Source organism: Gigantopelta aegis, chromosome 6 (genome assembly GCF_016097555.1).
Source record: "Gigantopelta aegis isolate Gae_Host chromosome 6, Gae_host_genome, whole genome shotgun sequence".
In the NCBI taxonomy this organism is placed as follows: Eukaryota; Metazoa; Mollusca; class Gastropoda; order Neomphalida; family Peltospiridae; genus Gigantopelta; species Gigantopelta aegis.
The window spans coordinates 40,839,746-40,911,834 of record NC_054704.1 but is presented as its reverse complement, the minus strand read 5'-3'; the positions used below and the strand labels follow the sequence as shown (position 1 = coordinate 40,911,834).

Genomic DNA, 72,089 nt, shown 5'->3' with positions numbered 1-72,089 from the left:
TTATAATGATTTTAAATAAGTACCACGCCACCGTTCCTCATTATAGTAAAAACTGAATATTAATTTATAAGATTTATATAAATTTGTCTTTGGTACTTAGGTACACTAACCACAAATGATAATGTAACGCAACCTGTAAGGCTGTAAGTGTAATACCGTAAATGTACTAATTAAATTTTGTATTTCTTGTTCATGTTCTTAACATTTTTGGATAATTTTTTTTTTTTTTTTTTAAATATGTATTAAATCATAATAATATTTAAACTTTAAAAAAAAAAAAAAAAAAAAAAAAAAAAAATAATATTTTTTTATTTTTTTTAATGCCAAGATCTAAGGTTAAGAAGTATATATGACATTATAAAGTATTCATATAACTTATTGTAATAATGTTTTTTTTTAAATCTTGCGATTTTGGGTTAAATTGTGTGAATTTAAAAATCTCCTGCTTTTTGACAAAATCTCCTGCTTTTTCAACACACACCTCCTGCTTTCTCTTGTCTAAAGGTTGACAGGTCTGTGTGATGTCATTAGAGATTGAGTCTGGACTCAGTTTTATAAGCATAGGCCCTGGATTTGCTATATATGTCATGCTGCTGTGCTCTCTTCAGCAATATGGTTACCTTCTGCCATATCAGATTTTAAGAAATGTTATTAATATTTATCTTAAATGTTTATTGCTGCATATTAATTTGACTAAATGTTTTAATTGTAATTTTATTGATTAAAATAAATTTAGAATTTCATGGTATAATATGTGGCCAGCATTGTTATTCACATGTGATTTTATAAATAAGTTATGTGGCGTCCATACTTTAAATTTGTCTTGTAGCTAGTCAGGTTTGATATTTTTTTTTTTTACTATAGACCATAGTGCAATGATATGGAAAAAAAACAATAAAAAAATCCAGTGGTGTTTTTTGTGTTTTCTTTTGTAAAGAAAAATAAATTAAGTGATGCATCAGATATTTGCGTCTCGAGCAGCTAACTCTTGGTGTGTGTTTTAGTCCCCTACCAGTTCAACCGGAGGGGATTATAGATTTCATCTCCACACTTCTGTCTGTCTGTCTGTTCCTTAGTCTGTCCACCATATAGTTTTTTTGAGATATTGAGCTGAAATTTGTATATAGTTTTATCATGTACTGTTACAGATCAAGTTTTACTTTTATGGCGATTTACCCTCTTTTTTTTTTTTACAATAATTTTTTTTAAAGCAAAATGTTCCTATTTTAATTTATAATTTGAATTTTAAAAATATTTCACTTTAGTGAAAGCATGAGCTATTTTTGATTAATATTTACAAAACACTTCGGTTTTAGTGCTGATTATATATTTAGAAATTTTGTCATTCATGCTATTTTCTGTTTCAGAATGCATATAAACACTAAATCCTCAGCTGTTACATAGGAAACAAATGTATACCAGATGAACCATAGACTACCTTTAAGAATGCCAAATTATTTCCCATTCCAACTACTATATTAGCATACAAAAAGGCTGGTAGATGCACATTTGAAAGAGTAGAGACAGTGGGGTTTTCTGTCATTCTATAGCCCGTATAACAGCTGCGTGTTGAAGTGTTATTAAACAAGTAAAACATTAAACATTGGAATATTTACATTGCAGCGCAGGAAGCTTGGACCAGGATCATATGAGATAAAAGACTTCATGGAATCTGCTGATGAAAAACCTCGGAGTCAGCGCGGAATCTGTGATGCCAGAGCTGAGAGATTTAGCAATGATATCGTGGTAATTATAGATTCATTGACATATATAATTAAATGTATGTTATATTCATCACAGTCCAATCATAGCAACACAAGCATTTTCATTTTTTTTATAAACATAAAAATAATGTTGGCTAATGTCACATAAGATGACATCACTTTATCCAGGTTCTTTTTATTGTTGAGCATTATTGTTCTAGAAACAAATAGGTATTAAAAATAAAATATGATCTAATTGGTGTTTTTGTTAAATATTATCTGTTATTTCTTTTAGGTTCATCTGAGCATGAAAAAAAAAGCACTGCAAACTTGTTTGAACAAAAGAAAAAAAAGATTGGCATACTTTTGTGTGAACGGCTTTGTTTGTGCATTCTTTGTTTTGGTTCATACCCCAATGATTATTTCTTATTTCTGTCTACTCCTATATGGCTTATGTTAAAGGCTTCAGTACGTACTATATGAGAAAATGCTCATGACAGCAGCAAGTTTCTTCTGTCCAGGTGTTGGCATTATCATATACTACAGACAATATGACTGCTAATTATATGTCATTCGTTCATTCGTTCATTCGTTCATGTTATTAATGTTATTACAGAGCATAACTCCTGGTCCTGGCACCTATGGTAAAGGTGGTGTGCCTAGCGCAGTTATTGAGGAGAAGCAGAAGAAGTCGATGAGTACAGTGGGAATGTTGGATGCAGTTTCATCTGCAGCCAGATATATTAAGTCACAGGTATTGTGAACAGACTCAATATTTTCATACAACACCCTCAGCCTGGAATTTTCATTATAATAAATAAATATATAAATATATATAATATATATATATATATATATGACCTGCCACACTTTAGTATCCTTTAAATGCACTTGTTAATATAGCAGATTTTAGGGTGGGCCTAAAATTATTGGCAATTAGCTGAATTTAATCAGAAAATCTGTAGCAAAATGCTATTTAGCCAAACAGCAAAATTTTAAGTGCATCTATAAACAAATTAGAATTTTGACGAATTTATAAAAAATATATATTTGCTAAATTAACTTTAATTTGCATTTGGCAATTTGGCAAACAACAGCTTAGAAGATAGGCTATATAAAAATGTATATAACTTGTTTTGAGCAACAGAAAGGCAAGATGCTTTCTCTACTCTTCCATAGGTGCTTTCCAAAGGTTCTTTATTCTCTGTTGGTAATAATACTGGCCAATCCCAAGGCACCAACAACCACTGGTTGTATGAGAGTATGTTAGCAATAAGTCATTGCTCAAAGTTTATAAGGCAGAATACAGTGAAATAAAACTCGTCAGAATCTGATGTCAAGTGCTCTGACGATATGCAGTGTGTTCAGTTATCTGATGCTGGATTACGTTTATAGAACAGTTAACAGAAAACTGCATGTAGTAATAAACAAAGAACAATAAAATGGAAATACTAGAATATGTCAACACCAAACACAGAAATTAGTTTTCATCATTTTACATGGTTTGTTTTCTAGTTAATGAAAATATATCTTGCATTCTTCATGTTCTCTTTTAGGGTTCTGGATTGGGACCGGGAACGTATCACTTCAACAGTTTCACAGATGACATGGCATCGAAGGTAGTCAGTTTGCGAGGACCATACGATCTCTTTTCCGGCAATCGAAACAAGCCAATCACTGTTGGATATTTTGCAGCACCTGTAAGTTTGAATATTTTTAATGCATTACACTCATGCCACCTTAGTCTGCGCAGTACAAAAGTCTGTGCACGTTAATTACGTTACATTACGTCTAGAAACAAGTGTTGGGGTATGTTTGTAAACAAACAACGTTAATTTAATTCACAAAACCTTGATTGTGAATATATACTGAACAAAATAAGAAACTTCCGCTAACTTTGCTTGAACATAGCTTGATGAAAACAAACCGGGGGAATAATTGTTATATATGCGTTTAAAGAGTGTTCCATGATGCATCGTTTGGTGCAAAAATCATGGCCATAGGTTAACAGAAACTGGGAGAAATTTTGACCAAGTGGTAGGGGTTAAAAAAAACCACCCACTTAATAACGGGTATTACCACCTCTTGAATTGACCACTGCAGTGCATCGCAGGCGCATAGAATTGACTAAAGTGTTGATTTCTGCCTGTGGAATATTGTTCCATTCCTGAATGAGCGCTTGACAAAGTTCGTTGACGTTAGCGGGTGGGTTGGGACGACGCCTCAATCGTCTGTCCAGACTGTCCCAGACATGCTCGATGGGGTTGAGATCAGGACTTTTAGCTTGAATTGTTATTTGTCCTAAGAAAATTTACAGTGTCTCTAGCTGTATGAGAGGTGGCATTATCATGCTGAAAAATCGAGATGTTGGCGTTGTTATGGAACAGAGGAATGACGTGATGAGCGAGAATGTCATCGCGGTAACGTTGAGAATTTAAATTGCCATCATTGACGACTAATGGTGAACGATAACCATGGGCAATGGCTGCCCAGACCATGACACAACCCCCACCCCCGAAACGATCTCGTTCAAGAACACAACAGTCAGCATAGCGTTCATTTTTCCTACGGTAGACGCGCACCCTGCCATCACCACGTCGTAAAGAAAATCTGGATTCATCCGAAATAAGAACGGTACTCCAGCGTCGCCGTGCCCAATTAAGACGATTTAGACGATGATGTTGCGTTAAAACGCATCCGACGTAAGGACGTCGTGCATGTAAACCGTTCTCTCGCAGACGATTACAAACAGTTTGCCCACTGATTCGGTTATTATGAAGCCCAGGGGCCTTATTCACAAAGTTTTCTTAGGCTCTGCTAGACAACAAAGCATCCTATTTGCAAGTTGTTTAGCATTGCACTGCAAGATTGCAAAGATGCGAGAGTTTAGTGAATTAGGCCCCAGGTGTGTTAGCAGCAGTAGCAGTGGCAGTTTGGAATCGATTGCGCAAATGCGTGTTCATGATATAGTGGTCTTGACCATGCGTTGCAACATGCGGACGTCCACGATGTGGCAAGTCGTTGGTGCTTCCTGTCGTTCGAAATCTTACGCGAAGATTTCGTATCGCTCGACTAGAACTCCCAACATGCCTTGCAACGTCTTCTGTCGACATATCAGCATCAAGCATGCCAATTGCCTGTTCGCGTAAATTATTGGGTATTCTTGGTATACTAAAAATGCTACAATGTAAAAAACTTAAATTTTTTACAAATTTTGAAGCGTTTTCGTTCACTTGACAACAATGTCACTAAGACAAGTAAAACAAATTGACCGAATACTACACGGGACATGTCGAACCATGCATGCACGTGCAGATTGAATTTCACGTTGTCGACGATTAACAGTGCAAAAATAATCGATAAAATTCATGAATCCTGATAATACAGCTCACGGCTAATACTACCTATATAATTTCATTACACAATGAATTCTTTAACACAACAAATACTATATGTACAAATCGGAAGTTTCTGTTTTTTTGTTCAGTATATGTATAAAACTGGTCGATAACAATTTTTATTTTAAAAACCCTATGAATTAATGCACTAGAAGTTTTTGTATCACCTGTCAGCACGTTGTGTCTGTCAACGTTGTAATGATCAACCTTGTATATCAACTTACACAAGTTTACATAGAAGCTTCAATACATACCGTATTGTAATTTACGAATCCATAAATCTGTTAATGTAAACATCCAAGCATATTTTGAATTTCCCTGCAAGTGACACAATGCAAAATGGCTGCATACAGACTTTGAAGATTGCACTTATCGCATGGCCTATTTTAGCTATAGTCTGTTTCAGAATTGTCATTGATTGTCCTATATGTCTAACGAACACTATTTGTTCTCATTTAGATAGTTAATAACAGACAACTTTTGTTGAATAATGATCAAAATTTTTGACATTGACATTGGCTTTTTTAGATTGTCATTTTGTGTTGTTCAAACTAAGGAGCATGGAACACCATTTATATTTATCTCATTTGCACAATCTAAATGTTTCTGAAACAGACTACAACAGGAAGTGTTTGTTGTTCAGAACCATTATTTGTTGATGTTTTATGTAAACATTAGCGACAGAAGTGGTTGTTTTAATGTTTGCTGTGCAGACTATGTGCCGTCGTGCAGGCCAGTAAATGCAGGGGGGGGGGGGGGGGGGGGGGGGGGGGGGGGGGGGGGGGGGGGGGAAAATGTGCTCATTACTTGAGTTTAAAAAACATTAAAATTAAAATAACTTTAGTTGTAACACGTTTATTTTTCCATTGTACTGTGGCAGTGAAACAAATATTTTTAAAGAAATATTTTAACTTTAAAATATAACACAAATGCTTAGGTGCGCAGACTTGGGTGCCACCAATGTACATCATTACATTAATGCCATGCTCTTCTGTCATAACAAAGTTGGCCAACTTGACGGTTGCGTTGTGATTTCCCTGACTTAGATGTGTGTGCTCCAATTAGCAATGTACTGTCCTGTCTGTGGGATGGTGTATATAAAAGATCCATTGCTGCTAATCGAAAAGAGTAGCCCATGAAGTGGTGACTGCGAGTTTCCTCCTTCAATATCTGTGTGGTCCTTAACCATATGTCCGACACCATATAACCGAAATTAAAATGTGTTGAGTGTGTCGTTAAATAAACATTTCCTTCTTCCAATTAGCAACTAATTGATCATAGGAGTTGTATACGACAAGAATCAAGTTGTAAGAGCACTCATTCTAGCATCTGGACAGCCATACAACTTGAGAGATCAGTGAGTTAGCCAACTTCACTGTGTCAGTTGGTAGTCTGAACCTAGCATGAAGGTTATGGGTAATTAAAGTTAATCAATGGTTCAAATTAATCATTAATCAAAAATATTTTTTGAAAATAATCAGAGGTTCCAACATTTCTTGTCATTTACTTCTTTTTACAAGTCTGATCTCACTAAATTAGATTGCCAGCCTAGTTTTGACTGTATTGGAGAGAACAAGAATATTGTTTTATTAAAAAAAAATATTTCACTTGCAGAAAATGGTGACAGTTGGTCCTGGCAAGTACGAACTGAAGTCATTTGTAGATGATTGGCAGACACTTCACAAAAAGAAACACGGCAAGTTCGGGAATGTTGAACAGTACCCCGATTTCCCCCACGAACGCATTTTCTACAGTACACTGTCACAATATCAAACAAGAGGGGTAAGTAATCCACCCATGCATTACACAAATATTTATATCTTTTATACTGATGCAGCTAAATTGAAAAATAGAAAAATGGAGATTGCAATTTGATCATAGTATTACAGGATCTATATATTTTTTTATCCAAACACTTAAGGCAAAAGAATGTTATTTTTAAAAATATTAATTATTGTATTGGAATAAAATTTTGAGAGAATCAAGGGTGAGTATGTTCTATCCTGTCTGGAAAAATGTACATAAAACACTACTTGCTGCTAAAGTGGTGTTCTCATTATGTGACTAATGATTTCATGATGTCAAACAAAGCTCGTCAGTTTAAATATATTTTGCAGGAAATGTAAGTGCATACAGACTCCCACTGAAACAAAGAAAACACGAATGTAGACAATTTACTGATGGCATTATGTCACAAAACAATTATTGACCACATCTGGACAATAATAGGGTTTATGGACCCATAAAATTGGGACATTTTGGACATGTTTAGAAGCAAATGAAAAAACCCAGAAGTGATAAAACTAAACAGATGTACTTTAATGTGATTTTATTGGCTGAGAGTTTACGATTCTAATCAGTATGATTCCAACACAAGTTATTGTATGAGACTAAAGTCGTTCTGATTTAGGTGTTCTCACATTACGATTCGATCGCATTTGACAAGTCAGTATGACTAATCGCATAATGAGAACGCCCCTTAACTGATAATGAGATTAGACACACTCTATTTTGTCTGCAGAACACACCTGGACCAGGTAAATACGATGTTCTTGAGCAGCCCTCGAAGCCTACCTCCGTCAAAGGACCAGGGTTCTTATCATCTTCTCAGAGGAACGACCGGATGTCACAAATGTTCTTCACAAGAAACTTTGTAAGTTGACAGGTGCAATAAGCATCACTGAAAATGTAGTATTGTTCCTTATTATTCACATAGATCTACACATACCTCTATAATGTCATGTCACTAGAGGACACTTCCTGTGAACTGGTGACATTGGGATTCACAGATTACCAAATATAGATGGCATTGTAACTAACTGCTAAGTACGTGGTGTAACTTCCAGTTTATAGGTGCATGCCTGGTGCTAGACTCGAGACTCTAGACTCTAGACAGTAATGTCATGACAGTGCCATACTAATGGTATGAGTGTGACGTCATTAGAGATTGAGTCTGGACTCTAAAAGTTTTATAAGCACGGGTCCTCTGATAATTTTAAATTTGCATAAACCATTTCTGAGATATCTCTTTTTTTGTGTGTGTAATGTGTGATGACCAAGTAATTTGTCTTTCAAGCTCGAGCTAAATTTGTTATGGCTGGTTCCATTAACCTAGTGTGATTGCATTAAAGTAGTATTGTCATAATGGTAGTTTGATCATTATAAGTACAAGTGTTGTAAATATTTGTACTAAGAATGTGTGTATACGTGCGTGTATGTGTCTACAAGTATATTAAGTGTAGACTGTAGTTGCTGCAACTTTCTTCTGTAGAACCCTGTTGGTGCCGGTCGCTACGACATACAGAAATGGGATGATGCTCAGCATCACAATGGACATGAGAGTGTTTTTAAATCAAAAACAGGACCACTTAAACCACATATGGCAAAATTCCAAAAGTAAGTACATTTTGATCTCATCTTTCTGCCACCAAATAGTTCATAGGATACTGGTATTACATTAGTCTGATCTTTCATGTGTACATGCCATGTATTTGTTCATCCGACTCTGTCCTTCCTTAGGGCCAGGATGTAGCCCAGTGGTAAAGCGCCTGGTTGGTCTGGGATCGATCCCCGTCGGTGGGCCCATTGGGCTATTTTTCGTTCCAGCCAGTGCACCACGACTGGTATATCAAAGGCTGTGGTATGTACTAGTGGGATGGTGCATATAAAACACCCCTTGCTGCTAATCGAAAAGAGTAGCCTATGAAGTGGCGACAGCGGGTTTCCTCTCTCAATATCTGTGTGGTCCTTAACCATGTGTCCGACGCTATATAACCATAAATAAAATGTGTTGAGTGCGTCGTTGAATAAAAACATTTCCTTCCTTCCTGTCCTTCCTTATCTCATCTGTCTCTCTTTACCATGTTTGGAATGTAGGACCTAAACAATGTATTCCCATGTTCGGATGATGAAATGTAGGGCCTAGATAATGTTTTGATGGTGAAATGTAGGACCTAAACAATGTATTCCCATGTTCGGATGATGAAATGTAGGGCCTAGATAATGTTTTGATGGTGGAATGTAGGACCTAAACAATGTATTCCCATGTTCGGATGATGAAATGTAGGGCCTAGATAATGTTTTGATGGTGGAATGTAGGACCTAAACAATGTATTCCCATGTTCGGATGATGAAATGTAGGGCCTAGATAATGTTTTGATGGTGAAATGTGGGACCTAAACAATGTATTCCCATGTTCGGATGATGAAATGTAGGGCCTAGATAATGTTTTGATGGTGGAATGTAGGACCTAAACAATGTATTTCCATGTTCCGATGATGAAATGTAGGGCCTAGATAATGTTTTGATGGTGGAATGTGGGACCTAAACAATGTATTCCCATGTTCCGATGATGAAATGTAGGGCCTAGATAATGTTTTGATGGTGAAATGTGGGACCTAAACAATGTATTCCCATGTTCGGATGATGAAATGTAGGGCCTAGATAATGTTTTGATGGTGAAATGTGGGACCTAAACAATGTATTCCCATGTTCAGATGATGAAATGTAGGGCCTAGATAATGTTTTGATGGTGAAATGTGGGACCTAAACAATGTATTCCCATGTTCGGATGATGAAATGTAGGGCCTAGATAATGTTTTGATGGTGAAATGTGGGACCTAAACAATGTATTCCCATGTTCGGATGATGAAATGTAGGGCCTAGATAATGTTTTGATGGTGAAATGTGGGACCTAAACAATGTATTCCCATGTTCAGATGATGAAATGTAGGGCCTAGATAATGTTTTGATGGTGAAATGTGGGACCTAAACAATGTATTCCCATGTTCAGATGGTTAAATGTAGAGCCTAACTAGAAGGGAAATGGTTTATTTAAAGTCACATTCAACACATTGTATTTACTGTTATATGGCGTCGGACATATGGTTAAGGACCACACATATATTGAGAGGAAACCCACTGTCGCCACTTCATGAGCTACTCTTTTGGATTGGCAGCAAGGGATCTTTTATATGCACCATCCCATACAGGATAGCACATACCATGGCCTTTGATATACTAGTCATGGTGCACTGGCTGGAGCGAGAAATAGAGCCTAAATTATGTATTCTCATGTTTTAATGGTGTAAATAATGTATTCCTATGTTTGGATATGAAATGTAGGGTCTAGATAATATATTCCCATATTTGAATGGTGAAATGTGGGCCAAAATAATGTATTCCCATGTTTGGACAGTGAAATGTAGGGCCAAAATAATGTATTCCCATGTTTGGACAGTAAAATGTAGGGCCAAAATAATGTATTCCCATGTTTGGACAGTAAAATGTAGGGCCAAAATAATGTATTCCCATGTTTGGACAGTGAAATGTAGGGCCAAACTAATGTATTCCCATGTTTGGACAGTGAAATGTAGGGTCTAGATAATGTATTCCCATGTGTTTGGATTGTGAAATATAAGACCTGAATGATGTATTCCCATGTTTGGATGGAGAATCTGGAGTAGTTTGCATCACTCCCCTATTATGCTTTTTTTTTGTTTTGCAGACACCATTATTATTTTGTTCATTAAATTTTGGGGTGAAACTGTCTAATAACATTAAACTGTTTTTTGTTTAGGGAGAGAATCCGTGCGAAAGATGTCCAGATTAAAGACAGACTTTTTATGGTACCTCCGCAAACTGAGGACTACTCGTACATGAATGAAACCCAGTCACGTCTCCTCAAGCCAACCAGATCTACCACTGTTATATAGTATCACCTCAGATACCTGTTGTTAAACAGCTGTACAAAACAGGGACATACGTTTAAAAGAAAACCACATAACGTATGGCATCATCTAAATAGATGGTTGGTTATGTAAAACGTGCAAAAGGTTTTCTTTGTGGTGATATACTTTAAAGACAAGCTCCACAGATGCATGGCATCATCTTAAATAGATGTTGGTTTAAACTAATTTATAAAAGGTTATATAAATTTTTTATGAAAGGTTTTCTTTATAGATATATTTTAAAGAGAGCTACCAAAAGATGCATGGCATCAGCTTAAAATAGGTTTACAAAAAATAATGTAAAATATAACTAAAAGATTTTCTTTACGGATATAGATTTTAAAGTGTTCAAAGAGATCACCAGTTATAATTTTATGATCATATATTTGATATAATAGTTTTAAAGAATGATGCGATTAATTAATTTCTAAGAAAAATATAAATGAGCCTTCACACAAGTTTTGTAGATTTATGTTTGCAAAACACATTTCATTAAATATCTGGTAATTGTTTATTATGAACACCCAGTTTTGTGTAAGATGTAAATTTTAAAGGATCCTATTTTTATGTAAAAATATATTACTTAAAGAATTAAATGTCTTACACAGAACAAGATTTAAGAAGTAAATATTTTTATTACGCCCCATTTCTTTGTATAAGAGACAATCATAAATGTATAGAACACTAGCTAGGTTAGAAAGTTCATTGAGATGGATTAACCAAGGAAACAGGACCTTTAAAGACCTTTAACAGGATCAAAGTAAATAAATTTGCATTAAAATAAAATAATTAGACATTTGCAAGTAAAAACAATTTTGTAGACAAACTACCACATAAAATGCTATTTTAGTATGCAGTGAACAATGGTTTGCTGATCAGTATTTCATTCCATGCAGACAAAAAACAAATATATGATGAAGTCTTTCTTGATTTGGTCAGTATTAAGTATTAAATCCTCGTTTTGTTGTTTGTTTTTATGTACCAAAAATCATTTTATACGGAGTCCGTCTTACAATATCTTCCTGTTTTTGTTGTTTCTGTGTCTTCATATGTAAGTTTAGAACCAAGTTGTTATAATAATTAAGTAACTTATAAACTGTTATTTATTTATGATACGTTGAATGTATATACGAGATATAAGATATCCACCTTATGTATATTTTTCTACTCTGAAGACTTAATTATACATTGGTGATAGTGTTTATTGCTAGCTATAATTAACATCACCGTTAAATTTTAAAAGAACAAAAATCACCTGCTGAAATGTTAATCAGTTACACGTCCATCAGAGATATTCTTGTGATGATGTAACAACTGGTTATCTCTTTTGCTGCTGTTTGCATAAATATCCAGCATTAGCAACCATGTTATTTTTTTAAACATGTTTCTTGTTCAAACGTGATCGTGTGTGTGTGATACATAAATATGTAGACATTTAAAAAAAAAGTTTTGAGTAAGTGTGAAACTAGTTACAATCGTTGAATACTAATGAAGAACAAAAATTCACCCATAGATATTTATTATTGTTATAAAAGTACAAACTGTTGGTTTTTCCTCCATGTATATGTATAACCTAACCCATTTATTTTGTCAGATATATGTTTGAAATAATTGCAAGCAGTTATATAATTTTTCTTTAAAAACATAAATGAATATAAATATCCCATTACAATATGACTGTGATAAACAATTCTTAAAACTGTACCTGTATATATACTTACTAATTTATAGATTTGTTTTACAAGGTATATTAACATATTTATTTTAACCTGAACTGAATATGCTAATGTTATTTCATAATTCGCTTTTATTTATGAATTCCAATAACAAAATGGCAAGAAATAATTTACCAGGCATATAGTTTGTTTACCACAAGTATTACACTGTGCAATATTAGACATTAATTAAACATGTATTCAGTGTTTTGAATCAAAGTTTATAACGTCTGGTGTTGATACATCAGTTATTATACCATCCCCTTGATATATTCCAGTTTTATTTGTGAATTTTTATCTCATAAGGAGATTACAAAAAAAAAGAGAGCAGAAATGAGTAAAATGTGTTTATATTTTTATAACTGTACGTAAAAGCCCAGAATAAAATTGGATATACAAACAGAAATGATATAAAGCCACTTCATCACTTCCTTTTGCAGCATATATTCCCAAATTACAAATGACCTTATATGAAAACTGTAAAACCTATACTGATGTTATTGCTATGAAGTCCATTCACAGACAGGGTTTATTTAGTGTGATTGTTTAACTGTTTGTTTTTGATAGTATTAATAAAAAGAAATCCACCCACACAACACGATTGTAAAACATATATTCAATAGGAAAACAGATACACTGCATGAAAAAAAAAACCCCTACAATCCTTATCCAAATAAATACGTCAATATAATGGTTTTTAATTTTGTAAGAAGACTGTATGATGACAGCTGTAAAAAAGCATTTAAATATGTTGGGAAAGATTACATGTATTTTTAAAAAAACAAAAACAAACAAAAAATCCCAACAAAAAACTAAAATCAAAACTAAAAATCAAATCTGGTGTCAATACATCATGATGTGTACATAGTATTAAAAACACGGGTCATTTACCAGTTTATTGAATTCAAACTTTTCTTAATAGTTTTGTATTTAGGAGATAACCACATGGAGTTTTTAGATTTGCGGGTGTTATTGTCTATTTGATCCCGCAAATGTCATTTTTGATCGAAGGCCTGAGGTCAAAAATGAAACATTTGCGGGCATCAAATAGACAATAACACCCGCAAATCTAAAAACTCCATATGGTTATGTCCATTGTAAACTGAATCGTTTTTCTACAGAACTGTATATTTAGCATTTCTTGAAAAAAATACCTGGCTACATTCCAACTGTAGACCCTTGAATCGTCAACGTCGCCTGTTCCAATTGCTAATGACATCATTAGCTTTCCGGGTGTTATTGTCCATTTGATCCCGGAAAAAGAATGCAATTAACCAATCACAATACAGAAACGTACTCCAGTCAGTTTACAGTATTTTTAAAATCAATATTTACGGTAATTATAAAAAAAAAAAAAGAGGTACCATAAGATAACACATTTAAACAGCAAAATTATTTCTTCGATTTTAATTTGTTAATACAGTAATTTAAAACAACCAAGCTCAATGTTCTTTCAGATAATAAAGTTATCAATTTGTTCCATAAATTTTTGTTTAAGTTAAAATTAATGCTTAACACAATTAACACTTAGATGGTAATTAAAATTTTATTTTAAAGAAGTCACCATCCTATTCTTATATATACATTCACTTCCATATGTTTTGATATATATATATATATATAAGTAAAGTCCAGGAAAACTGAATGAAACTGATGTTGAAATTATTTTTTATGTGCTCGTCTGCAAATGTGTATCAGATTAATTTTTAAAATGTTGTAAACAGTCTTTGCTGCTGTGTTGGATATTTCCACTTTTTTCACTCCGACATGAAGTTTGAGACTATCGTATTTCATGTTGACACCGACATGGACATTAATTAATATGTTCAGTATAGTATTTGCTTTGCACTTGCCAGTTAGAACTCAGTATTAATATAATTCACTTACGCCAGTTATTTCGTTTAACACAATGCCAGTATTTCGGTTAGCACCGATTTGTAAATGCTGCTAGTGTTTATATAAAGAATTTTTATACACCTAACTAGTGGTTTTTTTCTTTTCTTTTTATATTCGTGTAAAGTTAAGTCAAAACCGACTTCAAATGCTATTGTTGAAATGCTCTTGTATACAGTGTAAAAACAATCCATATTACACGGATGTTAGTTTGAAGTCAACTGTAGTTGTTTCATTGCAATTCATATGACCAATTTTGGCAGCCTAGGGGCCCAGTGGTAAAGAGCTTGCTTGATATGCGGTTGGTTTGGGATCGATTCTTGTCGGTGGGCTCATTTTTCGTTCCAGCCAGTACACCACAACTGGTATATCAAAGGCTGTGGGATGGCACATGTAAAAGATCCCCTGCTACTAATGGAAAAATGTAGCAGGTATTTCTCTAAAGAAAGAAAGAAATGTTTTAACAAAACAGTCAACACATTTTATTTATGGTCATATGGCGCGAGACATATGGTTCAAGTTTCCTCTCTGTGACTGTTAAAATTACCAAATGTTTGACATCCAATAGCCGATGATTAATAAATCAAAGTGCTCTAAATGGTGTCGTTAAACAAAAACGTTTGGTGGCCTAGTGATTAAGCCATCAGCATTAACAGTTTTAACAGCTCAGTGGGAAGGTGTAACTTCTACAAGGACCCCTGTCACTAGTCGATAACAGTTTTAACAGCTCAGTGGGAAGGTGTAACTGTAAGGCTTCTACAAGGACCCCGGTCACTAGTCGGCTTCTACAAGGACCCCGGTCACTAGTCATTGACAGTTTTAACAGCTCAGTGGGAAGGTGTAACTGTAAGGCTTCTACAAGGACCCCTATCACTAGTCATTAACCCCCATCATGGACCGGAGCCAAGATGTGTGCAACGGTCAGCAACACCATCTAGTACAGCACTGACTGGAATGAGTAATACATGTAGACCTATGGGGTGTTACCACCTTACCAGTGGAACATGACGTAGTCGGTAGTAAAGAACTCGCCCGACATGATCCCCATTGGCGAGCACATCGAGTTATTTCTTGATCCAGCCTGTGTACCAAAACTTGTACATCAAAGGCTGTGGTATGTGCTATCCTGTTTGTAGGATGGTGCATATATAAGATCCCTTGCTACGATTGGAAAAATTATATGGTTTCTTAGAATTACCAAATGTTTGACATTCAAAGAAAGAAAGAAATGTTTTATTTAATGACGCACTCAGCACATTTTATTTACGGTTATATGGCGTCAGACATATGGTTAAGGACCACACAGATTTTTTTAAAGGAAACCCGCTGTTGCCACATAGGCTACTCTTTTACGACAGGCAGCAAGGGATCTTTTATTTGCACTTCCCACAGGCAGGATAGAACAAACCATGACCTTTGTTGAACCAGTTATGGATCACTGGTCGGTGCAAGTGGTTTACACCTACCCATTGAGCCTTGAGGAGCACTCACTCGGGGTTTGGAGTCGGTATCTGGATTAAAAATTCCATGCCTCGACTGGGATCCGAACCCAGTACCTACCAGCCTGTAGACCGATGGCCTGCCACGCCACCGAGGCCGGTTTGACATTCAATAGCCGATCAATAAATAAATGTGCTCTAGTTAAACAAAAACAAACTTACTTTACCACTGCACCCAAAGGCCTTGAACAGCAGTTACCTGGACCACCTGTTAACAATTCCAGCCGAAAATCTTTACAAACAAAATTTGGCTTGTCACAATCAAATCCCTCCTTTCATAAATTCCAATTAATTAGAAACATTTAATGTTTTAATGAATGTTTGTTGTACAATATCATTACTTGGCTAGGATATAAACTGACTTGATACTTCAGGTCCAATACATTTATGCAGGAATTTATGAAAGGAAGGATTTGATTGTGACAAGCCAAGTTGATAGGGAGGGTGGTCATACCCCCCACGAAAATATATATATATATTTTTTTTTGTGTGTGTGCAAGAACAGGGGCTTTCAACCCCAAAACCCTCGCCATGCAATTTGACATGGACTTTTCTACAAGCCTAGATCATACTCGATATCCTACAAACGCATCTGTGCACAATTACTAGAATAATGGGGATGGGTCGAACATCCATTTTTTGGTACATTGGATTTGCTCTTCAACTCTACCAAACCACCTGCTCAATGTTGTGATTTCTTTAACCAAAATGAAAAACCTGCTTTAACTCATCTCTCCCCACGCCCGTCATCCCATGCAACTACAAGAACCCATCGCAAATTTTATTATCTCGGTTTGGAGGTATGGTCTGTCATTAACATGAGAACTTACAGTAAATTAGAACAGGTGGACACATAGCAATCATACACAATGAAAGGCTGCATTGTACAGGGCTTGAACTTAAGAATACGTCTCCCATATTTTAAACAGAATTACCATGGGTGAAACAGTCCAACAGCAATTTAAAAAACAAACATTTGCAGCAAATACATACGACTCAAAGGTTATCATGCTGTATGATAAAGATCGTTTTGTTTAACACCACCACTAGAGCACATGGTTTATTAATCATCAGCTATTGGATGTCAAACATATGGTCATTTTTACAGTAATAGAGAGGAAACCCGCTAGTGTAACTAGTAGCAAGGGATCTTTTATAGCCTCTATTAGAAATTCGCGAGAGAAAAAATAGGCAGAGTTACATCCCCTAACCACTTCTGGCACGTTCCGATTACAGTAAGAATGGCCGATGACCAGTTGTTTGTGAACCTTCAGCTGAGATTAATGCATGCTAGTGCCTGGCATCATAAATGTCCCCACCTGTGCTTTAAAAATAAAGAATGATACAGGTAAATATCAAGTTGATGAAATTGCGTTTTCTTATAACTGACCATGTGTTAAATATAGGAGATGAATATAGCGAGCTGTCACCTACCCCCTACTGTTTTGGTTTTCTTGCAAGGACATTTAAAAAAAAAAAAAAAAAATTCAAAGCTGCAATCTCTCCTCACATTAATTATCAAATTTCATTTCAACTTACAAACACACCTGCAGTTTTAATGAATTGTGGAACAGTAAGTTGTAATAGGCAACAGAAACATGTTTATAGTGCATCCCCATCGGGAACACATTTTTTCATACTATGGAATTTATTAAAAGTTATTTCTGAGCCAATTACACACAAAAATATTATAGTTTTGTTATTTCCAAAACACTTATTTTTACGTCAAACCAAACGTGTGTGTATACACACATGTATATATAAACCATTGTTGCTGCTACCTTGATAAAAAAAAAAGTGATGTACAGTGCCGTAACAGTGGCAAACATTAATCACATCTGTATTATTTTGGGGGGCTTTCTTTTGACTACGGCTGCCAAAACCTATTTACAAAACACCATGTGAGAAGACAGACTGACCGGACAAGCCTCGATGCATATTTATTGTTCTATGAAAGACGTGTTCGTATTTCTGTTGAGCACAAAATGTCTTATACATTTTCTTTTCTGTAAAAAGAGATTGCACACAATCTGACAAACAATAATAGTAATATAAACATTTATTAACGTCAAAAAAGTCGATAACTATTCCACAATTCAGTAGTAACAAAGGGCCTTTGTTGCAAGTGACTGGAGCGTGAACGCACTTTAAGTCATTTAGTGGCCGACTGGGGCCGCTTAACGCTATGCAAATCAAGGGCAGATAAGTATGTTTCTAATAGAGGCTATATGCACCATCCCACAGACAACGGTCGTTGATATAAGTTTTGATGCACTGGCTGGAACAAGTAGCCCAATGGGCCCACCAACTGGGATTGATCCTAGACTGACTGCATATCAAGGGAACAATTTACCACTGGGCTACGTCCCGCCCCTGATTTTGCTATATGAAGACATTTTTAATTGTGCAAATGTTAAATATAGGCACATAATGTACACCTGTTAAATATAGGCACATAATGTACACCAAGTGTATAGGCCTACATTTTGCCATTGTTGAGGAACTTTACCGATGGCACAAAAGTAGTCCGTGATGCTACCTACGGCAATTTATATCTCAACAATGGCAACTGCCATTGTTAGAGCTGTTCCTATATACATCATTTATGTTTGTTAATCTATTTCACAGGCAAACCCTTACAACACAGGGCTAGCCCTGGGTTGCCATTTTTATTCACCAATCTTCAATTTCTTTCGCCAATCTAAATATATATTTGCCAGTAACATATTGGCATTTCAGTCAAAAGATTTTATTTTTAATCTCGTTCTTTATGATAATATAGTATATGCTAAAATGTACTTATTATTCAGTTTACGTCTTGTAATCTAATAATGAAATGCTGCTGATGTCTAGGGCTGGCTGTAGCCCAGTGGTAAAGCACTTGTATGATGTGCGGTCAATCTAGGGTCGATCCCCATCGATGGGCTCATTGAAGTCAGTGCATCATGAGCAGTGTATCACAAAAGAGACAATTTTACTTTTTGTATACATCAGAGAATGATATACATTGTATGTTTCGCTGTAATTTGAAAGAATCAAGTGAATTATGTTCCCAAAAAGATTCACCGGACTAAGATTTACACTATACATATATTTTTGCACCAAAAGTGTGAAATGTAAGTACCGGTACATGTTTACATATTTAATAGCTTAACAACTTATATCATTCAGTATCTGAGCTTTCGAGATGTGTGTGCAAAATGCAGGAATAAATGAGGTCCAGAACAGGACCCAATGCCCTTTTGTTTTTATTACAATTTTTTTTTAATATGATGAGACATCAAAATAATTTGAAAATGACAAAAGTAGTTCATAAATGTCCAATTATGGAGATGTTGAACAATTGCATAATGTAAGATCAGACTTTTTTTGTAACCCTGCTCGCGTTATGTTTTGTAATGATAACAATCACCCCTCTAAAGTTCTTTAACAATTATCTACCACACACTTCCTTCTTTCCCTGTCACTGGCATTAATTTTAACAAATTTATAAACATTAGATTTTCTGTTCTTATTTTGGTTATCTTTTTTCTTTTCTGCTTTATATAGGCGGATCAACTGAACAAAACTGGTTGAACACATTTGGTTCTAAAAATCAATATGGAAAAAAAAATATTTCGCAAACTTCTTTCCCCCCCCCCCCCCCCCACAATTGGCGACTTTGCCAACATGTTACCCACCAAAAGCCAGTCTTGCAAGACATTTTCATTTTTGTTTATGATTTGCAACTCCTGCTCTCGTATAAAGATATGGATCCGATTCCCCTCTGCTCATGACAAAATTTTATTCAATTAAAAGTACCCTGGTCCCACTGCTAAAATTGTTATTACATAATGACCGATGTGGGTGATGAAACTAGTCTATAGCAAGGCTAACATTTAATCACAGCGTTAGGCCATCTGACAAAGACACCCCTACAATTTGCATGCACAAAATGGCAATCCAATTCAGTTTAATAAAGTCCTTAAATACTTGCATCAGAATATTTTGGCAATAAAAAATTTAAAAATAAACAAACAAACATTTTTCCCAAGAATAGTAGCAAAGAACCTTCTACATTGGTTTTCATTGTAGATTCTATACAACCTTTAATATACGTTACTAGTTTTAGAACCAGAAAACCTAATAATTTTTAAATTCAATGATGTATTGTAGCTATGTAAAAGTAGAAAGGAACTCATTTTTTAAAGAAATATAGTTTTTATTAAAAACATGTTTATATAACAAAACAAAGCACTACTAGTGCATGAATGAATTAAAAAGTACAAACAACCATTTAAGATGCAAATCCACTAAGAATGCTCTACAATAGGCCTTAAAAATAATTAACTGCAGATAGCTATTTTCCCTGTTGTTAAAGAAACTGAATAAAATTAAAATAATTGTAACCAAAAATTGTTTAAATGTTGTTTTTTTCACACTGAATCAAGATTTGGAAACCACAAATATATACATTTAAAGTTCACAAATTGGGTTTAACTGAAGATTACTTAAATTCAAGATGTGAATATATCAAACAAAAATTCTTGCCTGCAAGAGCATTAAGCTAAATTAGAAAACTTCTCGAAAAAACGAAACAATATGAAGTTTTCGCACAAAGCTAGTGAACTTGCATCTCAAAGGGTTCTAGCACCAACTAAAAACATGAAACGGCCACATGGCCAAAAACCTGCTTGACTCACACCTGCCCGGTAAGATGACGACTGAAAATACATTTGGCACATTTTCGTTTGTATCAAGAGTGCCCCCTCTTCAACTGCATTAATCTTGTCCACAGAAACATCGGAACACAAAAACGAGGTTTTATCTACCCTGTATGAACAATCTTGATGGACGGATGGGTTGATCCTGGTTTTAAAGTCTTTCCCGGGTGATGAGACAAACGATGAAATGATGATGACCGTATGGAATATCACTTGCACACTTCACTGGTCCCTGAGAACTTCAATAATGCCCATAAGAAATGTTTTTTATTTTTTATTATCACAGCACTTTTTCTCCTTCATTTTGGTTATAAAATATTGCAAACATCTGCGAGTGCCTTTCAAATCCACAGTTTTTTATTTTATTTAACTACCTCCCAGTACATTCCTTGTGGTGGTAGCTTGCATGTTCCAATGACCTCGAGAGCTATACCAGCTGAAACTCTGGTTTCTAGTTAAGTTCACCAAGTTGGATTGGTCAAAGGACAGAGGCTACACTAATATGCTCACTACAAGTGAACAAAACACTTGACACTTTTTTTTTCTGTTTTTTTTCTCTCTCCAAAATACTTCCATAATACTGCGTTTTCTTGGTTAACCATCAAAATGAAAGATCTGTGAACTCGCATAAATATTTTCTGTATATAGTCCATTTGTGCATGTTTATTGGTCAGTTACTAACAAGTCTTCTGGAAAAAAGGACCACTTGCACTATTCTTGTATTCAAGATCCAGCCATAAGATTTTACCCATGAGTAAACATTTTGTTTCCGTTTGGCAAAATCATCGTTGTTTTGAAGATGAACAGGCTAATTCACCGCATCCGTTTCTCCATTTGTTTTAACAGTATGGTACTCCAGTATTGATCTCCACACTCAAATCAACGACAAAGTTCCACATATTCCCTCTCTCTCTCGTCTCTCAGACTGCCCACCAGGTTTACTCAAACCCTAAACCTCCCAAATCTTTACTTTTGTGTGCCACCAACATACTTACCAAGTCGTCATCAACCGAGATCAGTACTGCAGTTTAATAAATGTTCATTCAGTCATTGTTATAGTGTATTTTAAAACCCATTACCTTAGTGAAGTGGGAAGCCAAAATTAGCACAAATTACAGCACAGAAATTTAGCACGTGCAAGAAAGTCATTTTGAAAATGTTCCATTACAATATGCTATTTTTTTTATTTATTTCCACTGTTATTTAGTCCCACTCTTCTGCATCGCCACTCCCATTCACGGCCGCGTCGCCTCCTCCCCAGCTGTCTTCCCAGGCGTTCCCAGTCGCGCCTCCTTTACCTCCAGAATTGAACTGCAATATAAAGCAAAGTGAAAGGAGTTTTTTAATGACACCTGTCCTAAGTTTTAGATTGGTTTCCTTGACGTGGCCATTTGGTTTACAGTGAAGCGCATAAACCAATCCAGTGGACGTTTTTTTGCTCGGTCTGGCTAAACGTGGCCTGGAGCACCTTGCAAACTACAGCTACTATGGTACCTTAATTTATGAATATTTCCATGACAGAGAAGTTAAGACACCTAAATAGCTATATTTTATAATTGTGGACAAACGATGTTATGAACAATTGCACCTCTTGTGATCACTTCATCAGTGAGCTATATCCTATTACTAGCATTGGCCTTTATTTTTGAAGCTATCTTAGAACTAGTCTACGATATTGTAAAACTGTCTTAAGCTATACCACGTGTCTCAGCCTACAATGGTTTGACTGTGTCTAGCACTAAGATTGGTTTGAAAATCTGTAAAAAAAAATTTTTTTTAGTGCTCTACAATGAGTCAAATACTCACGGGCGTCCAAACTAAAAAATGACCATCACCAGTTGGTGACCATCTAATATTTTTTACTTTTATCAAGAAAGTGAACGAAACGACATCGGAAGACCGATGAATCAGGCACCGCTGTCCTAGATTCAAGCAAAAACATGTCAAGGAGATAACATTGTAATTCAATCTGTAAATATTCTTGTTATAAATACCTGAATTGATCTAAATGATATGTGACTTTAAAAAACAGAAGAAGTGAGAATTCCCTCATTCACCTACTCATGGAAAGTCGAACCACAGAATAAATGTTCCACTTGTATTAAGATTTATTTACTACCTCCCCCCACTAATTATTCCACAAAATAAATGCACCAAAGACACTACATTACATTTGTGTATGTGTTACGTTATTTCTTAACACTTAAAGATTTCAATAGTTGTGCCAGTGTGCCCTTCACCACATCCAACAATTCTAAAATATTAATCAAGTTTGTAAAAATACTAAAGCATTTCTTGAAATAATTTTAACACACACAAAAGTAATGATACTGTGCATTTGGTGCAGCAATGATTTTGTTATTAACTAATGAAAGTATTCAAAACACACCAAAATTCTATATGGCAGGAAATATTTACTCCACTAGCCCATGATTACAAGTTTTCTCAGTTACCCTGTTTGATACCCTAAAATAAATTGATTAGATTATGTGCTGGGCACCAGTAAAATATTTTTTTGGGGTGGTATTTACACATTACAAATGTAATTAATTACTATATGATTTTGGTCTAGCATTCAGACGACTACTTCCAACGTGATTTTTATAATTTTTAATAAAAATGACTTTTCTTCAGTTAATAACAAACAGGTATATGTTGTTGGGTAACCATCATCTCAAGGAGTTCAGTCTTGCAGCCCAAGGCACAGTGCCTTGGGCTAGCAATGAGCTATAACCTACTGTTACTATACAGAAGAAATGTGAAATATATATATATATATATATACTCTTCAAAAAAAGAAACGCAAAAGGGTACAAATGGGTTATAACTCCGATTTTATGTTTCCTACCGGTTCATGCTTTGTGAATATAAGGTCATTGCATGTCCCAAACACATTCCCACGGTTACATTCGATAAAAAAACGCAGCTACTGTACAAACCATGTCACCACTGCACGTGCGTTGTCTGCACGTGCAACATGAACACCGACAGTATAAAAGTGCAGGGTGTTCGCTTGCCTGGCTTCTGTATCTGGCCGACAGTTGACAATCCAGGACATGCCACGTCTCAGTGAACCGCAGAGAAACAATGCCATCGGCCGACTAGACGCAGGCGAATCCAGAACGGCCGTTGCCAGGGCATTCCATGTGTCCCCAAGCACCATCTCCAGACTGTGGGACCGTTACCAGCAACATGGATCAACACGTGACCTCCCTAGATCCGGTCGACCACGGGTCACTACCCCCGGGCAGGACCGCTACATCCGGGTACGCCACCTTCGGGAACGATTGACTACTGCCACCTCCACAGCCGCAGCAATACCAGGTTTGCGCAGGATATCCGACCAGACTGTACGGAACCGCCTACGTGAGGTAGGAATTCGTGCCAGACGTCCAGTTCGAGGTGTCATCTTAACACCACAACACCGTCGACTCCGACTGCAGTGGTGCCAGATTCATCGACAATGGCCTCAACTGCGATGGAGACAGGTGTGGTTCAGTGACGAGTCCCGATTTCTGCTCCGACGTCATGATGGAAGATGTCGCGTGTATAGGCGTCGTGGTGAATGTTATGCGGCAAACTGCGTGCAGGAAGTGGACAGATTCGGCTGGGGTAGTGTCATGGTGTGGGCAGCCATCTCACACACTGGCAGAACTGACCTGGTCCACGTGCAGGGCAACCTGAATGCACAGGGCTACATTGACCAGATCCTCCGGCCACACATCGTTCCAGTTATGGCCAACGCCAACGCAGTGTTCCAACATGACAACGCCAGGCCTCACACAGCACGTCTCACAACGGCTTTCCTACAGAACAACAACATTAATGTCCTTCCTTGGCCATCGATATCACCGGATTTGAACCCAATTGAGCATCTATGGGACGAGTTGGACCGACGCCTCCGACAGCGACAACCACAGCCCCCGACCCTGCCCGAGCTGGCAGCAGCCTTGCAGGCCGAGTGGGCCACCATCCCCCGGGACGTCATCCGTACTCTGGTTGCTTCAATGGGCAGGCGGTGCCAGGCAGTTGTCAACACACGCGGAGGCCACACCCGGTATTGACTCCAGATGACCTTGACCTTGGTGGTGTGTCCTATCACTTACTCACAATGGACTAGAGTGAATTGTGAACAATCCTGCAACATTTGGTAATTATCGGACTCACCATTCAATAATTAAATCAATTCTCCAAATGTTACGACAATGTGGTTTTGCGTTTCTTCTTTTGAAGAGTATATATATATATATATATAAAAAAAAAAAAAATCACTTGCCTTTCCTCTACGAATGTCCTTGCCACCATATTTTCCACCAAATGCACTTGATGATGAATCAAGCATGCCACCACTGTTGAGTCCATACACTTCCAGCCACTCGGGAACAATTTGATTTGCCTTAAGGAAAAAAACAACCAAAAAAAAAGTTTTTTTTTTTTTTTCTACCATAATGAAAGATTTTGTTGAATGACACCACTGGAGCACATTATTTAATCATCAGCTACTGGCTTATGACAGTCCAAAAACACAATCCCAAAATATCCAAAGTCATAACAGATCCATATTGGTGTTGAGCATGAAACACATTTACCAAAATAAAATAAATAAATTTAAGCTTCTGAACCCAGTGTATTAAAAACAACGTACTTAAATTATGCAGTGGCTTTTAAGTTGGGTGTTCATTTGTCTCCTACAGAAGGCCACTAGAAAAACACTGAATGCAGTCTGTCTCTAATTTTAAGCATGAAAAACCAGCAACAGAAGCAGCTGCCAAAAATGACCACCAAAAGGAAGGAATATGTCCACAAACAATGTGTTACCTCTGTTAGGATTCTGACGAGACTTTTTACCAACGGAGCATCTTGGTCATGTGTGTAGAAACTTGTGGCTTTCCCCAGATTTCCACAGCGCCCAGTTCGGCCTATCCTGTGAACGTACTCATCTATGGATGATGGCAGGTCATAGTTTATAACATGTTTTACATTTGGAATGTCCAGACCTCGTGCAGCCACCGACGTGGCTATCAGAATGGGTGCAGTCCCCCGCTTAAAATCTCTGAGGGCTTCCTCCCTTTCTCTCTGCTGACGATCGCTGGTTAACAACAAAAAAGAGAAAGAAAATTATTCATGTAAATATGAAGAAATAATACAAACTACTGCTTTAAAGAATGAATGGATGTTTAACAAAGAAGTAGTAGTTTATTTAACGACACCACTAGAGCACACTAAATCATCGGCTATTGGATGTCAAACATTTGATAATTCTGACACGTAGTCAGAGGAAACCCGCTACATTTTTCCATTAGCAGCAAGGGATTTTTATATGCATTTCCCACAGACAGGAAAGCACATAAGACAGCCTTTAACCAGTTGTGATGCACTGGATGGAACGAGAATAAGCCCAATCATTTGAATGGATCCACCGAGGTGGTTCGATCCTGCGATGCAAGCACCTCGGGTGAGACCTCAACTGGCTGAGCTAAATCCCGCCCCGCACAAAAAATACATCAGCTAGTGGGTGTCAAACTAAGGTAAACGAGTAAATGAACTAATGATCAACATCAATATAAAAATTCAAGAGTTAAATTAAAACACAGTGTAAAGAGCTGTGCAAACAACTATTTATTAGTATATTGTATAAAGTTAGGGTAACTTACAATTATTAACAAACTTGTTTAAAAATTTGTTTAATATAATTAGCAAAAGCAAAAGGTGAAAGATAGGAATGGCCAAATCAGGAAGAAATGAGATGGAATTCAGAGTAAAAGGAAACGGGGCAGTGGGGGAAAACACACACAAAACCGTGCCAAATCAAAGAGCAATATTACCCATGAATGCTGGTTGTGGGAAAACCCGACTGGCTCAAGTAACTAGCAAGGAAATCAGCATTTCTCTTCTGCTCAACAAACACCAGGGTCTTGTCTGAACCTGTAACGAATACATCACAATAAAACACCGTTTCTTTCCTGCCCTTCTATATCCAAACAATATATTACTTTCACATTTGCCCAAAGATGGAAAGTGGCCAGTGTTTCTGCACTCACCTTTTGTGACTTTGCTTTTGACATGTTGTTACGATGCTTATTCTTTAAATGCTCTCTTTATTTGTACTTTCTTCCCTGGAATTATGATGCTCTTTTCAAAAATTTCCCCAACACAAAGCAACTTAAATTTCTAAAAAATATATTTACACAATTTAGGCCCTGTCAAGGATTGTTGTATTTACCAGTGTCCGACAGAATTGCACACAGCTTGTCTCTCTTCTGCATACGGTCCACTTCAAAGACGTTCTGTTCCACGTCCGTGTTGGCCCCGCCCACTCTGCCGACTGTGACAAACAGGTAGTCGTTGAGGAAGTCGCCGGCCAGCTTCTGAATCTCCTCGGGGAAGGTTGCGCTGAACATCAGCGTCTGACGAGCCGTCTTCAAGGGCATCCCCATGGTCTCCACCATCTTACGGATCTCTGGCTCAAAACCCATGTCCAGCATTCGGTCAGCTTCATCAAGGATCAAGAAGCTCACCTTTTCTAGTGAAATCTGAAATGGTTCAAACACAGGTTAAAAAAAAAGAAAAAAGTTTTACATGTAACTTCAGATAATAAAATAATTTTTAAATTACTCCATAAAGGTTTATTTTGTTTTTGGTTTACAAATAAAGCAGCAGCAAAGAAGTCCAATAAATGACATGTCTAAGCGCACATGGCGGAATGAGAGAAATCGAAGGTGTGTAACTACACCTCTGGTGAGCGATCCACATTATGCATCCTCTACTTATGAAGAAGGAAATGTTTTATTTAACGACTGATTTTTTTTATTTACGGTTATATGGCGTCGGATATATGGTTAAGGACCACATATATATAGAGAGGAAACCCGCTGTCACCACTTTATGGGATACTCTTTTCGATTAGCAGCAAGGGCTCTTTTATATGCACCATCCTATTGACAGGATAGCACATATGTACCAGTGGTGGTGCACTGGCCGGAGAGAGAAATAGCCCACTGACAGGGATCGATCTCAAACCAACAGCGCATAAAGTGAGCGCTTTACCACTGGGCTATGTCCAGCCCCCCCTCTACTTGTGAGGATCCATTCTTTGAACTATCCAATGTGGATGCTGGGGCACTGGTTAGGACAAAGAAAAACCCCAAAACAACAACCCGTCCACAGTAGACAAAACGATCCTGCTAGACCACAGTTACTGGTGTTTAACATACAGTATTTGTGACAATTCAACGTAACTGTCAACAACATACCTTTTGTTCTGTCAATCATATGTAACTACTAAGCTATATCCCACCCCTGTAATCAAGTTACAGATGTCTAACATATGGTAGTCACTACATTTCAGTTTTATCAATGACATACCTTTTGTTTGTTGATCATATCTAACAATCGACCTGGCGTTCCAACCACCATATGAGCGCCCTTCTCCACTTCTCTGATCTGGTAACCGAGAGATGTTCCACCGTACACCACCACCGGCCGGATGTCTGTGTTGTGTGCGAACTTCCTGGCATCCATATAGATCTGACAAGCAAGTTCGCGAGTCGGTGCCACAATCACAGCCTGTGGGTACTGTACTGGGGAAAACGCGCTCGACTGTAGTCCTTGGTTCACCATGGCAGTCAGTACGGGTAACAAGAAGGCAGCCTGGAATAAAGACAAAATACAATCAATGCTCTAGCAATTATGAAGGATCTACACAGTGCAAGTTTATAAGTTTGTTTTCTTCCAACACCACAATACATTGATTTATTAAAGGATATTAAGAACACTCGAAATGTGTTTGTTTCTAATTATTTAATATTCCTTTATTTACCGTATGTAAGTTACTCCTACAATGTAACAAACTTCATAACCAAAATGGTGTGTAAAATATTTTATTCCCCAATGACCGACAAGCTCATGGGAATGGGCAAAAGCCAGCTCATGCTGTTACTCGTTTTATAACTGATCATTATAAAAATAACTTACAAATGCCAAGCAAAAGCATTCAACTCCTGGTTTCTGGGCGTTTACTTTAATATTAATGAATAAAACAAGCCACGTGCGCTATGCTGTATTGTGTGTGAAACGACAGAAACGACGAACAATACAAATGCCTGCTGTATACCAAACGGAATCAATTACACCATAAAACCATTACAAGTCTTATTTATAGAATGATAACCTTTTTATCTATAACATTTACCATCACCAACAAAACAATTTTTAATGTGCACAACTTTGTCGGAGAAAGCTTTTTGCATTTACCATAATTTGACATCCAATAGCCGATGTATTTTTCGTGCTGGGGTGCCATTAAACATTCATTCATTGTCGGAGAAACCTGGTTCCGTTACATTAGGCATGTCACATGGATTAATCCTATTATAAGCATGTAGGAAACTAGAAGCTTAATTTCAAGACTAACCGTCTTTCCTGACCCGGTCTGTGCACAAGCCATCAGATCTCGTCCAGCTCCTATAATTGGTATGGCATATTTCTGCACCGGCGTCGGCTTCTCGTAGTTGGCCCGTTTCACGTTTCTCAGGAATGCTGGGAAAAGTCCACCTTCTTCAAAACTACTGATGAAACCGACCGGATCTCTCCCACTGACTTCAACGGAGATCGAGTCATACTTGTCAAAGTTTATGCCCTTCTCGATGGACTTGAAGATTTCAGATTCATCTTCTGTCGGAGCAGGTGGAATGTAGGGAGCTGGGCGTTCTGAAAAAAATATACATGTATGTAACATATGGAATATTACTCCTAACTCGCGTTCTGCATCATTCTACAACACAAGTAGGTGTAGTGTTCAGAGGTTTCCAGTTTCTCACAACGCATTTTATGTTCCCATGGTTCTTTAAGATGAAAACACTGGCCAGTCGAGGCATGGGATTTTTAATATGTATGTACAGATACCGACTCCAAACCCTGAGTGAGTGCTCCGCAAGGCTCAATAGGTAGGTGTAAACCACTTGCACTGACCAGTGATCCATAACTGGTTCAACAAAGGCCATGGTTTGTGCTATCCTGCTTGTGGGAAGCGCAAATAAAAGATCCCTTGCTGCCTGTCGTAATAGAGTAGCCTGGGTAGCGACAGCGGGTTTCCTCTAAAAAGCAGTGTCAGAATGACCATATGTTTGACGTCCAATAGCCGATGATAAGATAAAAAATCAATGTGCTCCAGTGGTGTTGTCAATATAAATAAATAAAAAACAGCATAGTTCAAATGCCATACTGTCATAGGTCTCAAGCATTGTATAACAGAAATGGTATATCTGTTTTTAATCCTAGAATTGATTAAAGCAAAGTCATAAATGTATAATAGCAGATTATGACCTGACATCGCATGCATAGCTAGCTACATTCCAAAAATAGCTCATTTCACCTTCACGTCTGCGTACAATGTAGCAGAAATAATAGCTTTCCTCTTAATTTTTATGAATTGCAGGATAAAAATATTAACTAGTTAATAACATAGGATATATCGGCTTTATCCTTTTCAGGCCGAATGGGAAATTCATTTCGCAAGCCTTGCAGAATTTTCCATTCTTACCGTCACAGGATAAAGCCAATATCCTACGTCATTAATTAGTTATTGTCTATTTACCACATGGTTGTGAAGCACTGATTGCGACAGACAAAAACCGACTTGACAGTTTTTAGCGTTTGTTTTGTTTAACAACACAACCAGACCACATTGATTTATTAATCAATGGCTACTGAATGTCAAACATTTCATAATTTTGAGTCGTAGAGGAAACCTGCTAAATTTTTCCATTAGTAGCAAGGTATTTGTTTATATGGACTATCCCACAGATAGGATAGCACTTACCATGGCCTTTCATAAACCAGTCGTGGTGCAGTGGCTGGAACGAAAAATAACCCAATGGCGCCACAGACGGGGATCGATCCTAGACTGACCAAGCATAATTGGGGCACTTTAGTCTAGTACTTATAACTGTCAAACAATGTTATATATTTTATTACTAAGGTCATATTGAATGCAATGATACAATACTTGTGACTCACATACAAAACCCCCACATCATGCTACGTTACGACGGTTGTGTTCATGTCCAAATACAAGTACTTACCACCGTCAGCTTGGGTTGCACTGGGACAGTCCCGAGCAATGTGTCCTTCCTCATTACACTTGTAACACTTTCCTCCTCCTCCACCACCACCTGCAGATTAAAACAGTAGTTTTATCCTAAACAAACTCGCACAACAAAACTAGAAACTAAAATTAGGCGTAACAGGATCATAAGGATATGCATATTATGTTAATCATAATAATAAAAATGCATATATTTATTTTTATCATATATTAGCTAGCATATCAAAGTAATCAAAGAACGTGATTTTTTTTCAGATCACATACTTTCAGAATTTGATAACATTGCAAACGAGATGTAAATTAATCACGTTCATTGACATTTAAGCAATATGTACTATGGTGACTCCATAATTGATGTATGGATTCATAGTCAACGTTCAAAAACATTAATGGCAACCTTACATTGAAAGCGGCCTACTAGTTTTATTTTTATGTAAGGATATCCAAAATTACATCATTCAAGTTTGACGTTATTTCCATTCAAAATGACCCCACGTCACTAGAATATCTGGTAATGGCAGACTGGAATTAAGTTGTGTGTACAGTTTACAAAAACATATTGTATTAAGTTTTAGATTATATGATAAAGAGATTATTACCCTTGTGTGTGTTTCAGCATCGTCAATATCTTATATTAGGAATTTTTATTCCTAATATATGATATTGACAATACCGAAAAACACTGGTAATAACCTCTATGTGTAAATTTTTGAACAGCATTTTTCTAGTCCACCTATCGATTTTAGAAAATATACTACATATATTATGTAAAGTACATCTACACTTAAACTTGAGTTTAGCCCCATCTGTAACATTTACTAACAACTGATGCTACCAAGTTAGCAATTCTTATTACATAATTATACTTTTTGAGTTTGTATCTTCTACTTTCCAAAATGAAGATGTTTCCAACTCCATCGAGCAGAAATGAATCATATTATTGGCTCCATAACGGATTGGTTATTACTCTCAGTATTAATGTACTGTCATCTGTAGATATTGGTTGACAACAACTGTAAGCAAAAAAATGTCAGCCTCAGTACCCTAATATTGAGTATGTCAAAAAACATTTGCCATAAAAAGATAAAGGGTTTCAGTAGTGCACCCAAGTCAGTTTAAAAAAAAGAAAAGCAACATTTTCCACCAGTCCACGGACAAACATCTAAAAATCTGCTAGTACACCAATATTTTCATATCCAAATAAATGGTTTATATATTCAAGTAGAAGAACAATGTTTTTGATTGGTCAAAATGAAACACTGAAACAATTTTTCTTGTCCACTAGACAATCACCGCGGTACATTTTGCTTGTCCAAGTAAATTTTCACTGTCAGGACAAATGGACAAGTGCTTATTTAAAAATTTGTGCTAGGAATAAACCTCATGTTAATGAAAAACATATGTTAAAATTACTTCGTCCTCCCGAGCTTTCTGGATTAGGACACTCCCGTGCCATATGTCCCTCCTCACCACACTTGTAACAAGCCCTTCCTCCACCACTGCCTGAAACAGACAGAAATTTCAACTGGAGTACTTTCACGGAAAAATATTACACTGCATCTCAAAGATATGACTATATATCTAGAAATCTAATTACTTTGTTAAAAAGACTGGTAATTGGGCATTTGCTTACATGAAGTACCTAAAGTATCGTATCTACTGGTGGTTAAAAACACAGCGACGGATAATACAAAACAGACAACTGGTGTCCATGAAAAAATTATTGGACCTGACAAGAGTAGAACATGAGATGTATTAATACAGAATAGGTGCTTATAAATACCAGTGATAGTAAATAAATATTTAATCTATCACGTCATAAGTATTTATTTATGATAACCAGTTTTAGTTTGAAAAACTTTTGATGAACTTGTAACCCACTTAAGTAAACACAACTTTTTAGATTTTTTTCTAATATTAATCAACATCAACTAATCTAAAATATCATAAAAATTACAAAAACACACAAAAATAATACTTACTGATTCATATATGAACTTTATTTTCTGTATTTATAAAACATTTAAGTGAATATATGAGAGTATTGTATTTGTCAAAAATTAATCAAGTAGTCCAAAGGTTAAACTAATACTTTCTACACAACTTGCAGGGTGTATACCACAAAATCTAATCCCATAGACAATAGTAACATATGTGGCTAAAACTCCTATAAATACTACCACCCCTCACCCATGAAGTAAATGAAAACAAAATTTGGGTCAAGCTGCTCATTTCAGAGATAATGCCTAGTTCAAAATTGAGTACCCCATACATGTTTCAAGCACAAGGCTACCTACCGACAGTGATACTAGATGCAATAAAATTGCATAAATTTTTTTTGGTGCAGATGAAACTAAGTTTTTTTTTTTTTTTTTTACAACACTCACATTGATAACCAATCAGAGGACTTGTGGTATTAATTGCTCTAGCAAATGTTATTTGGTTTAGTACTATTTTTAATACCTCATTAGAACAAAATTCAGTAAATTGTTGGATGGGCAATTCCACGATAACTAATGTTACATTGTTTACAAGTTAAAAGTTTGTTTTAATGACACCACTAGAGCACATTAATGTATTAATATTTTCATTAGTAACAAGGGATTTTTTATATGTACCATCCCAGACAGGGTAACACATACCACAGCCTTTGATGTACCAGTTGTGGTGCACTGGCTGGAACGAGAAATAGCTATGGGGATCAAACCCAGACAGACCGTGAATAAAGTTTGCACTTATAAGCTTTTAGCCTGTGTATACATGGACCTAGTCCGAATAGTTAATAAGCAAACCTACTGCAAATGTAATCCAATAACCGACACTAAATTTTGTCCAAAAGTTAAAATTTAATTCACAGAGTATGAATTTTAACCTCTAATGGACAAAACTTGGTACCACGAATTAAGTCTCATATGGTTGTTTATAAATAGTTTTCTTGAACAGAAGTTAAATAACACTGACACCATAACTGAATTTTATCACACGTGCACACATACACACACGTTAGTTTATAAAGATCACTAACCTCCAGCAGTGGGACAGTCTCTAGCCATGTGGCCTTCTTCACCACATTTATAACACGCTCTACCACCTGTAAAAAAAACACCCATTCATTTTAATCAACTCAAAATAAATAATAGTACTGGGGGTGGGGTGGATCTAATTAAAGACACTTTTTTTGGAGACATAAAACACATGTACAATGATCCACAATATTCCAGTCTAGATGATGAAATTAAAATGAAGCAAGGAATTTCAAGCATATAATGGATGCAAAAGCAATGAATAAGCATGATCACTGAAACATGCATGATAACAGTCGACTCACACCACCTCACAATGCTGTCTATACATAACTGCATATAGTTTTCCTCATAAGATAATGTATGCAATGTATAGACGTTTTATGATTATAGCCAAGGCAATCTAAAACTTAAGAAAAGTTCTAAGTTTGTTTTGTTAAACGACACCATTAGAGCACATTGATTTATTATCATGAACTACTGGATGTCAAACATTTGGTAACTCTTAACAAGAGTCTTCGAGAGAAAACCCGCTATGTTTTTCCATTAGTAGCAAGGTATCTTTTATATGCACCATCCCTCAAACAGGACAGCATATACCACTGCTCTTGATATACCAATTGTGGTTGGCCTGGCTCGAACGAGAAATAGCCCCATGGGCCCACCGACAGGGATTGATCCTAGACGGATCAGGCAGGTGTTTTACCACCGAGCTATGTCCTGGCCCTCGAAACTAGTTCTCAGGCATCACAGCCATGCATTTTATTAGTTTAATCAGTAACTGTCAACTTTTATTATAACCCTCGTAATTCAGATCACTCTGTGATGGCAGTTTTCCACAAATAATAATAGTAGTAATAATAATAAATCAAAGTATGTGATATTTTTCAGATCACATACTTTAAGAATTTGATAACCTAATTAGTCTAGGTCTCGGCACTAGGTTTATTGACATTTAAGCAAATGTACTTGGGTGACACTCCATGATTGATGTATGCATTCATAGTCAAATAAAAACATTTCAATGGCAATTTGACACTGAAAGCTGTCCAGCGTTCAGAAAACAAAAAACATTAGGCATAACTCTATTTTGATGTAAGGACATCCAAAATGACGTCATTAAAGTTGCGTGTACAGTTTACAAAAACACGTTGTATTAAGCTTGAGCTTATATGATAGAGAGATTATTACGGTATTTCGTTATCGTCAATATCATATATTAGGAATAAAAATAATATATTATGCTCACCATGGTAATATCAAAATCAAATTCAACAGACATTTGTTATGTACAGAAAAAGGATTTTTTTAAAAAAGAAAAGGAAAAAAGTCTCACCACCTGAACTGTCTGCACTGGGACACTCGCGACTGAAGTGGCCCTCCTCTCCACACTTGTGACACGCCCGACTCCCACCCTCTCCACCTTCACGCCAGTCAATGATACACACAGAGTTAAGCAGGAACACGATTAAAGCAGGTGAAAATTAGCAGATAAAATGATGCATATGTAGGGTTATCCAAGTGAAAACAAGCAAGTGAAATGTCAAGTCCTTGCAATTACGAAAATGTACACACAAATGAACAAAATCATGGCACTAATGGTTAAATCTTCAACATACAAACTGATGAAACTTTTTTTGGTTTTTTTTACACATAAAACTGAAAACATTTTCCACTTCACTTTATATCCTCACTTATAGATTTATATCTTCATAACTACCAGAACTTCAGATATTAAAATATGATCAACTATGTTTACAACCGATGCACAGTCAATAATGAAATTAAATGCAAGGCATAGGCATCCAAGCATGAAATGGTAAAAAAGCTGATGTATTTAGCATATATAGCAGCACATGGTGTACAAACTAATGAAAATGAGATAAAACTGGCATACGATGGAATCCATTACACTAATGTTGTAATATATACACATAATAATCAGAAAATAATAAAAAACAAAGAATGAAATAAACCCCCACCTCAATCTTAAACAAGTGCTCTTAGGTAAATCAAATTGTTTTCTTAAACATTTTGCTACTTTAGAGAAATATACTCCAAGCAAAAAAACAGTCCCTTAAAGGGACATTATGACTTTGCTGCATTTTAAGATGTTTCCGACAAATAAAATATATCTATGATTAAACTTACATATATTTTCGTTTAGAATATCAGTGTCTGTATATTCAATGTGTTTCTGATCGTCTTAATATTTGTAAAAAGCCCAAACTGGATGTCTTCAAAATAATTTCGTACATGCGAATAATTTTTATTTTAGGAAATAAAATGAAATTTAACAGTACAAATATTATCACGATCAGAAACACGTTTAATATACAGCCACTAATATTATATGCAGAAAATTTATTTGATATGTAATTACAGTCGCTAAAAAGTCTGTTAGTTGATATCATCTTTAAAATTGCAGAAAACTCATATATACTATTCTACAATCTAAGTAATGGATGATTATTAATTTTGTGATAAATGGGTAAAAAAACCCAACACTTGGTAATTTGATGAAATTAAATGACTGTCAATTAAATTCTAGTTTTTATCAAACACAAAAAAATTAAAAAGACAAAGAATTATGAAATTGCTTACCGATTTTAATTAATAGATTATTATACAAGCTTGTGTCGTACCGATTTGACAAAACTAGTGTTGGGCAATACATGATCCTGACAAGTTTTGTAAAATCAGTACGACTCACTTTTGAGTAATTTCTATATTATCCATATTATTATTTTAGAAATAAGGACAATCTCAAAATGTTTCAACCACAACTAGGAGATGAAATCCAAAAATTACGTCATTACACGTTCTTGTGCTTCGTACGATTTTTATTAACTCCGTTATGCTGAACCATGTTGAAAATAATCGAAGATATTCATCAAATTAACTGCATATTTGATAAACTGGAGAGTAATTTAAAAAATAATTTTATAGATTAAATTACCAGCAACAGCCATATATATAAATTGCATATGACCATTTATGAGACTTATTTAAATTAAACCACAGCAAGTCAAATATTCAGCATAAGTAAACTCACCAGATCTCTGACCGAAACCACCGCCACTAAAAATGGAAAAAAAGAACAGTAAAACCAACTGAACATTCGGTGAAGTTAGTTTGTTTTGTTTAACAATACCACTAGAGCACATTCATTTATTAATTATCTGCTAAATCAGATGTCAAACATTTGATAATTTTGACACAAAATCCACTACATTTATGACATTAGCAACACAGGATCTTTAATATGCACCATCCCAGACAGGATAGCACATACCACAGCTTGTGATATACCAGTCATTGTACACTGGCTGCAACAAGAAATAGCTCAATGGGCCCACCAATGGGGATTCATCCCACACCAACTTCACATACGGTGACTGCAATAATTTTTGTTCAGCAACATCAGCAAAAAGTCATCTGTAAAGGCTATTCATATTGCAGCTACGTCAGCTGCTGACAGTGCTGCCTTTTAGTTTAAGTTTGAGCCCTGCTTTTAAAGCCTAGTAAAAAGGACAAATCTAGAACTCACCGTGGGGCATTATCACCACCGCTGTCATTTCTTGAACCAAATCCTGAAGACAAATTACATAGTTAGATAATAGCATAGTTTTCAGATATCTTAGATGAGAAAACAGATGTATACACTTAATACTGTTGTGGGAAATACATAGCAGACACATTTTATTTGTTTCTCAAGACAAGCAGCAAATGAAGGTGCTGATTTTTTCTCTTATTAGGTCAAATTACTTGTGTATAAAACAAGACTTGTGCAAGCAATGAATGAACAAAACTATTGCTCTTACAATTTTCACAGGACTAACTAGCAAACACACAACACTAATATCAGATAATAAATATTATGTAGTCTTTGAAATACTAAAAACAAGTGAATATCTCACCTCGGCTTCCCCCTCCAAATCCTCTGTTGCCTCCAAATCCCCGACTTGGTTTTGAGTCTGAACTGTCTCCGTCTCCCCCACCCCCACCAAATCCCCCTCGTCCCACCACCACCACCACCACCGAATCCTCCCCTGCTTCCACCAAATCCTCTACTTGGTTTGGATTCGGAACTTTCTGAATTGTTCCAATCGTCATTGGCACTGCTTGCACTCTGGTTTCCGAAACCACCTCGACCTCCACCACGGGTGGGCCTAGAGTCACTCGAATTGTCGCTCTGTTCTGAACGTCCTCCGAAACCACCACCACCACCTCCGCCGCCAAACCCGCCTCTCTTAGACCCAAAACCACCCCCACTGCCAAACGATGGTTTGCTGCCAAAACCTGGCTTCACTTCCTCTGAATTGTCTACATTCTCCTTGTTTGCTAGACCTCCGCGACCTCGGGACCCAAATTTCTTTGGTTCTGCTGAGCTGCCGAATCCATTGGCAAGACCACCTGGTGCGGCCACTCTGCCCAATATACCACGACCAAATCCACGACTGAAAAGAAAAATGAAACAGATCTTGATAGGACAATAAATTTAATTACTGGATTGGTTTTTAAAGAGTTGAGTTTTCTAGAACAAATGTTTCAGATCACAAAAACCTGTTTATCAAGCAACCATACTTCCAGAGACCCCGTAACAACCACAAAAGGAATCAACAGCAGATTTTGACAGCTAAATTGATAATAAATTTTGACCAACAATGAAAATCATGAAATATTGGGATACACGAATCCTAGTTCGTTTCCCCAAAAATGCTTAGTAAAACAGTTATTGGGAATAATGGACATAAATGCTGGGCAGCTGGCCACAAATGCTCAAAGAAAACACTACTTTTTATATTTTTAATCAAAATTAACTGATCTAAAATATCATAAAAATTAAAAAACCCAGTGTTCTCACTGCTCCATTTAAGCTAGGCCCCGCTAATGCATTTTGCCACCCTCCTTTATTTTCCCGCACCCTACTATATTATCCGCTATTTCCAAATGCACACTTTTTCCCACACAAAAAGAATCGATCAGTCTGCACACTGGACATCAAAGAAAACAAGCCATGTTGTATGTACGAAAAAACAACTGATGAAAAACGAGTAGCTTATGACAGTTACTGTAACGTAATAATAATTTAACAGCATTTTTAACAGCCTCTATTTTGTCCAAAACTGTATCCATTTGTATGTTTGATACACACAATAAAAGTTATATTTTGTTTGAGTAATGACTTATTTTTTTTTAAATGGATTCGGCAATCTCCGACTGAAAAAACACTTATTTGGCTCCAAATTTGTCACTCGATCAGAACGGTCATTCTGTGTTTTGATTCCACTATCTTCTGTTATGTTGTCCTCAACTGCAAATTTAATTGGTTGTAACCAATGATTTTTACTTTGTCATTCTGTTTTCATTTATGGGGGGATATCACTGCGTATAAAAACGGAAGTGGTAGTGTTTATCATTAAAATCATTGGGTGCCAAATAATATATACACCACTTTTACAAAATGGCGTTATCAAAGCAACTGATTCATTCAATGAAGATTTGCCTGTGAATGTTAGACCGACAATATCGGTTCAATTAAAAGATGAATCGGCTTGTATTTCTTATGAACTTTTTTGTACCAAATACTGAAAGGCAAAATAAGGAGTATGTAGTATTTTCCCCAGAAATTTGGCAAGGCCTGGTAGAAACAATACTTTGAGGGGCATTTTCACCATATTTCAGGGCACTATTTTGCATTAAAGACAATTTTTTATTTTTTTTAAATATATGTAATTAATGTTCTTGCTTTAATAAATGAATAACAAAATGTATAACATATTTTTATTAACAATACATTTTTTTAGTGTTTTATCAAGGCAATTTTAGAATTAATTATTGAAAAAGGCTTTTTCAATCTCAGTGCAGCATGGCACTGATTAAGGCAAGATGGTGCTAGACTAGTGAGGCATGGTGCTGCACCATGCTAAAACAAGCTAGGGAAAACACCAGTACTGTATGTCTTTCCACAAAGTTGACCAACACACAAGATATATGGTAACCAAGCCCCCCCCCTTCAATTTTCAGCCTGCGAGAACACTGAAAACCCACAAAAATAATACTTACAGATTCAAATATGAACTTTATTTTACGTATAAATATTTATAAAACATTTGAGTGAATACATGCGAGTAAATAAATATAAACTTGTACCCACTCAATGTGTCATTTGTCACAAATTAATCTAGTAGTCTAAAGGTTAAGACTGTTAAAAGATATATACCAATTAAAACCTGTATCAAGGGGTCCAACCTAAACCGCATGACACATGCTTGAACTTCGTATACCACTACCAAAATGGTGGATATAGCTTGCTTCACTACACGACGGTGAGTACATTTTGTCTTACAGCTGCATGCTAAATGCCTTTCTGATTAAAATAATATTGCGATACGGCTGTAGAATGAATACTATCCATATGTTTACATAATTCCCAATTTTGTTCAACCACAAAAAAGCTATTAAAGAAAAACCTCGTTGTTTTGACGACCAAAACAAACATGATAAAAGTTTTTTGTGTTATTTTAAGGAAACAAGTAATATTTATATACTTAAAAAGTGTCATGATGGAAGTTTGTATACCCTGGAAGCTAAATGAAGCAAATACATTTTGGAAAGTCATTTTATAATTATCCATCCAAGAATTTTCTTATAGTGCACATAATTTGTCTCCTCCCCCGGGTTTAGGACACCTAATCGTATGTTCCAAATTTTGTTTTTCAGAACAGTTTGTGAAGACTGCGGCCAACAATACTCTGGAAGGTCTGCCGTCCGCAGACATGTGTTGCCCATCACGGCAGACCAGGCGGGCACCAGTGCACTGACTGTGGACAAGTGTTTTCAACTAGGAGTCGTTTCTAAGGACACCACGTTTCCAGATTCATTGGAATGAATATCTAGTTTTTATATAGTGTTTAATAAATCAACATTATAATGCACTGTAGTATTAGTTTGTTATTAGTCCCCCACTGGTCACCTAAAACAGCAATTCTAGTATATGGATACATGCCGTGTATCTTGGATAGGCCAAAGTGACCTTGGCTCTGACCCTTAATGACAGAGTGGCATAAGGTGTCAAAAAGTGTGTGTGTGTGGGCACTTTTACACCATTATAAAGCAAAATATCTTAAAAAGTGTGGGGGCACATGGCCCCTTGCTCCCCCAACTTCCTACGCCAGTGTGACAATATGATGTAAGTTCCATAACGAGTGACGGTTGATTATTGTATTTATTTCACTCTCGTTAATTAAGACATGGGCTTTAGTCTTAAGGCCACCGCAGACATTTGCAACTCTGTCGCATGCAATTGAAATTGCAAGCAACTTTTTCTCTCGTTGCACTGATCCGCACACACATGCGACCACCAGCAATTTTAGTCTAGCAATGATTACGTGACAGTCAAAATGGTGCCCTCCCCACTTATGTGTTTTGACGGTGGTCATCGAGATATGTTCTTAAACATATTTGTTATGACGTAGAAGACTGAATTTACGTAAAGTAGCACTGAATTAGTCACACGAAATGGAGTTATAGTATTTTTTTGCTTTTAAAAAATCCAAAGAAAAAATGCATATTATTAGGCCTATTGGTAGGATATGTTCGAACAAAAACGACCACTCACGATACCCAAGTGATAATTTTCTTTTCTCTAGGACTACGTAATTGGTCAGTTTTGTGATTTTAGATGGGAAAGTCTACTTAATCAAGGGTTTTACAGAATTACTTACAGTAATAAAGCTGGTAAAGTCCATTACGATTTGAGGTTATCACACAATACCATGTGATCTTAATAAAAGAGGCACGTCTTTTTAGTGTCTAGACACAGTGTCTAGGGACTGTCTAAATATACACCTGCCAATCAAGAACCACAGGTACAGGCCACGGAAAGAAAAGGCCAATTAAGCAAGAAAACACTCGACTATTATTTCAGTACGTGGGTTAATTTATATAACAAAATATAACAGTTATTTCAACACTTTGACAATGGTGGTTTATTTTGTATTGAAAAATAAACCACATATACACGTTGCTGTGTTACTGGAATAGATATCATTACAGAAAATTGCGAAGCATGTGCAAAAATCAGGTATGTTTTGTTTCTTCGAAGACTTAATTCCTGATATGACACGTTAGGTATTACGTAACCACCAGCTCGCCAGAGGGCTTATTCACTGGGATGGTACAAAATGGCTGTGCCCATTATATATAATAGCCGTCACATTTAACTGTTTTATTAACTATACGATTATACTTGTTTATATTAAGCAATAATGTGCATTATGTGTCGTTGAATATGCACCAGTCCAAAAGCCTTGCTTTAGCATTCCTTTAAGGCGCACACGTTTGCGATAGCGTACAATTAGATGCAATAAAATCAAACATGTTTATTAGAGCAATTTCAGTTGCATGTAACAAAAATTGCATCGCAGGCTAGCGCACACGATGCAACGACGTACGATGTTTGTTGCATGTAACTGAAATTGCACCTTGTTGCAAAGGTCTGCGGTGGCCTTTTGAAAATTAACTAACGTGAGTGATATAAGTAAGATAGTCAACCTTCACGAATTGATAAACGTATTTCATAAATGAGGGCATTTACATTACATTTCTGTTTTCATTCTACTAAAACAAAATTAATTTTTCAAGCTGAACAGAGAAAAAATAGGAATTACAATTGTGACATCACATTAAAAATACTGCATCACAATGCGTTTTTATCCAATCCAAAGCCTCTGAGATGTTTCTCATATGGAGTGTTGATAACCTAAATGTTTAATTTCTGCTGCCAGTGGTATCACATAGTGTCAGTGATGTAACACGAGCAGTTATAGGATAAATAGACTATTAAGGCTGCCTTTGAATATAAATGTATTTGTAATCAAATCATAACCAATAGACCTCTTTCACATTCCCATTGCGCATGTGCGAAAAGAATACCGTCCCTTGCTGAATTGGATGGTATCGAGGCTATATACAAATGGGGCGGGCATGATCGACAGTTGTCATGAGCATCGTGAGTAGCTTCGTAGAAGCTATGAATCTCTAGCGACTAATGTACATATTTCGAATAAGATGTTAAAATAGCTGCGAAAAATTGTCTACTTAAGTTTACATCGGAATGGTTTAAGACCAAAAGCAGTGAAACATTAACTTAGACGAAGTCTCTGGAGCCGCCTGTCAAGGGTATCAACGCAAAATTAAGATTCATACAATAAAATTAACTTTAGTGGAACGTGTTTGCTACTTTTAATAAATTAGAATTATAGTTAAATATTCACACGGATTTCCAGTGATGTTTAATTCTCGACATGTATCAGTATTTAAAATTTAATAAAATATGCCTCCCTTTCCCCCTAAAAACCCCTAACTAACATAGACCTTTATCACAGTTCTATTTTCCCCTCATTGTTTCATTACAAAAAGACAGTCTAATCAATGTTACAGGTCTATCCACAAATTATTTATGTATCTATTTATTTAATTATTTATCTTATTTTATTTATTATTTTATTTTCACTATCATTTATATCACTATCAGATACATACAACTTCACTTGAAATAATATCCGATATTTACAAATTTTTAAAACATATATGAGTCGTCATGCGAAGAATTTAGAAGATGACTACTTCTTTACATGAAGATCAGTTTAAGTAAACATATGTAAGTACAATAGTGTTTGGTTACTATTTTGTACCCGAGAACATTGGTCGAGATAGTTAGCGATACCATCAGTACTTTGATACACATTTATAAGCATAGGGAGAAGTCCTATATATCGATATGGTATGCAAGTATCGCACGTTTTTATAACGTACATGATTATACATAACAAGTTCAGCAACTTTTCCACAGTGGTAGACCCATGCAACCCGATACGATCCTAAATTGATGTTTGGTCTAACTTATGAATATTGTATATAACTTCAGGCCCATAGCCAGCATGATTAGCGGAGAGGGAGGAGAGTAGTAGAAATTTCATGTAAACGGAACTCATCAAATGCGAGTGTCAAAGGCGCGGAGCCGTAGACAATTGTTTGTCCGTTTCCCCAGATTTATACACACACACATAACCCCTTGCCAAACAAGGAGATGACGCCGGTTACCTCAAGAATAATACACAAACTTTTGTTGTGAAATATATGTTAACAAGTTGCATTAAGTTGTGGTATGCATGTAAAATGGCCTGATCATAGAGACACGACAAGAAACCGTTGTTTTTAATCGTACCAATGTATTTATAATAAATGATACATGGCATAATTCTCATACAAACAGGATAGCATACACGACGTCCTTTGATGGATCATTGGTTGGGACAGGAAATAAACATCACTGAGGAGGATTGAACCGTCAGCAAACAAAACCTCGAACAGACATTCTTGCTAAGTTATCCTGGTCATTTGGGGACAAGGACTTTTATATGTAAAATTTGATTTCTTCTTCTTCATTTGAGCGGAACTCAATCCTGCAAGGGAGGATCTGACCATTCTAAGGTCAGTAGCAACCGAGAAGTCGGAGGACGGACTATAGCCCCCCTTTTATAAACCTGGTTTAAAATATGGCTTTTGCCCTCCCCACCCCCATAACTAGACTGTGTCCCTCCTCTACAGATTGTGCCCCCTCCCCTCCCCCAACTCCAGATATTGTTCCTACAAGCTTGATTCTAATGTTTTATGTACCATAGCTCAAATGTTATATGTATTAATTCATTTAATTTTATTCCAAATACCAAACAATTTTTTAAAATAACTTGGTGAAAAGAAATCCCGAAAAGAATCCTGAATGTATTTATCTGTATATTGCTTTATAAATATTTAAATCATGTTAATACAATAAATATCTGCATATACACACACACACACGTTAATATTATTTCAGCCCATATCAGATATTTATTGCGTACGAATCCGAACCGATGGTTTGTCGGGTGTTAATAACCAAATATTTTTTATTTCGTAATAACCAATAATTCACAAATGTCTCCAATAAGTCTTGTTGGATGTCGATAGAATTTGCGTGTTCCCTACGATAGAATAATTAATCATGGACATATTCACATATTGCGTGGCCTCCCATTGTCTATGCCCCCCAACTTGTCCATAGGTTTATTTTTGAGAGATCTCGCGTGAGTTCACGGTTTGCGTCCTTGAGTTACCCCGCAACGGGTACATTCGCAGTGGAATGTAAAAGAGGTCTATTATATATAAGCATTCACAGGTCTCAAACAATACTTGGGTGAGTTTTGTTTTGTTTTGTTTTTTTAGAAATAAGAACGCATTTGAATAGTTGAAACTTAGTTTATGTGTACAATTTAATTGCATGTAACATCTGAAGACATGAGCATATTGTCCTTGATTCCAAGTCATACTGAAGGAAGTATCTTTCCTCCATCCACCTTGTAGTTGGCACGTGCAGGTTGAACTACTTGTGGTCCAGGATATACCCCGGTGAGAAAACCCTCTCATGCATCTGATAAACTGACCTAAAAATAAATTTCCCTCTCCAAAACAAGTCCTTGTTGGCATCAGAATACCTCATACAGTATCTCCCCATTACTGAAAAACCCCACACCTCAAGTTGAAATATATAATCATGACATTTTAGGGGTACCGTACATTTTCAAATATAACTGTTTGAAGTAAACGAAATCTTGACTTAAACCCAGGGGAGCAGACGAATATGTGCTTAAACTATAAGAAATGTCTTGGATGAACAATTATAAAACGACTTTCCAAAACGTATTTGCTTAATTTAGCTCCCAGGGTGTACAAGCTTTCAGCATGACACTTTTAAAGTATATTTATATACAACTTGTTTTGTTAAAATAACACAAAATGTTTTGATCATGTTTATTTTGACTGTCAAAACAACAAGGTTTTTCTTCAATATTTTTTTTCTGGTTGAACAAAATCGAGAATTACGTAAACAGATGGATAGAGTATTCATTCTAGAGCCGTATCGCAATATTATTTTAATCAGAAAGGCATTGAGCAGGTAGCTGTAAAACAAAATGTACTCACCGTTGTGTAGCTTCGAAGTGAGCTTTATCCGCCATTTTGGTAGTGGTACACTAAGTTCAAACACGTGTCATACGGTTTAGGTTGGACCCCTTGTGTATGGTGACATTTAAATATGTAATAGATATTTAATAATCATTTTCAGTTATTAATTGGTACACTAACAAATGAAAATTGTGGGTTATACAAAAACAAATTCAGGTACAACCAATTTAACTTTTGCTTAACCCATCATGACCATGTTAAATACATACTCTTCAAAAGAAGAAACGCAAAACCACATTGTCGTAACATTTGGAGAATTGATTTAATTATTGAATGGTGAGTCCGATAATTACCAAATGTTGCAGGATTGTTCACAATTCACTCTAGTCCATTGTGAGTAAGTGATAGGACACACCACCAAGGTCAAGGTCATCTGGAGTCAATACCGGGTGTGGCCTCCGCGTGTGTTGACAACTGCTGGCACCGCCTGCCCATTGAAGCAACCAGAGTACGGATGACGTCCCGGGGGATGGTGGCCCACTCGGCCTGCAAGGCTGCTGCCAGCTCGGGCAGGGTCGGGGGCTGTGGTTGTCGCTGTCGGAGGCGTCGGTCAACTCGTCCCATAGATGCTCAATTGGGTTCAAATACGGTGATATCGATGGCCAAGGAAGGACATTAATGTTGTTGTTCTGTAGGAAAGCCGTTGTGAGACGTGCTGTGTGAGGCCTGGCGTTGTCATGTTGGAACACTGCGTTGGCGTTGGCCATAACTGGAACGATGTGTGGCCGGAGGATCTGGTCAGTGTAGCCCTGTGCATTCAGGTTGCCCTGCACGTGGACCAGGTCAGTTCTGCCAGTGTGTGAGATGGCTGCCCACACCATGACACTACCCCTGCTGAATCTGTCCACTTCCTGCACGCAGTTTGCCGCATAACGTTCACCACGACGCCTATACACGCGACATCTTCCATCATGACGTCGGAGCAGAAATCGGGACTCGTCACTGAACCACACCTGTCTCCATCGCAGTTGAGGCCATTGTCGATGAATCTGGCACCACTGCAGTCGGAGTCGACGGTGTTGTGGTGTTAAGATGACACCTCGAACTGGACGTCTGGCACGAATTCCTACCTCACGTAGGCGGTTCCGTACGGTCTGGTCGGATATCCTGCGCAAACCTGGTATTGCTGCGGTTGTGGAGGTGGCAGTAGTCAATCGTTCCCGAAGGTGGCGTACCCGGATGTAGCGGTCCTGCCCGGGGGTAGTGACCTGTGGTCGACCGGATCTAGGGAGGTCACGTGTTGATCCATGTTGCTGGTAACGGTCCCACAGTCTGGAGATGGTGCTTGGGGACACATGGAATGCCCTGGCAACGGCCGTTCTGGATTCGCCTGCGTCTAGTCGGCCGATGGCATTGTTTCTCTGCGGTTCACTGAGACGTGGCATGTCCTGGATTGTCAACTGTCGGCCAGATACAGAGGCCAGGCAAGCGAACACCCTGCACTTTTATACTGTCGGTGTTCATGTTGCACGTGCAGTGGTGACATGGTTTGCACGTGGCTGCGTTTTTGCGAATATTCACATTTTGAAACTTTATTTTACAGTAGCTGCGTTTTATTGAATGTAACCGTGGGAATGTGTTTGGGACATGCAATGACCTTATAATTCACAAAGCATGAACCGGTAGGAAACATAAAATCGAAGTTATAACCCATTTGTACCCTTTTGCGTTTCTTTTTTTGAAGAGTATATATATCCTAAATTCAATGCACTATAAAAGGGTTACGCAAAACTAGATTTGTGCAAGAGACGTGTGAAAGAAATAATAAATATTGCACTTTTCAGAGGCAGGGCATTCGTAGCAAAACTTACCCGCCAAATCCACTGGTGCTCGACTGTAAAATAAAATAAAAACTTTTAAATATAGTAGCAAGTTTTAGACATCTAATCAAATATGAAAATAAGATGCAACGTCAGTGAAAAGTTTGTGGCATATGTTCAATAGTTTGTTATAACAGTGTCACTTAAACATATTGTATATGAGATTTCTAAGTATTATAAGTAAGTGTTTGAATTATGAGCTCTTATCATCTTGCCCATTTGGATAGCAGGGTAAAATGAGTATGGCGCCATAACCACATTTAAAAAAAAAAAAAAAAATTAAGTTGACCGTTTGATATAATTACTGACTTATCATTACTGCAAGCTTTTCTTAACCATAACCCATTTTTTTTTTCTGGGGGAGGCCCTCCATACCCCCAATTGACTGCGGTTGCATTCAGCACACATTGTAAATATTAAATTTCATAGCGCCATACCCAAAAAATTATTTTTGGCAGAAACACTGGATAGACCCTACAGAACCATGGTTGCCAACAGGGCCAGTTAAAAACAAATCTTACTGGCCCTTCTCAAATTCAACTAGCCCTCCATTGTAATTTAAATGCACAGCCAAAATCAAAACTGGAATATTCTTTGTTGAATAATAACCATGTATTATAGTCTGTTTCCTTCAAAAGGAAACTGATGAATTGGCATGTAACTACATAATGAATAGTTAAACTTCATATAAAAACATGTTATCAAGTTTTAAACCCATACCAACTCAAATAACATTTTTTGAAGAAAAAAGAAGAGAGAAATCCAGTATAAATATAAAGAATTCTTTACAAATTACCATCAAATTATGATGATTGAATCTCATGTTTAATACATGAATGAAAACAAAATGCTAGAACAGCCGAATATGGTAGAACTGTGCATGCTTTAGTATATAAACCTAGTCTCGGGGAGGCAGTCCTCTTTGTAGCGATGCAAGAAGGGGTACAATCTCCAGTATCGGATTTCCTCGGGAATGGACGAAGCACACACACGTATGCATTTAATTAGGATATTGTAAATGCTACATTAGTAGGCTACTAATAAAATAAATATTAAAAGAAAAATAAATCTGTAAAAAGACGAACATTTAAAAAATATATACATGTACATGTACTTAGTTATTATATCACATAGCATAACAGTGTACTTTTTGTTTATTACAGTAATATTGGACAGTTATGTCATTATGTAAGTCTTGGTGTCAAGACTTTAGATCTGATATATTCTTATTTAATGCAAATCGCTTAAATTTAAAACAATATCGACAACGACAATTAGTTATCTGACCATTGGAATAAGCCATGGGCTGTAGTAATGGAACAGGTCATTGTTATTTGTATATATGCGCATGCGCTCACGTTAGTGAATTAAAACTACAAGATAGATTTTGATTTTGTTCCAGAATAATGTAAGCTAATTAAATATGATGTTATGTTAGAAGTTTTAAGCTCTATCTCCTCCTTTAGGTGACATATACAATTATTACTGTTATTTAGTAACATTGTATTAACTTGAAAGTAAAGTAGGGCTAGTGAATTTTTAATTGTGGCTCGTAGATTTTTAAAATCACTGATCCCATGGCAAGTAGATTTTATAAAAATTGTAGAAGCCCTGATTGATACAGGTAGGTTTAACATTTAATAGTAATGTCAGAAACACTTACAGATTACTGTTAAATATTAATTTATGTCAGTATTACACATCGATGCAGCAAATCTTTTTGCCTATTACGTTTGATTGTGAATTTCACGAATTCCTCAATTTCGATTGCAGCGTAAAAATATAGACTGGGAACGAAAACAGTGTTGTCGAGTTTGTTCTGATGTTATTTATGAATTTTAGGTGGGATACCAGATTTTGAAATGTTAGTATCCAACTGGGATACTGTCCAAAATGTTTATTTGGAACACAGACTTCTAGAGGGGTCAAAAGATGTGACGTAATCCAAAGACGTCATAACATGCGTTATGGAATAAAAGCAATCGTGATGATTTCATATTAAGTATGTCACATACTTCAGAGGCTTCCACTCCTCTTCAAAAGTAATCCATAAAAATGTAAAATTCCAGACAGCGAAAAACTGCATGCTTTCTGTCCTTAAGTCTGAATCACATTGTTTACAACTACGATAAATTACACTCCTACTTTTAATTAGATTTACCAAAAAAAAATTCCAGACAGGAAAAAAACACCCAAACCATTATCAGGGGTGCACAAATGTGAAATTGTGATGGATGCCCACCGGGCAACCAGTAGCTGAAGTTTGGTTGTCCAACATCATCTCTTGGTTGCGGTCTGGATAATGCGTCACGGCTGCCGATACAAGATGATACCTTTTTTGTTCATCAGTTAACAACGGATTAGATGTAACTGTTATATTCTTGTGATATCGGTCTGACATGGGATAATGCCCTGTATTTGAGCAATTGACATCACCGTTCCTGGCGACATAAATAGTAGGGCCCTAAATGTAGGGCCCTACCGAAAACACTGAACCATCTATTACCGTGTGTCACACTGTCGTACCCTCATTTAAATTTAATTATTTTGATAGTGGTTTTAGATATCAACCATGAGTGTGCTCAATTATTTTGTCCCCGGGGGAAGAGCAAAAGCGAAAACGGAACAATGCCGATGGATCACACTTGACAAAAAAACCAAACGTACAACACGACAAAAACTGAAAGTTACAACATGATTTAAGTGTGTTTTATTTTACTGTTATACTCGTAAATGTGTAATGTTACACAAATTATATAAAAATCCAGTTATAATTGATCAGGAATTTGGGCTAGTGCTTTATCTTGGTGGGCTAGTGGTTTTCGCAAACCTTCTAGCCCTGTGGCTAGTGACTTTTAAAAATATTTGTCATACTCTGCACCTGGGTATAATTTTGATTAGTACTTTAGTACTACTAGTTTGTCCCTATTCAGATAATTTCACCACCAAATACACATTTTATATTGACAATATTACTAAACCATTTAACAAAAATACATTTTAATTTATAAAAATACGAAGAACTTAAAACATGAAAAACATGTTTTACAAAATGCAGAACTCGGTTTGAAGTAAAGTTAATAATGACAACATAAGAAATATTTCATTATTAATTAGACTAAAGCTTGCCAGATGGTGTCTAAAATTTCACTCTTGGTAAGCACAAGTCGTCAGTATTGGGATGCATCAACAAGGTTTTTAGGGTGAATAGGAAATATTTTGTTGCGAGAATTGGTAGGAACCAGCTAATTTGGGGACGAAATATCTGGCATATGGACTTTCCAACCATAACTGCCAAAATCACGCAAGGTGGACGCTAAGTGGATGACAGAGTTTGGGTGAACATTTATATCGCCTGTCAGTCAGTTGTCAGTGCCGATACTTTTGAATTGCCTGTGACTGTCCGAGTGTCGTGAAGTTTTGTTATTCATTTTATATGTTTTATGATTTTCTTGGTTGAACAAAGAATAATTGCTTTTAACATATTTTGGTTGTCCTAGGCGTGCAGATAACCGATTATACTTAGTTTTAAATGGTGAAAGAAATAAAAAGTACCTTTGGTCAAATATAAATATATATATATATATAAAATACTGTTGGAAATATGTTTTATTTATTTCCCATAATATGGTTAAAAATATCTTGGTATATATCAAAGCGATACGTCCTACTATAACGCCAAGTGGGACACACCAGTTTCGATGTCATCACTTTGCGTACAACTTTACAGGAACGTCAATTAAACGAGTTAAGTGATATAAATTAAGATCGATTATCGGTAATATTACTAATAAATAGGATATAAAACTCACTATCATTTTGTATCATGCTTTTGTCCCTCGTGAAATAATATTCATTGTCATTTGCTAAAGCTTGTGATAATTTAAACTTAATTCACTTGGAACATAAAAAGGATAGAAACGGAAGCTCGTTTAATATCCTATAATTATTGTGTACAAAGCCAAAAGGGTAGGACTTTCGTCACATATAAAAAAAACCCATTATAAATAGGCCACTTATCATAAAGAGTTAGGGTTAGTGATAGTGCCAAAGGAGTCCTTTCAAACAATGTGATTTATTTTGTGTTTTCATTGTTTTTCTCATCACATTAAGATATAAAGCAGGTGACCAAGCACTATTAAAATGTAGGACGCCATTTTGTCTACCGACACATCAGCTGTTCGATCAGTTTCATAACTGTACAAAAATACTTGTTTTATTCTCAAGTGTCAAAGTTTTATCTTGTGGATTGACCTATAAAATAAATAGGGCATAAATGTATCCTACTGGTCATTTCAGAAATCACCGTTACCGTGAAACAAAACGAAAACCCACTGAAAACTCAAAAATGGCCCCAAAAAAGCCGTTTGAAACGGTTAGACACGTGTCTTTTACTCAGTATACAGTGTATGAAGAATGTAGTTTGAATAAAATTAATAATATCTAATATACAGCAATTACAGGCGTAACATACTTGTGTCGTGCCACTATCACAGTCGTCACCCATCTTGCTGTTAACTAAAATAAATGTCTCTCTCGTCAACCTCCCTTCTCCAGAATGACGTTTATGTCTTCTTTCCCGCCACTGGTAGACTTACCACGTGCAGGTACAGATGTAACATTAATGCTTATTGGTTGAGGTTTATCGCGTTCACATCCAGCGACAACCTGAGTAAAAACTGTGAAAGTCACCGGCCTCGGTGGTGTCGTGGTTAAGCCATCGGGTATAATTCAAATTCAAATTCAAATCATTTATTTTTATATATGGATCATATAAAATGGCATGGATACATTGAACAACATAATAAAAACATAAAATGGTTAAATCACTACACGTATATGTATGTACTCATGATTATAATATGTAGTGTGTATATAGCCTGTATTAATTAAAGCTAGTGTTGTAGGGGGTCTGCTGGTGCTCCCTTGCACCTGCTAGTGCAAGCGGTCCCTTCTTCACACACACACACACACACCCCCCCCCCCCCCCCCCCCCCAGAGGAGCCGACTGAGGCCGGCTTTTGTGCCTAAGACAGGCGTGCGCTACGACAGCTTGCTCTGAATGTGCACGTTAACTTCTTCCAGTTCCAGTAGGGGGTCTGGTAATTTCATTTTGCCTATGGTTGAACATTTTATAACAGAACTGGCCAACAATTGGAGTTACCTGTTCTGGTCTGTCAAGAAGGAAAACACATGTTTTCAGTTCAGACAGAAATGTGAACTCAAAACATATTTGACCGACATTATAATATATAGCATTTTTAAGAAATGTACATTTACTGGACATTTAATTAGTTAAAAAATGAATCTCATCTTCTGGTTCTTGTTGGCACAGCCGGCAGATATGCCTACGCTCATTTCTGTGGATGTTCCTATAATGTCCAGTCTCTATTTCCAGTCTGTGAGCACACAGACGTAGTTTAGTAAGAGCTTGTCTAAAATTGGTATTTTAAATATATTTCAAGTAATTTGCCATTTCATATTTGTTTTTAATATGTTTAAATATTTGCAGCTTTTTCGAGTTCTGTAGCTTAATTTTAAAGTGTTCGTATATCTGTCATCAAGGATTTTGCTTACGAAGCTAGAGTTTTGTTTTGAATGAATTTTAGCGTTTGTTAAAGCCGCACACCCTAGTTCCATCCAGCGAAAATAAATTATAATTTGGTTAATCTACAAACCTGTAACACACTTAGATCACGTTTTTATCAAATGGAGTGAAAAAGCAGGTTTTATATCGATAAATACCATGGGAATCCCCATGTCCCAATTGCTTGAAATAATTTTGAAAGTTTGTATTCTGATGTCACCGGTAGATGTCGCTCGAAGCACAACAATGCCTACGTCACGACAAATTTCACAGACTTAGGGTGCGTTCTTTTCACCTCTCCTGGACATGTTCCAACTGTTCTGTCCTGGTTGTATCCCCTCTCCAGATATCGTAGGACTTAGCAAAATTATTGGTTTTAAGGGTTTGTAACGTTTTGTATTGAGATACTTACTTGTCTGAACTTTATTGTTACTGAAAATGTTCACGAACTGTGAAGAAAAATCTCACAAATGAACAACAACAAATCGGATGTTGATTGCGCGAACCGTGCACGAGAAAACAAACCGAACCAAAATGATAACGGTCACGTGGTATACCAACGTCTGTGACATTGAAATGGAAATATCCCCTCTAAAAATAGATTAGACCTTGTCTGCTCAACGGTATTTTCTCAGACGTGCGTGAGTTTTTCAGAAATACGAAAAATGCATTTTGTGGTATTACAAACACCAGGATTACCAGGATTACCAAAAAACACTTCAGGTGAATGGAAAGAAATGTATATTCTAATTAATAAAGGGTAAGTAAAGTGCAATTTTATTTGTGAAAAAAAATGGGTTTAATAGCGAAAAACAACGCCGTAATGGTTAACAACTAGCCGTAACTAGGGTGTGCCCCTTTAATAGACTTTGGTCAATATTGTTACTATCAAGCATATCTTACAATTAAATAAGCATGCCAGCCTATTTTGTGTTGTGTTTGTAGCTACAGGATACTGCATCATACAATATAGATGTTGATTCTTCTACATTTTCTAGGTGCATAAAATATTTACCAATATATTGAACAGCATTGAAAACGCACTACCAAGAAGTGTTTGGATTTCGAAAAGAATACCTGAGCAATAAATGTTTTTGTTGTGAACAGCCATAGATGGATGATTGATAATGACAAAAAGAGAGAAAAAAGGATGCACAATCATTGATTAGTTTTAATTCATCTACGTATGAAAGACACGCGTAAGACCACCATCTGCAGCAACACAAGCCATGCAACTTCTTCTCATCGACCCGATAAGTCTGCGAATAGTGTTCAGGGCCCCGTTCCACAAAGCGATCTTAGCGCTAAGATCACATAAAGTGCATATGTTAGCTGTGCAGTTACGGTGATCTTAGGGCTAAGATCGCTTCGTGGAACGGGGCCCTGGGGGATAGCATTCCACTCCTGCTGTAGTGCATTTTCCAATTCTCTAAGGTTATTCATTTGTGGACTACGTGGGATGCGTTGACCAAGGTAATCCCAAAGAACTCTATTGGCGATAAATCAGGGGACAGTGCTGGCCATTCAAGCAAAGGGGCATTACTGTTCGCTAGATACTGTATTGTAACACGTGCTGTGTGCGCTCGGGCGTTATCTTGCTGAAATGTGTGCATATCCCGATGCTGATGAAAGAAGGGAATGACGTGATTTTGCAAATCTTTATCCCGGTAGTAAATGGCATTCATTCTGCCATTCTGTGATGATAACTGATCCCGCCCCACACCATGACACTCCCTCCACCCCATCGATCCGTCTGGACAAGGCAGTCATTGTGGTAGCGTTCTCCTCTCCTACGCCACACCCGCAACCGAACATCAGCATTCCTTAAATGGCAACAGGATTCGTCAGGAAATAACACACCATACCAACGTTGTCATCTCCAATGACGATACCTTCCTGCCAAACGTCGGCACTCATTTCGATATCGATCAGTCAGGATAGGTCCAACGTATAGTCGTTGAGCACGCAGCCCAGCAGAGCGAAGACGGCGACGCAGTATCTGTGCTGATATCCCCTCGTCGACCTTGAACAGTTGGTGCAGTCCTGGCAGCTGGCAGCGTTCGATCACGGATATAGAGGAGAACAATATGGCGATCTTGTCGTGGTGTCGTAACACGTCGTTGGCCTGGAAGTGGACGGTCCCTGGTGGTTCCTGTCTGCTGGTATCTCCTGTGGAATCTAGTGATTGTTGAATGGTGGCATCTAAACCGCTGTGCGATGACTATAGCCTCTATTAGAAATTCGCGAGAAAAAATAGGCAGAGTCACGTCCACTAACCACTAACCATTTCCGGCGCGTTCCGATGGCCACAGTTGTTTGTGAATCTTTAGCTGAGATTTATGCACGCCAGTCCCTGGCATCATAAATGTCCCCACCTATGCTTTAAAAATAAAGAAAGATACAGGTAAAAATTAAGTTGATGAAATTGCGTTTTGTTATAACTGACCATGTGTTAAATATAGGAGATGAATCTAGCGAGTTGTCACACACCCTGATTGTTTTGGTTTTCTTGCATGGAAATCTTTAATTTTTTGTTTTAAAGCTGCAATTTCGCCTCACATTAATGATCATAATTTCATTTAAACATACAAACACACCTGCAGTTTTAATGAATTGTGTGTGTGTGACAGTAACACCGTTGTAATAGATAATACAAACATTATGTTCATATTGCGTAACACGGAGAACGCATTTTTTTCATACTGTAGAATTTACAAGTTATTTATTTCTGAGCCGCTTGTCTTCTAAATTACACACAAAAATAGTATATTTTAGTTATTTCCAATTTTTTTTTTTTTTTTACGTCAAACTAAACTTAAATTATTTACAAAAACAACAAAACAACATGTTTGTAGGATGGGACGGACTATATGTAATATTCCAATCAGAACAGTCCCCTTCCCCACGTGATATATTATGTTTGTTTGGGGTTATTTTTTCAGTGTATTTCTGAGGACGCATGACCCGACCCTTCCCCTAAAAACAGCACTAGCCAGTTTACACAATTTCCTGCACATGCGCCTGTTTGACTACATATTTAATTTGCTGTAAATTGAATAGGCTTATATATACATTGCATTATAAAGTGTAAATTTTGCTGTAATAACAGCTAAATATATAGTTTAACCTAAAAACATCTACCTATAGTAACAGTACTTGTTTTGTTTACATCAAAATATCTGTGTAAACATATTTATGTTAGTCTTGCATGCCGATTATTTAAGGTTAAATGTTAAAATGAAGACATTGTTCTATACATGATTATAAGCGTAAGTGGCAGGCAAAACAAAAAACCTAATATTTTAAAAATACCCCTCAACAATTTTACCTCCCTCCCAAAAAAAGAAAAAGAAAAAGAAAACCCCAGTAACAACAAATCTGCCCCCAAATAAACAATAGCCTATAAAACAAGCCCACACACCAATACACACGCACAACCAAAAACAACCCAGACTAACACGCACATTTGAAGAAAAAAAGTTTTATCTATGTACATATACCAGTGGCGTATGAAGGTGGCAAGGCGGGGGGGGGGGGGTGTACGCACGCACACACACACATACACACACACACACAGAGAGAGAGAGCTGCTAATTGATGGATATGTGCTCTAGGCCTATAATTTATTTTATTTTTAAAATCACCTTTCCACATGTCGCCTTCTTTAGAAATAAGGAAATGTAATTAAAAAGTACTAATTTAGCCGTTTATAATTCATTCTCTTACAAGTTTGTCTTCTCATTTCATTTAATACCTACTCCACGAAGAGTATTGTCCTAGTAGATTAATCTACCACGGTCAAGCTGAGATTACTCAGAGGCAATTAAATGCGTTCCACCGTCAGTTTCTTAATTAATACACTGGAGTTGTCAGACAGAATGAGTACTAGTATCCGTGAAGGTGTGAACATTGCTTATCTGCTGCACCTTGTCACTATTGTTTACAATAATAATAAAAAATGTTTAAAGAATTTAGTGACCGCTTAACACGGATACTTTAGCGACTTGGGGATCAAGTGGCCGTTGGGTATGTAGGACAGGTCACCGCTATTTTATAATTTTTACATCTTTTTTGTGTGTTGAATTTATGAATTATGAGAAAGTCTACATAAAACTAAATAATTACTCCCAACTATTAGTGCCAGACACGGGTGTTGTCTGAGCTAGACCGTCTATCTATGAGCCTGTCGCATGAGTTCGTGGCGCCAGTGTCTCTTCAAACTCTCCGGCCATTCACGCTTAATTATTATCTATGACTAGGTGTTCCTTAGGTTCTTCACCATTCATCCGTGATTGTGTAAATTGCAAGTGATGGCTATTTTCAAAAAGGCGACACAAATTTCGCACGGCGAAGTCAGGCTGGTTAGAGCGAAGATTAGGCTCACTTCGCCCGGTCGCGTGAGCCACACCTGGAAAAAAGTATCGCAACACCCCGAACTTTTCGATAATAGCCAAATGCTATCGTCAATCATATGCGAAATGCAAATAAAAACGTCATGCCAGTGTACTTTTTGGATGAAATACACCTCAGGGAAGAATTAAATTACCAATTCAACAACATACTAAACAAAAACACGCATTTTATTCTGAGAACCCCAAAAGATGAAAAACCTACAAAAAATGAGGTGCTGTTAAGTTTTGTTGTGTGAAGTTCGCAAGTGCAGTCACTGTCAATATTTTGCCCTCCAGTCCTCAACAAATGACCCAAGTACACAAACCATAACATTGTATCAAGATCCTGTGGAACCCCTTCCAGTCAGAATAAAATCCAGAACCGTCGTCAAAATCGACTTCCCAGACCCTCAGTAACGGGTGTAACCTCCTCCGACGGCGATAACTTCCCGTACCCTCCTCCTCATCGACTGTACGAGACGTTGCATCTGACGCTGAGGTATTCTGTTCCATTCCTGGTGCAGAGTCTGTTCCAATTCCGCCAGATTCTGTACTGGAGGCTCCCTCTCACGTACCCTGCGACCCATGATGTCCCAGATCATCTCTATGGGGTTTAAATCTGGACTCCTGGCAGGCCAGGGTAGCGTTGTGACTGCCTCCTGGTGTAGGAAGTCAGTGACGACACATGCACGATGCGGCCTAGCATGGTCATCCATGAAAATTGGCCTTGTGTTCTAAGGATGATTATCAAAGTGTGGCACAACAACCGTGTCCAAGATGTCTGTGAGGTAGCGTTGTCCGTTTAGATTTTGCCTGACAGTTACAAGGTCGAGTTTGCAATCGTATGACATGCAACCCCACACCATTATGGACCCTCCGCCAAACGGAACCTTCTGCAAGATGTGCCTTTGGGCATAAGCTGTACCTCTCTGGCGCCAGACACGGGCTCTACCGTCAGTCATGAACAACAGAAATCGACTCTCGTCCGACCAGTGTATTCTCCGCCATGATGCTAAATTCCATGGACGTCGCTGTTGACACCAGGCCAGCCGTGCGGCAATGTGAGCACGGGTTAACAACGGACGTCGGACGGGTCGTCTGGCTCTATACCCAGCTGTCTTGAGTCGATTCCGTACCATTCTGTCTGAAAGACGACGATTTGGCAGCCATTCTCGTTTCAACACGCCACTTCTCATGAACGGATGAATCCTGGTGAGTCTCAGAAGGGCGGTATCTTCCCTATGACTTGTCACACGTGGTCGTCCGGAACGATTAAGGTCCTTAACGTCATTGGTTTGTTGATGTTTCCGGACCAATCGGCTGATGGTGGATGCATGATGGCCAACATTTCTTGCGATGGCTCTCAGGGACATACCCGCATTCCGCATGCCGATAACCTGCCATCTGACAGCATCTGACAGTTGGGGAGGCCCCATATTCTAATAACATCAATTAATTCACAAAATCTTCTCAGTTTTCTAACAGTAAGAACGGTGGCTTGAAACACGTGTTTTGCCCAGTGCGGGGTACCCGTAATGCACGTTTCACTACCCGCATGCGGTAGCACGTGCAGACCGTATCTCAATATATGGTGTAGCAAAAGGGTCATGATTGTGGACCCCACAAACAGACTTTTAAAATATTTTGAAATTTTGATATGAGGCCTGATTGTTTTGGGTGTTGCGATACTTTTTTTCCAGGTGTATATATATATATATATATATATATACACCATGGAATGCTTAATGGTTGTGCATAATATTAATAATTGCAGGTAGATAGTCGATCGTAACTATTAAATTACACATGAAATTGCGTCCGTTACACTATGTCTGTCTGACATGGACATTGGACTCGCTGTTCCGATTTGTTTGCGAGTCATACAGTAGAAACCTTATCATTAGGCGAGGAAGTGAATTACTGTGTCGTTAGTTTCATTATTAACTACTGCATAGGTCGTAGTTAATAATGCATCTAGCGGTACAGAAAATCGCAGCTAGTCATTTAGTCAAATTAATGTACACTTCCATTTGTACACAATGATATTTATAAGTGGGTAGCGCCCCAGTTCACTTCTGCAGGCAATTTTAACACTGTTTCGTGGAACTTGAAGACTAATTTTACAGAATTGTATATGTAATTTTTCAAAGGGTTCAGACTCTAATATATAAAATAATTTGAATTGGTTGTGTTTCTTAACTTTGCCATGCAGTTCCGTGCCCCATACATCCGAGTTATAAAGTAGAATAGGTTTCAATGTCACAGACGTTGGTATACCACGTGACCGTTATCATTTTGGTTCGGTTTGTTTTCTCGTGCACGGTTCGCGCAATCAACATCCGATTTGTTGTTGTTCATTTGTGAGATTTTTCTTCACAGTTCGTGAACATTTTCAGTAACAATAAAGTTCAGACAAGTAAGTGTCTCAATACAAAACGTTACAAACCCTTAAAACCAATAATTTTGCTAAGTCTTACGATATCTGGAGAGGGGATACAACCAGGACAGAACAGTTGGAACATGTAGGCATTGTTGTGCTTCGAGCGACATCTACCGGTGACATCAGAATACAAACTTTCAAAATTATTTCAAGCAATTGGAACATGGGGATTCCCATGGTATTTATCGATATAAAACCTGCTTTTTCACTCCATTTGATAAAAACGTGATCTAAGTGTGTTACAGGTTTGTAGATTAACCAAATTATAATTTATTTTCGCTGGATGGAACTAGGGTGTGCGGCTTTAATAAAGCTACAAACAAGAGCGGCTGTTGAAAGCCAATAACTTCAGATCACCAAAAGGAAAAGACTATTCTTGTTTTCTTGAATTATCAACAGTTATCTTCCTTCCCGAATGTTACAGTCAAATATGTAATAACATTTTAACGGCCTCGGTGGTGCCACAATTATATACATACATACATACATACATACATACATACATACATACACACACACACACACACACACACACACACACACACACACACACACACACACACATACATACATACATACATACATACATATAATTATGTGTGTGTGTATATAAGCGGGGAGTGGGCAACTATATATTAATTTGATTTTTAACAGAGGGAGAGGAGGCAATTCATTATGTTCAGAATTGGGGCGCCGGCTTTGCCCCATAACCCAGCCCCCCACCCGCGTTTCAGACGACTAATATTAATGATCTCCTCACTTTGTACAACTATACGACCAGTACAACAAACGGTTTATGGGGCATTTGGCGTATCCAGGATTTTATATTAGAGGGGGAGGGTCACCCACATTGCAGATAGGTACCAACATTGTCTTTTATAGGCAAATGTAAGTGGCAAGGGGGACGGGGAGAGGGTTGTAGCATGGCCCCCATACCAGTTTTATGCGAATACCTTCATGTAAGAAAAATAATCTTTCCGAAACGTCTGCTATATCTTTTTCTGGTTATGCTGAAGACCATGCAAGTATGTAATATAAATAAACTAAAATGGTAGCCACTTACTGAACAGTTATTAAATAACATATAATATATTTATACCATTGAATATGTGTATATTTATTCTGTTCATTCAATTAAACAGTGTCTAAATCATTGCCTAGTTGCTGATAAAGAGAAACGTGTGTGTGTTTACTGTTAAAGTATTAAACACTCTGTGACCGAAATATTTAGTTTTTGGGTCAAAGATTACTCGAACAATGCTATGTCAAAGTTCTCTCACTATGTCGCTGTTTCCGTATGATTGATTATGACGCCAAATATGTAATGAATGCCACACATTCCTTTCATTTGTTCTAAAGTACAAATATATGCATCAGTTATAATCTCTATAGGCGTCACATTGTCCGTTGTTCAATATGCTATTACACACTGGCATAGCCAAGATTGTATATGGGATGACCCACTTTGGGAGGGGCCACCCACACTGGATAGCTCAAAGTCGCAAATGGGGCGACAAGCAAAATGTATATAAAAGGTAGCAGGGGAAAAGACTGGCGGGGTCGGGTGGGTTGTTTACATGGCCTGCAGGTCCCCGGCTACAGTGCTTATAAATTAAAGTACATTCTCTAAAAGTGCTTATAAAAGATGAAACCGGCCTCGGTGGCGTCGTGGTTAAGCCATCGAACATAAGGCTGGTAGGTACAGGGTTCGCAGTCATGTACCGGCTCCCACCCAGAGCGAGATTTAATGACTCAATGGGTAGGTGTAAGGCTACGACACCCTCTCCTCTCTCATTAACGTCAAGAAGGACGACATACAGTCGTGGCTACTAACCAGTGCTCAGGACAGCGTGCTTGAAACTTAATTGGATATAAGCACGAAAATAAGTTGAATTGAATATGTAATTTTAGTCACCAAAAAGGATCTGTTAGTCGTAAACTTGTTACAGTGTAACAAGCCCGGAGATAGTTCCTTTAAACTATACAGTTTGTAACCGCCCCAGATTTTACCGGCTTCAGAATGAACTACGTGCCACCCGGAGATAGTTCCTTTAAACTATACAGTTTGTAACCGCCCCGGATTAGACCGGCTTCAGAATGAGCTAAGTGCCACCCGGAGAGGATTTTATTAAATTAATAATCATTATGTAGACCTGCTTTTTTGTATTCCTCATCATATATGTTAACAAAAAGGTTTTGGTAAACGGGCTTCTGGTGGTGGATGTGGCAAATATGGGGGTCAAAGTAGCCCCCCCCCCCCCCCCCCCCACACACACACACAAACAGGGTCAACTACTTATATATAATAGCACTATTGGGAGAACAAATTACTGGGAGAACCTTTGAAATGATGATAGAAACATGAAACTTGGCACAGATGATCTCACTGGAGCGTTCGTCAAATCCAACCAATGAACCACTTGAATTTTCAAGTTGGCAGCTACAACGTCGCCATGGTTGGCACTATCGCCATCGCCGGCCTAACGTGGCAAATGGTTGGTTCAGGCCGATCTTGCCCCAACTTACGACTGCGTGAGAAAAACTCTGGCCTTTCACCTTCAGCTTCCAGCCATTTTTGTTTGAATAGAAAGTATTTCAAGCATTAATTTCAGGAATTTAAGCAGTCACGTAAGTATTTGGAGCACGATATAAAATCTTAATGAATACGATTATTTTCTGCTTCAGAAAATGTAGAGATTTATGTGTGAAATCACGAAGGTTTTGTGTAAAAAATAAATTACGCATTGAAGTATTTGCGCCAAATTTACTTCTGCTTGAAGCGGTTAGTTCGACGTTGGCACAACATTGCAAGGACGTTAGCAAAAGACTCGAGTTGGAAAAACAAATACTAGTAATCATATTTGGTATAATAAATAATGAAAATAGAAAACTTGTAAACTGGCTAACAATTATCAACATTAAATATTTATAGTACGGAAATTCAAATCCAAAGATTAGGCCATTATAAATAATTTACAAAGGAAATTTTAAATAGAAAAAAAAATATATTAAAATTATTTGTAATTATAATAAATTTAATGAATAATTCTGTATTTAAATAATAGAAAAGAAAAAAAATCTCAGCTTGTAAGTTGTTTGAAAACAAACAGAAAACCCCCGAAGCAAAATAATAATAAAAAAAAAAGAAAAAAAAATCTTATTACGATCTCAGTATGTTATCATTCCAGGGAACATTTTGTTTTCAAAATCTTGATTAGTGATATTTTTCTGCTCGAAACTCTAGTGGTATATGAGCATGTAAATAAATATTGGTAGTAATATTTCTCTGCTCGAAACTCTAGTGGTATATGAGCATGTAAATAAATATTGGTAGTGATATTTCTAGTCAATTGAACATAATTTTAAAATTGTGTAACAGGCCTCTGATAATTTAAAATCTGCGTGACCCATTTATCGGTTACGCGGAAATAAATCTAAGTAACCCATTTCCTTTTTGCGTAACCCATTATATCCATGTAAATGGTGCTCGAAATTTTGCGCGAACCAAAAAAGGTTACGTAAAATTAGATTTGCGCGACGACAGTTCTCGCAATTTTCAGAGGTCTGTGTAGCGATCTCTGATACTTGCGTAGCGAATCACGACGCGATACTGAACAAAATGTTACTTGCATTCTCTCTCCCTCTTCTCTAACTGTTTTTCTTTCTTAGTTTATTTTTCAGAAAGCTAAACATCTCCTTATGAATGCTATGATTCTGTTATATATTTGTTTAATTTAATATATTTGAAGACCTTTAAATGCATATTGTAAGGCAGTGATTCAGGGCTCCCTAAACCTGACATTTGTCATTAATCTGGGGATAATAACATTTATAATTAAAAAATATATGTTATTTAAATTAGCAATATTGGCATCTACAAAGTGATATTGAAGATTTCAGGCAGTCTGCTTGAAATTTTATTATAGTTCTGTTCAATTGTTTAGACCCCAAGTTTTTTGCAAATGTTACGTTTAATTCCTATTCAATCCATGTTTTCTTAACATTTGCACGAAAACAAACCCAAACCCCGACAGGTTTTATATACAATTCATCATCTAAAATGCAGGAAGTTGACTTATTTCCATTTTACAAAAATCTCTGTATGTTTTGAATGCAGGTTCTTTCTCCTATAAATAACTACGGCTATTTGCATAAAAAGATTAGGAGCCGAGGCTTCGTGAAGGCTATTATAGCTTGAATCAAGATTATGGATGTTTTGGAATGTAAAACGTGTACCAGCTTTGTCTAACCTTTTCTTTAAACATATACGTAAAAATACATGTAACCATTCCATGTACCGTATATTGCCGTGTATTAGCCGACGCCTTGTATAAGCCGACCTCTTAGTTTGACCCTAAATATCAAGTACTAAATCATCGGCCTGGTGTATAAGCCGAAGTCATCTTTTGTCCAGTTGTACATTGTATTGGTTTCAATAATACTGTCAACAGATAGACTTGCGCTTTTCTTTTTCATTGTATTTTTTCCCCTTTAATTATTACAGACACGGTAATCGTCATCACAATGCTAACGTCTTCCATGCCGTGCAAAAATAATTTAGCACCGATAAATCATAACAGGAAAATAAACAATTCAAGCTGTAACAACATATCATTGCACATAAGTAATTAAATTATTCACTGGACAGCAAATAATAAACTCATTAAGGCATGTTTAATCCCTGTTTTCCCCTCCACACAGAAAAACGATTCTATGGTCCATGGCTGTTGTTTACACAAAACTGTGTAATCCAATCAAATAAGAGCTTACAAAATGATATAGACAGAAGTGTCAAACAAAGATGGCGGAACACGTTTTTACCATTGAAATGACAATAAAACAAGTAATTTTTATTATTATTCATCAAACTATTAATGCATTCAAGAACAAAAAACTACATGCTATTGCATGATGGGGTGTATTATTTATATTGTGCACAAATTATTGTTACATAAGCTGTCAAAGGCTCTAAGGGTCTGATCAAAATTTGTAAGTCGGGGTCGGGAGTGTTTTCGATCGGAATTTTATGAACCAATTTGTTGCCTCCGTGTATAAGCCGACTCTCTTCTTTTGGAAAGTATTTCTAGACTTCAAAAGTCGGCTAATACACGGTAATATACGGTACATGCAATATATTGAATCAATTTTGGCAATACATTATTTATTTGAATTTTATTTTATAAATTATATATTTACATACCGTACCTAACCTAACACAACTGGGGTGTAGTAAAAAAAACTAAAATTCAGCTTACACAAGGTCCACAGTGTTAGGTCTGGTAGGCCCTCCCCTTTCCATATTTTTTTCTTTTAACTGGGATCCCTTATGGACAAATCTATAGTATTTATGGTGATGCTGGGGTGGGGGGTGGGGGTGGGGGGGGGGGTGGGGGGTGGGGGGGGGGGTGGGGGTGGGGTGGGGGGGGGGGGTGGGGAGATTGTACGTTTGTAATGCGCAAAGCAATTTTGTAAATCAAAAAGCTATTGTTCAGACTTTTTCGTGGGTTCCACCACTTGGCCATCCTCTAGACACGGTCCTGAATGTCCAAAATACGATAACATTGCTTGTAAATATCAAATCGATGGTCAGTAACATATTATTTTTGAAGTATAATCTATGATTGCACGTGCTGTTGTAACATTGTGTAAACCACATGGAATATAAGTATAGAAGAGTATATAAGTTCACATAAAATGTATTACTGGAAATTCCATACATTATTGTTATTTGAGTAAAATATGGATAAATCGAAAAGCATTTCAGTTGATGTAAAATCTTGTATTAAGAACGTTTTCGATTATTTTGTAGACCTATATAAAATATCTAAACGCTACCAATCCGAGCACATAATGCATTGTTAAAGAACCTGACCAAAAACGCATCGATTTGTTTGATAAAGATGCTATAGACGACGAGTATACCGATTTTGTAGAGAGGGCGCATTACCAACATTACATAAGATTAATTTGGATTTGAGGGAGGAATGTAGAATCATCATATCAAGACTACGTAGAATACTTCACGACCTCGATTTTAAATATCAACATATTTCTACAGCTAGGAAAGCGATTTTTGAGGACGCCAATATATCAGACAGGAGACTCTCATATCTCCATGAAGTATTCAATTTACGAGAACAGGGGTATTTAATAGTATATCAAGATGAGACGTGGGTGAACGTTAACCATACAAGATCACAACACAGGACAGATATCCATCCGGGCACAAGCACCGCCAATCACCTGCCTAAATTAGACGCTACTTATCGAGTTCCTAAACTCTGTTCGATGACTGGGAAGGGAAAACGACTTATTATCTGTCATGCTGGCTGTGATAAATATGTGATAGATGGTTGGGACTTGGTATTTGAAGCTAAAAGAAACCAGACGGAGATTGTGAGATGAATCATGACGATCTATTAAATGGTTTGAAGAACAACTTATGTATTCTTTACCAGAGACTTCTGTCATCGTCATGGGTAATGCAATCTATCACAACACAATAACTGAGATAATACGATGTCCTACACTTAACGTCAAGAAGGACGACATACAGTCGTGGCTACGAACCAAGAAAATACCTTTTGAGAATAACATGACAAAACCAGTCCTTTATGATCTTGTGATGTGCACCGCAGTTTGTTACTGATGATATTACCGAACCCTATGGACACTTATGCCTAAGACTGCCGCCAAGACATTCGGAACTGAATCCAATAGAACTGATTTGATGTCAAGTAAAAGAGCACGTAGCTCGTCATAATGATGGTAAATGACCACGGTAAGGAAAGAACTGGCATTTGGTATGAATTCTGTAACACCTACAAACTTCACTGACGCCGTTAAACATGCAATAAAGATCGAAAAAGATTTCAGAAAGCAAAATAGTTTTATAAGAAATAAAATACCACCTGTGATAGTCTCCCTTAACGGAGACAGTGATGCAGAAATGAATTTGTCGAGTGATGAAGTTGCTTCTCCCTACCTATCAAGCATATAACGTTCAATGCATTTATTAACTCTGAAATCAATTTATTCCCATGACATACATTATCAGTCACTATCAAACAACCTATCAATTGAACAAATATAAACGTGTATTACAAAACACCGACAATCAATATAAAAACATATAAAATACACCTACATGCGTGCGCTACAACAGCTTGTTCTGAATGTGCACGTAAAACCCTATGACCTGACCTGACCTACATACGAAGCCAGAGGTGGGTGTGGGGTTGGGCAGAGGGCCACGGCTACACCAATCGCGGTAATACAATATTCTGGCCACGTGTGTGTGCAATATGTGACAATGAACATCACGAGATTAAGATCTCACCCCATCTCCCCTCACTAAAAGGGAACGTGGCCTTCAGCTGAACACTTTCCCGTACATTAGTAAATAATAAATATTATATATTATTCATGGACATACAACCCGACAGTCGTAATGTATCAACCTATCTTATAGTTATTTTACAGTGTTTTATCCCCAATAGCACCCAAACTTTTTTTTTTTTTTTGTATCAGTACATTATATTAATTAAATAACAAGCTCGAATCCACAAGTTTTTTAATAGCGGAGGACCAAAACCCGTTGTTGCTTTTGAACAGGTGGATGGGATAAGTTAAAAAAAAAATTGTTTTGTGTATTCTGTAATATATGTTGTTTGACAAAAATAGAGGGGGGCGTGTCACCTGGACTCCCCGCCTGAATCCGCGCCTGAATTGTTTATTATCCAAATTGTTTCTTAAATATAGGTCATACTACAATATATTCCGCTAGGAAGGTGGAAAAGAACATTAGTTTGAAACACACTCTAGAGTGATTCTTTTGTTATGCAAATAGCCTGTTATTTAATGGGGGAAGAATCTGCATTCAAAACATACAGAGATTTTTGTAAAATGGGAATAAGTCAACTTCGTGTATTTAATAATTGAATAGGAATTAAACGTAACATTTGCAAAAAACTTAGGGTCTAAACAATTGAACAAGACTATAGTAAGATGTGTGGACATAATGTAATATATTATCTTGGATTTTTTGCCAGTTTTTGTTTATTTTGTGGAAAGGGTTTTTGGATATTAAGATAATGAAAATGATAGGCAGAGTGTGATAGATGAGAAAGATGAATGTAATGGGAACTAGACCGATACTTATTCACCCAGCCCTTCGCCTGTCAGTACATCTAGGTTAGCAGCAGGAAAAAACATGACATCAAAAAATTAATTCTTAGACAGGTAATAAAAGGTATTATTACCCCTAATATTATGGTTTAAAATATCTTGGAGTGTTACGTCCCACTAGGAGTGTTACGTCCCACTTGGAGTATTACGTCCCACAAGGAGTGTTACGTCCCACTTGACGTCACAAATTATCACTGTCTGCATTCTTATATAATGATTTCTCAATTTAAAACCTAATTATTTGGGTAATAAATAGGGTATTAGACTTGAAATAAGTTTTATTTGTCAGTCGCTTAGGCAAATGAAAGTAATTTCATTCGTGACATAAACTTGATAAAAGAAATCCTATAATAAACTGAACACAGACATGAAATATTTAAATTTTATTAGGAACCTGTTGGTATATATTAAGTTTACAATGATTAATTTTTCTAACTTCTAATTTCTTCAAGCTATAATTGGGTGAACCCGTGACATAATTCTACATCTAAAAAGTTGAAAATATGTATTTAATATTTGCCAGTTTTATTTTCTGAATGTGCTGCCAAAAACAGCAACATAAAAGAGGCAGAATTTATAATTTTATTAGAGCTATTATATTTTAAGGGTCATGGGTGGGGGGGGGGGGGGAGGGCCTGGACATTTTTGGACCCCCTACCTACACATTTTCAGTATTTTTTTAATAATGGTGAACATAGCAGAATCTGTATAAAGACATCCCTCCCTACATTAAATTTTTTTTATTCAGGCTTACCCCCCCCCCCCGCATTTTAAAAAGAAATAGCCCTTATATCTTTCTAAACATATTTACAATGTAACACTGAATAACATTAATCAAAATTAATCAAGAACTAAGACAAGTATGTCCATCAACATGGAACAAAATGAGAGAAAGCCTAGTTGTATATCATATCTTTATGTGGCAAGACATACAATAGCTAGGTTATTTAGTTTTAGAATTATGAATAAGTACTTTCATTTAACTCGAGGGAAATGCTATATGCTAGTTTTTGATAACAGTAGTAGTCTAAACGAGGTGACATTTGCGTATACTGATTACATACGAACAACCTTTTTATTCAGTGGTATATACTTTAATTTTAAATAATTTTAAATAATTTCAGGTGTATATTTAAGACTAAACTGTTAAAATCCTGTTAGTATGACATATTTATCTTCTGCATTTGTCATTGTAGCACTCGAGGAGAGGCAACGTGTGAGGCCAGCAGCCATGGAGACGTCGTCGTCGTCGGAATCCGGAAAAGACGATGAACAAGATTGATATGTAGTTCGATAATAAATGTTACAACTGTACTTTTGTTATTCTTAATTACATTGGCCCATTGTTGGCACAACGATGGGCCAACTATATAACGTGGTATGAAAATGTTGCCACAACGTCGGTACACCATTGGTGCAACGTGGAATTAGCAACAGTGAGCCAACGTTGGCCCAACGGTCAAAATGACCATGTGCCAACGTCGGCAGTCTACGTTGGGCCAACGGTACGGTTTATGTTGGGCCAAATTTGGGCCAACCATGGTGTGCTATCTGGAGCCGCATGTAAATAGAACGTTCAGATATGTTTCAACTTTCCCGATCTGTGGCAGTCTGCGTCATATTACATTTTACATTCCAGCATTTTTCTCGAACAGAAACAGAACAGAACAGAACTTTATTACACTCAGGCCGCTACACAACGGCATTAGAGGAACATGCATAATAAATTACATACATTTGACAAGATGGTTTACAGGACGAAATATATAAATAGTGTGTAATACATATAACTGGGTGTGGCAGAAAGAAAACATATGGAAATACTGGTTACAATAGTAGCCATACATAAAAATAATATACATGTTTTGTCATAGATGCATGATATGTATTTATATATATAATATTAACAGTTTAATGTCAGTAATAGTAGTAGTAGCTAAAGAATAGAGTTGTAGACTAGTTTAATTTCTTGGGTTTTTAAAGACCTTGCAAATTATATTTATAAATTTTGCTTGTTTTTTTAATACACTTATTTTCTTACTGTTCATTAATTCTTTTAATTTGTAAGTACTTTTTTTTTTTTATAGTAATAGGGCTGTAAAAATTCTTTTCGAGATTTATAAAAAAAACCTTGCACACAAACAAGTAATGGTATTCATCTCCGATATCCGTTTCATCACATAAAGGACATAATCTATCTTCAAATAAAATATGATTCCATCTTCCAGTTTCTACAGGTAGATAGTGATTTGAAGTTCTAAATTTTATGACACTGGACCATAATATTTCAGGAATTATATTAAGGTATTTTTCGAAAATAGGTTTTTCTTTAAACAGTTGATAGTTTTTACCTTTTGATGACTGTGAAATCTTGCTATGCCATATTTGTAGATATTGATCGTATTGTCTACTCTTGATTTGTTCTCAGAGCCAATTTAAAGATTTGAAAGTATGTGATATCTACACATTACTCATTCCTAAAAGATTCAGTGTATTTTCAACTCGGGTTGCAGGCAAAGCCAAAAAGTTAAAAGTTTGTTCTGTTTAACGACACACATTGATTACTTAATCATCGGCTATTAAATGTCAAACATGCGGTAATGGTGATATGTAGTCTTCAGAGGAAACCTGATACATTTTTTTCTTTAGCCAAATATTATATAGGCCAGTACCCAATGTGGTGGGGGTCTTGGTTAGGTGGGTGGGTGCACCGGATGCAAGGTCCACGTTTTGAAGAAACATTTTTACTAGTAATCCTGGGTTTACAACATAAACTCTAAGGTCCTTTTTGGAAAGTTTACGCACCTATCAAAAAAAAAATCCGACGTACGGGCCTGCTATACGGCTATATTTCAGTCTAAATTATTATCTACAGCTAAACATCATTTCTTAATTACTAGTATTATTGTAAGAATATCTAAATAATAATAGAAATATTTTATGTAGACTAAAACCCTGTTATTTTGATACCAGAAGTAGTCTTAGCCGCTATGTCGTCAGTCTTGCGGTCTTATCGAACGGAGGGGCGGGACGTAGCCCAGTGGTAAAGCGCTCGCTCGATGCGCGGTCGGTCTGAGATCGATCCCCGTCGGTGGGCCCATTGGGCTATTTCCCGTTCCAGGCAGTTCACCACGACTGGTATATCAAAGGCCGTGGTATGTACTGCCCTGTCTGTGGGATGGTGCATAAAAAAGATCCCTTGCTGTTAATCGAAAAGAGTAGCCCATGAAGTGGCGACAGCGGGTTTCCTCCCTCAATATCTGTATGATCCTTAACCATATGTCAGACGCCATATAACCGTAAATAAAATGTGTTGAGTGCGTCATTAAATAAACCATTTCCTTCTTCCTTATCGAACAGAATTTACGAAGCCTGTTTTATAGAAGTGTAAAGTATTATATATGTATTTAATTATACGCGTGTAAAGGTCAATTTATATTTTTGGTTGCGGACCTCATTTCGAAACTGAATTTGTTTCTTTTTTTCAGGTAAACTAAAACGTGTCGAACGAACGCGCACCAAAATTTACTATGAACTGGGTTAAAAGCACACTAAACTCCCTGAAAATGGAGGATTAGGTTTTGTACAGAAGCAGGACTAGACGAGTCAACTACTCACCAACAAGAGTCGGCGGTGAAGTGTAAATCTAGCTTTAAAAAACAAACCGGCCTTCGTAAATTCGGCCCGTCATGTTTTACATTCCACTGCTAAGGGTAAGGAGACCCTTTAAGTTCCATCCAGCTGTAACCGACCCACAAAGCAGCAATCTGAGGATACCTTATCAGAAGGTGACAACACATTTGATTAATTTCCATAAAAAAAGCTCT

The 72,089-nt window shown here is 36.8% G+C and overlaps 2 protein-coding genes and 1 long non-coding RNA gene across 3 annotated transcripts in view; 1 reads left to right on the top strand and 2 right to left on the bottom strand.

The window, feature by feature from the left end:
* Nucleotides 1-13,226, top strand: part of LOC121375604 (lymphocyte expansion molecule-like) — a 21,014-nt gene extending 7,788 nt beyond the window's left edge. The window contains exons 4-10 of the mRNA XM_041503146.1: nucleotides 1,624-1,746; nucleotides 2,320-2,457; nucleotides 3,260-3,403; nucleotides 6,716-6,883; nucleotides 7,623-7,754; nucleotides 8,373-8,497; nucleotides 10,680-13,226. Of these exons, the coding sequence (XP_041359080.1) occupies nucleotides 1,624-1,746; nucleotides 2,320-2,457; nucleotides 3,260-3,403; nucleotides 6,716-6,883; nucleotides 7,623-7,754; nucleotides 8,373-8,497; nucleotides 10,680-10,815 (966 nt within the window). The 3' untranslated portion in view covers nucleotides 10,816-13,226. The remainder of the gene's footprint in view (nucleotides 1-1,623; nucleotides 1,747-2,319; nucleotides 2,458-3,259; nucleotides 3,404-6,715; nucleotides 6,884-7,622; nucleotides 7,755-8,372; nucleotides 8,498-10,679) is intronic.
* LOC121375605 lies at nucleotides 2,751-5,459 on the bottom strand. The gene is made up of 2 exons (XR_005958327.1): nucleotides 5,356-5,459; nucleotides 2,751-3,401 (listed from the first exon to the last, which is right to left on the bottom strand). It is a non-coding gene; the product is annotated as an uncharacterized LOC121375605 (long non-coding RNA).
* A 6,891-nt stretch (nucleotides 13,227-20,117) lies between the features above and the next one.
* Nucleotides 20,118-52,249, bottom strand: LOC121374048 (DEAD-box ATP-dependent RNA helicase 37-like). The gene is given in 17 exon segments (XM_041500936.1): nucleotides 20,118-21,951; nucleotides 24,917-25,036; nucleotides 25,459-25,729; nucleotides 26,466-26,565; nucleotides 26,864-27,173; nucleotides 28,006-28,290; nucleotides 29,054-29,349; nucleotides 30,723-30,812; nucleotides 32,159-32,248; nucleotides 33,771-33,836; nucleotides 35,105-35,191; nucleotides 36,824-36,849; nucleotides 37,319-37,361; nucleotides 37,689-37,791; nucleotides 37,793-38,228; nucleotides 47,649-47,671; nucleotides 52,132-52,249. Coding segments are annotated over 17 exon segments (2,487 nt in total). The 5' UTR covers nucleotides 52,165-52,249; the 3' UTR covers nucleotides 20,118-21,843.
* Nucleotides 52,250-72,089: the final 19,840 nt, after the last annotated feature.